Source organism: Nansenia antarctica (assembly GCF_963989245.1).
Source record: "Nansenia antarctica genome assembly, chromosome: 4".
In the NCBI taxonomy this organism is placed as follows: Eukaryota; Metazoa; Chordata; class Actinopteri; order Argentiniformes; family Microstomatidae; genus Nansenia; species Nansenia antarctica.
In genome coordinates, this window is record NC_137689.1 from 3,926,211 (window position 1) to 3,998,082 (window position 71,872).

At 44.4% G+C, this 71,872-nt stretch overlaps 5 protein-coding genes across 6 annotated transcripts in view; 3 read left to right on the forward strand and 2 right to left on the reverse strand.

Annotated features, from left to right (window-relative positions):
- The window catches only part of fbxo3 (F-box protein 3), a 31,193-nt gene extending 30,792 nt beyond the window's left edge, over window positions 1–401 (reverse strand). For both annotated transcript variants that reach the window (XM_080528787.1, XM_080528786.1), the window contains exon 1: window positions 302–401. In XM_080528787.1, the coding sequence (XP_080384913.1) occupies window positions 302–393 (92 nt within the window). In that variant the 5' untranslated portion in view covers window positions 394–401. The remainder of the gene's footprint in view (window positions 1–301) is intronic.
- Window positions 402–22,393: 21,992 nt separating this feature from the next.
- syt13 (synaptotagmin XIII) lies at window positions 22,394–35,624 on the forward strand (the record flags this gene model as incomplete). Its single annotated transcript, XM_080530451.1, has 6 exons — window positions 22,394–22,567; window positions 25,623–25,845; window positions 26,209–26,346; window positions 27,894–28,195; window positions 33,027–33,147; window positions 35,320–35,624. 6 exons carry the CDS (start codon window positions 22,394–22,396, stop codon window positions 35,622–35,624), a joined length of 1,263 nt encoding a protein of 420 aa, XP_080386577.1.
- A 5,449-nt stretch (window positions 35,625–41,073) lies between these two features.
- On the reverse strand, window positions 41,074–49,564 carry LOC308156652 (uncharacterized protein; the record flags this gene model as incomplete). The annotated part of the gene is made up of 9 exons (XM_080530049.1): window positions 49,425–49,564; window positions 48,328–48,433; window positions 47,957–48,063; window positions 47,566–47,825; window positions 47,376–47,443; window positions 46,676–46,860; window positions 45,543–46,238; window positions 42,109–42,149; window positions 41,074–41,880 (listed from the first exon to the last, which is right to left on the reverse strand). Exons 2-9 carry the CDS (start codon window positions 48,387–48,389, stop codon window positions 41,074–41,076), a joined length of 2,226 nt encoding a protein of 741 aa, XP_080386175.1. The 5' UTR covers window positions 48,390–48,433; window positions 49,425–49,564.
- A 6,528-nt stretch (window positions 49,565–56,092) lies between these two features.
- Window positions 56,093–64,753, forward strand: f2 (coagulation factor II (thrombin)). The gene is made up of 14 exons (XM_080530050.1): window positions 56,093–56,281; window positions 56,571–56,731; window positions 56,954–56,978; window positions 57,692–57,757; window positions 57,987–58,095; window positions 58,454–58,590; window positions 59,265–59,585; window positions 59,881–59,991; window positions 60,889–61,015; window positions 61,569–61,736; window positions 62,196–62,369; window positions 62,860–63,038; window positions 63,624–63,694; window positions 64,475–64,753. Exons 1-14 carry the CDS (start codon window positions 56,206–56,208, stop codon window positions 64,625–64,627), a joined length of 1,878 nt encoding a protein of 625 aa, XP_080386176.1. The 5' UTR covers window positions 56,093–56,205; the 3' UTR covers window positions 64,628–64,753.
- A 674-nt stretch (window positions 64,754–65,427) lies between these two features.
- The window catches only part of arhgap1 (Rho GTPase activating protein 1), a 15,217-nt gene continuing 8,772 nt past the window's right edge, over window positions 65,428–71,872 (forward strand). The window contains exons 1-3 of the mRNA XM_080529969.1: window positions 65,428–65,527; window positions 69,163–69,363; window positions 71,300–71,395. Coding sequence (XP_080386095.1) covers window positions 69,225–69,363; window positions 71,300–71,395 — 235 coding nt within the window. The 5' untranslated portion in view covers window positions 65,428–65,527; window positions 69,163–69,224. The remainder of the gene's footprint in view (window positions 65,528–69,162; window positions 69,364–71,299; window positions 71,396–71,872) is intronic.

The following is a 71,872-nucleotide window of genomic DNA, read 5'->3' on the forward strand; positions in this document are numbered from 1 at the left end:
ACGTAATGTTGCCTCGGTTAGGCTGTAACGTCCAGGTCAAAGTTATTCATGGCTTCAATTCCATGCAAATACATTATTAGTTCAAGACACACGAGATAACGGCTAGAAAAGACATTAAAATCAACATTTCATGCGCTAATCTGCCTCCTAGTAAACAACAAAAGTGGAGTGAGAGAGGCTATGATGCTAACGTTAGCTAGCCCAGCTGGTTCTCTTTATGTTAACATACATAAAGTCACAATACATTATTTTAGGATCGTTGTTTTATCTGTGTGTAGCAAAAGGACAATCTTAACCATACCTGATCAAATCTCTGTAGTCCAGAAATGATAGAATCAGTAATAAAGGATCGGAGGGTAAGTTGTTCAAGCTAAGCTCCATGGACGCCGCCATTTTGGAACCTGGAGTTTTCGGTTCAAGTCCCGCCCCCTCCTCCTGTGACAGGTGGGCGTTTCCAACATGCTCTCTTGTTATCAAATAGTTCAACGCACATGGGAAATGAGAGAGGGTGGAGGAGATGATTATGGATTTGGAATATTATGGTCAGTTTGAATTCGTCGTCGACTTTTGTAAACAGTTAGGCCTTACACCAGATTAAATTAGCAAAAAGTGAATTTTTAAAAATGTACTCGCCACCACCCGACAAATGCGGGTAGATTTTGGCACTGACAGGTACATCTGTAAATGTTATAATCTACTTTGGCCAGACCCGTCACCAGGGCCCAGTCTTAGGGTGGGCCAATGAACTGCATGGGGGGGCACAATTATTATTAACTATTTTATATAATCCGATATGCTATGGTATTCGTCATGCAACACTGACATGCATAGTAGGTTGCAGAGGCTAAATTGGACACGTAGCCTACCGATGAAGATTAGACCTAAAATTATCAGAATGCAGCAAATAAATAACATAACAATAAACACAGGCGAAGCTGGTTTATTACAAGGCCTTGTCGACCCGAGTAGGCCTAAGCTAAAAATAGGTATGAATTCATGCCAACCCTCAACATTATGTTAAAAAAATTTTGGGGATAAATGGATGGATAACATGGCAACATGTTATGGTCATATTCACCATTGACACAGTCAAGGCAGGCCGGAGAAGACTCTGCACAGGCGTGGAGAGGACTCTGTACAGGGTGGGTTGGACTGGTGATCAAATCCCACATGGGAACACCCCCAGTAGTGTGCCCTTGAGTAAGGTGCTTAGCTCTAAATTACTCCAGGGAGAATGTCCCTGTAATCTCCAATTGTAAGTTGTTGTTGTTATGTTTTTTTTTGTTTTTTTAAATTATTATTCCAAACATGATCAATTCAACAAACCTAGTAACTATTATTAGATTATATTAGCATACGAAACCAACCGTGAGGACACTGAGCTGTGGAATAGGTGTCATGAACGGTCGATTCTAATTGTTTACCAATCATTATTGATATCCAATCAGGACGGTCGTTTAATAAGGTGTCAACCTATAGGATTCATCGACCACACCTACATAAGAGACTAATTAACGCTCTAGACTAATTATTAAATTAAAGGCAGCTGCGTCGCGCGTTTCCCACCCTGTGTCTTGTTCTCCTCAGACCTCAGACCTCCGTCCAAGCTTAGTTATTCCGTCTGTCATGAAAAACTCAACTTTTCAACAACATTCAGCCTTCAGCAAATAGACTATGGGACTACTTCTGTTTGTCAGACACGTGGGACACTACGAGAGGCTTGGCGGGAAAGAGGGACAGTTGAGGAGTTTGCAGGTGTGCTGACCGGAGGTAAGGGCGCGTTTAGTTGAAGCCAACTGCCGTTTTATTTCTCTGTTTGACTGTTATTGTGTTGTTACCAACAGAAGAATATTGCAGGGGATTTTGGCAAAAAAAGAAATTTGGCACATTTGTTGGGCCGCTACCCACACGTTTAGCTGTGTTACTCATTCCGTGAATGTACGATCCTTACAAGTTGTACATCATTATAAAGGTGACCAATCAGGCTTTCCAACGATATAAAATACAATACCAATTGGTATTATTAAAGGGGAGGAATAATCAACAAAAAAAGCGTTTCCGAACTTTTTTTGAGGGGTTTATGTTGGTGCAACCCAGCCTAAATTTAATAAACTACTGCAGAGTTAAGTCCTATAGTTTAATGTTGTCTCATTTCAGCACAATTTTTCATCCATAGTTCCATAGTTTCATCCATAGTCCCGTAGTTTTGGTTTACTCTCTCTGCATCATTTCAGCAAGAAAGGGTAGGCAGGGTAGGCATTTCAACAAGATGTTAGGGTAGCCATTTCAACAATATGTTAGGATAGTAATTTCAGCAAGACGTTAGGGTAGTTATTTCAGCCAGATATTAGGGTAGTAATTTCAGCAAGACGTTAGGGTAGTTATTTCAGCCAGATATTAGGGTAGTCATTTCAGAAAGATTTTAGGGTAGTAATTTCAGCAAGGCCTTGGGTAGATAGGCATTTCAGCAAGGCCTTGGGTAGGCATTTCGGCATGGGTTTGGGTAGGCATTTAGCAAGGCCTTGGGTAAGCATTTTAGCAAGGCCTTGGTTAGGCATTTCAGCTAGGCATAACGTTTGCCACTGTGTTTCCAGACTCTTTCACGTCTGTCACATGTGCTCCGCGTGAACCTGTTCTCTTCTGTGAAGAGAACGGGGCGCCAATGGCGAACATGCCAATTCTGCTGTTCTCTGGCAAATGACAATCGAGCTGCACCACTGTCCTAGGGGTCTTACTGTTCTCCCTCTGTGCCAAGTCTCTTGGCTCTGTAATCTCCTCACATGGGTTCTTCTACCACAGCGATGCAGTGTTAAATTGTGACATGGTTGTTATGTCCGCCCTATTTGGGGTTGTTAATGGGGACATGTTTTTCATGCCTGACACAGAAGACCTAATGCCTTGTCTAATGGTTTCTATTTTATTGTTAAAAAAGGATGCAAGTTCATTGCATTTACTAGTTGAGTGAAATTCCTGAGCAATGGGTGTTGGGGGATTTGTTAGTCTGTCAACAGTTCTGAAAAGGATGCGGGCATTATGGATGTTATTGTTTATGATCTTAGAGAAAAATGATTGCCTGGCACTTCTTATTTCTAAGTTATAGTTTTGAAGATTCTCTTTATAGATATCATAGTGGACTTGAAGGTTTGTTTTTCTCCATCTGCGCTCTGCTTTACGACATTCTCTTTTTTGGGTCTTTACGGATGGGGCAGTTCTCCAGGGAGCTTTTTGCTTACCAGAGATGCATTTTGATCTAATGGGTGCAATATCATCAATGGTTTTTGTGATTTTTAAGTTGAAATCGTGTAGAAGGTCATTTACTGAGGTTGGAATAGAAGTTTGGGGGGGGGCTAGGGAAAAGGCCTGTGTGAACAGTGCACTGGTCTTTTTTATTGATATATCGTTTGGAAATAGTTTTAGACATAGTTTGAATAACAGGAAAGATAGATACGTCAAAGAATATGCAACAGTGGTCAGACAGGGCAATGTCAGTTACAACAACATTTGAAATATCTAGGCCTTTGGTGATGATAAGGTCCAGAGTGTGACCTCGATTATGAGTAGGGAGGTTCACATGTTGTTGAAGTTCAAAAACATCTAACAGAACAGAGAGTTCTTTGGCTTTGTTGTCCTCTGAGTTATCTACATGAATATTGAAATCACCAGCAATGATCAGACCATTACATTCAGTAGTAATGATGGAGAGAAGCTCTGTAAGTTCATTAAAGAAGCTAGTAGAGTATTGGGGTGGTCTGTATAAAATTATAAAAAGAATTCGAGTGGAACATTTAAAAACAATTGAAAGATATTCAAATGATAAAAATTCCCCGAAGGATTTCTGTTTGCAGTTAAAACTGTCTCGGAAGAAAGAGGCGATTCCACCACCTTTTTGTGGGATCTAACGACATCTAAGGTTCTAAAATTGGGGGGTGCTGACTCAATAAGAATTGGTGTCTTGTTATCTTTATCTAACCAGGTCTCAGTGATAAATAAGAAATCTAGTTCATAGGAGCTAATCAAGTCGTTGATTAAGAGAGACTTGCAGATTCATCCTCTACAACATCAGAAGGATACGACCATTCCTCACCAGAGAAGCAGCTCAACTCTTGGTCCAGTCACTGCATCTCTCACCTTGACTACTGCAACGCACTCCTGGCCGGAGTCTCCACCTCCGTCATCAGACCGCTGCAACTCTTCCAGAATGCTTCTGCCCGTCTGGTTTTCAACCTCCTCAAATTCTCTCATATTTCCCACCTCCTTCACACCCTTCACTGGCTCCCGTTGGTTAGTTTTTGTTCTTCCTTGTTCATGTTTGTTCATTCGGCCGGCCCTGGGACTTTTGTGGCTCTAAGCAAGATTTTTTTTATAAAAGCAACAAACTTGCACATAACAAGGTCTATAAATAAACACAATGACAAAAGAACACAAGTAAATAAAAATATTCAAAATAAATAAATTGAACACAAATTGTTCTGTTAACTACAAAACAAACAACAGTGATAGACTACTGTAGAAGCTAAATTATTAATTTAAACTATTCAAAATAATGAAGTAAAAATGTAAATATTAAAAGCAACAACCTTGCACATATCAAGGTCTATAAGTAAAGACAATGACAAATGTACACCAATAAAAACCAAAATATTTGACAAATAAATAGCAATGAACAATCAATTTAAGAGTGCAAAATATTCCAAATAAATAAAGTGAACCCTACAAAATTGTTCTGTTAACTACAAAACAGCTATAGGCTACTGTAGAAACTAAATAACAATTTACAACAGCAAATTATTCAAAATAATAGTCAACATTTAAACTATAAAAACAACAAACTTGCACATAACAAGGTCTATAACTAAAGACAATGACAATGAACACAAATAAACACCAACATATTTTTGACATTAATAGCAGTGAACAATCAATTTAAGAGTGCAAAATATTCCCCAAAAAATAAAGTGAACCCTACAAAATAGTTAACTATGTTAACAACAAAACAACAGGCTACATGTCTTGGGCCGGCCCTGGTTTGTTCTTACATTCTTTTCTTCTTCATTTCTTATATTCTTTCCTCTGTTAATTATTTTGTTCTTCCATCCCTCTGTTCGTCCATACTTGCTTCAGTGTTTTTGTCCATCTGTCCCTTCATTAGTTATTCCTTTAAACATTTTTCTGTTAATCAATTTCACCTGCTTTCGTGCAAATAAAAGCAACAACAGGTGGACAGGAGAGGCAACAGCAAGACAACCCCCAAAAAGGAAATGGTCATGCAGGTGGTGGCCACAGACCATTTCTCTCCTTATCCTTCCTGACTGATTTTTCTCTAGTTTTGCTTTCTGCTAGTGCCCTCGTCAGCCTCCAGCCCATTCAGCTTGGACAGGTAGTACAGCTCCCCCAGGATGGCACATCCATATGTGCCGGCGCAAGGTTTGCTGTGACAGTAGAGACAGTAGAGGCAGTCTAGAGACAGTAGAGACAGTTTAGAGACAGAGGCAGTGTAGAGACAGTAGAGGCAGTCTAGAGACACTATGGACAGATGTTTGGAATCGCTGGGTTCATCCTTTTCTTCTGGGATCTGCCAGGATGTTGGTCTGGCACCAGACAGGACAGCACAGCACGTGGAAGGACAGTGGATTTTGTTTATCCGGTTGGTTTCACTGTTTATCCGGTTGGTTTCACCCCTCCTAAATTTCGTTGTTTTGGTACCTGTACTGTAGCAATGACAATAAAGACCATTCATTCATACTGGACCCAGAAGCGCTCTGCTTGAGGCTACGGTCCTGAAACTCATTCGGTTTTTTTAACGACGAAGAAGCGCTTTGACCCTGTTCCGTCCGCGGCTTCACCACGTTTTGCTCCTTGGTTGGAGGCCATCTTGGTTGGAGGCTGTGTCTCCCAGCACAGTCTCAACATGGTAGAGGAGATACCGGGAGACGGGCTATCACTCGAGGAGCACTGCCAGAGCCCTACAGAACGACCTCCAGAGGCTTACTTGTGTGCATATTTCTGACCAAACTGACTCCATGAGGGCCCGACGTCCTCTAGTGGGACTTGTGTCTTGTTGTCTCAGGTGTAGAATGATTACTGAACTGGTCTCTATTGTCTCAGGTTTAATGATTATGAACTGGTCTCCATTGTCTCAGGTGTAATGATTACTGAACTGGTCTCCATTGTCTCAGGTGTGGAATGATTACTTATGAACTAGTCTCAGGTGTAGAATGATTTCTTATGAACTGGTCTCAATTGTCTAAAGTGTAGAATGATTTCTTATGAACTGGTCTCCATTGTCTCAGGTAAAGAATGAACTGGTCTCCATTGTCTCAGGTGTAGAATGAACTGGTCTCCATTGTCTCAGGTGGAGAATGAACTGGTCTCCATTGTCTCAGGTGTAGAATGAACTGGTCTCCATTGTCTCAGGTGTAGAATGATTACTTATGCTGATTTGCTCAGACAGACCCCTCCTTCCAGTTCCTGTGCCTCAAAGGTAATTTCAATATATATACAATATTAACACAATTAAACCTTAACAATGTATATTTGATCCCCCACAGGGATATCCACCATACTCACAGCCCAGCACTGCATTTACATTTTTGGCATTTAGCAGACACCTTATTCCAAAGCAACTTACAATCATACATTTGAGTAAGTGAATCATCTTTCCAACAGTCATAGCAGGAAAAGTAATCTATGCATAGGCTAGGGGCCATTGGCAGTCATGCTAGAAGAACGAAGATTTATAGACATTGGTGAAATCGTACAAGGGGGTAGTAGATGTCTCTGGAGAAACAGTATGGGGGGGGGGGGTGCAGGTGTCTCAGGAGACACAGTGCTGGGGGGTAGTAGATGTCTCAGGAGGAGCGGTATAGGTGCATCCTGAAGAGATGAGTCTTCATTCTCTGAGATGATGGGGTGTGACTCTGCAGTTCTGACAGCCATGGGAAGTTCATTCCACCAGCAGGGAGCGAGAGTAGTGAAGAGATGTGACTGAGCAGCGTCACTGCCGCATTGGCGTAGAGGTGGTGGGGCCAGTTGGCCAGCGGAGGTGGAGAGTGGAGTGGATGGGCTGAAGTTACCCCCCCAAACTTAAGCCTGTTTACTCCACTCCTCCACCTCTGCTGGGGGACTGGTCCCACCACCTCTACGCCAATGCGGCAGTCACGCTGCCCGGTCACGTCTCTTCACTACACTCACTCCCTGCTGGTGGAATGAGCTTCCCACTGGTTTCAGAACTGCAGAGTCACTCCCCATCTTCTGTCGGAGACTGAAGACCTCCATCTCTTCAGGTTACATCTTAACTACTCCTCCTGAGACATCTACTACCCCCCAGCACTGTGTCTACTGAGACCTGCTTTCTCCTCTACTGTGTCTCCTAAGATGTCTACTTTCCACTGTCTCAGGTGTAGAATTATTACTTATGAACTGTTCTGCATGGTCTCAGGTGTAGAATGATTACTTGTGAACTGGTCTCAGGTGTAGAATGATTAATAGTGGTATAACAGTGGTATAACAGTGTATAAATAGTGGTATAACAGTGGTATAATAGTGGTATAACAGTGTATAAATAGTGGTATAACAGTGGTATAATAGTAGTATAACAGTGGTATAATAGTAGTATAACAGTGTATACATAGTGTATAATAGTGGTATAACAGTGGTATAATAGTGTATAAATAGTGGTATAATAGTGTATAAATAGTGGTATAACAGTGTATAATAGACATAGTGGTATAACAGTGGTATACTAGTGTATAAATAGTAGTATAACAGTGGTATAACAGTGGTATAATAGTAGTATAATAATAATAATAATAATAATTTATTAGATTTATATAGCGCTTTTCCGAGGCTCAAAGACGCTGACAATATGGGAAAAACGGAAAACACAGAAACAACAAGCAACAGATAACATGAGCACATAGAACACAGAGTTAACGAACGGGGAAGGGGAGGTGGGTGGCAGGGTTAGGGGAGATGGTTAGGGGTAGGGGAGGTTGTATGCATATCCAGGGGGGGGCGGGGGTGGCAGGGATGGGGGAGATGGCTAGGGGTAGGGGAGGCTGTAGGCATGGGAGAACAGGTAGGTTTTGAGGTGGGATTTAAAAGTGAGGAGTGAGGGTGAGTCTCTGAGTGGTTGAGGGAGAGAGTTCCAGAGGCGGGGTGCGGCTCGTGAAAAGGCACGGTGACCGAAGCCTTTGAGTTTTGAGGGTGGGACAGTGAGGGGAACAATGGATGAGGATCGGAGGGTACGGGTAGGGCGGTGGGGGAGAAGGAGGTCAGTCAGGTAAGGGGGGGCCAGGCTATGGAGGGCTTTGTATGTGAGGATGAGGACTTTGAAGTGTATACGTTCTTTAATGGGGAGCCAGTGGAGAGAGTGGAGGACAGGAGTGATGTGGTCACGGGAGCGGGTGTTTGAGAGGAGGCGTGCAGCAGAGTTTTGGACCATCTGGAGTCTATGAAGGGAGCGGGAGGTGATGCCGGTGAGTAGGGAGTTGCAGTAGTCGAGGCGGGAGGAGATGAAGGCGTGGATGAGGGATTCAGCAGCGGGGGGGGAGAGGCAGTGTCTGATTTTTGCAATGTTTCGGAGGTGGAAGTAGGATGTCTTGACAATGGAACTGACGTGGGGATCGAATGAGAGGGTGGGGTCCAGAATGAAGCCGAGGTTGCGAGCCAGGGGGGAGGGGGTGATGGTAGTGTCGTCAATGGTGAGTGTGATGGGTCCGGTTTTATTGAGGGTGGATTTGGTGCCGATGAGGATGACTTCGGTCTTTTCACTGTTCAGTTTGAGGAAGTTGTGTGTGAGCCAGGTTTTTATTGCGGAGATGCAGGTTTCGATGTGAGTGAGGGGTGGGTTCTGGGTGGAGTTTGTGGTGATGTAAATCTGTGTGTCATCGGCGTAGCAGTGGAAGTCCAGGTTGAATTGGCGGATGATGTGACCGAGGGGGAGTGTGTAGCAGAGGAAGAGCAGGGGGCCGAGGACTGAGCCTTGTGGGACCCCCTGTGTGACAGAGGAGGAGGAGGAGGTGTGACCGGAGAGGGAGATGAACTGGTGTCTGTTGGTGAGGTAGGAGGTGAGCCAGTCCAGGGCGGTGCCCTCAACACCCAGTTGGCGCAGCCTTTGAAGGAGGATGGAGTGGGACACTGTGTCGAAGGCTGCGCTCAGGTCTAGTAGAACTAGGATGTTGAGGGCACCTGAGTCTGCAGACGTGAGGAGATCGTTGATTACTTTGACCAGGGCTGTTTCAGTGCTGTGATGTGGGCGGAAGCCAGATTGAAGGGGTTCATACAGTTTGTTGGATTGGAGGTGGGAGTGAAGTTGGGCAGCGACAACGCGCTCTAGGGTTTTGGAAAGGAATGGTAGGTTGGAGATGGGGCGGTAGTTGGAGAGATTGGCTGGGTCAAGAGTGGGCTTTTTGAGAATGGGGGTGACAGCGGCAAGTTTGTAGCTTGAGGGAACGTGGCCTTGGGATAGTGACTGATTGAAGAGGGCAGTGAGGTGGGGGATGAGGGCAGGGAGGCAGGCCTTGGTCAGGGTGGTAGGGAGGGGGTCGAGGGAACAGGTGGTTGTTTTGGAGGCGGTGATGATAGTAGTGATGAGGGAGGAGTCAACAGGGGAGAAAGTAGTGAGAGGAGTAGGGGGAGGGTATAACAGTGGTATAACAGTGTATAACAGTGGTATAATAGTGGTATAACAGTGGTATAACAGTGGTATAACAGTGGTATAATAGTGGTATAACAGTGGTATAACAGTGGTATCGGATCGGTACTCGGTATCGGCAAGTACTGCACGGTCAGGTATCGGGATCGGTATCGGGATCAAAAAATGGTATCGGAACAACACTAATGATTACTTATGAACTGGCCTCCTTTGTCTCAGGTGTAGAATGATTATGAACTGGTCTCAGGTGTAGAATGATTACTTATTAACTGGTCTCTATTGTCTAAAGTGTAGAATGAACTGGTCTCCATTGTCTCAGGTATAGAATGAACTGGTCTCCTTGTCTCAGGTGTAGAATGATTACTTGTGCTGATTTTCTCAGACAGACCCCTCCCCCAGTTCCTGTGCCTCAAAGGTAATTTCAATATATACAATATTAACACAATTAAACCTTTACAATGTATATTTGATCCCCCACAGTAATATCCACCATACTCACAGCCCAGCACTGCATTTACATGTTTGGCATTTAGCAGACACCTCATTCCAAAGCAAATTACAATCATACATTTGACTAAGTAAGTGAATAATCTTTCCAACAGTCATAGCAGGAAAAGTAGTCTATGCATAGGCCAGGGTCCATTGGCAGTCGTCGTGCTAGAAGAACGAAGATTTATAGACATTGGTGAAATCGTACAAGGGGGTAGTAGATGTCTCTGGAGAAACAGTATGGGGGGGGGGTGCAGGTGTCTCAGGAGACACAGTGCTGGGGGGTAGTAGATGTCTCAGGAGGAGCAGTATAGGTGTATCCTGAAGAGATGGAGGTCTTCAGTCTCTGAGAGATGATGGGGTGTGACTCTGCAGTTCTGACGGCCATGGGAAGTTCATTCCACCAGGGGGCAGTAGTGAGCATAGTGAAGAGATGTGACTGAGCAGCATCACTGCCGCATTGGCGTAGAGGTGGTGGGGCCAGTCGGCCAGCAGAGGTGGAGAGTGGAGTGGATGGGCTGAAGTTACCCCCCCAAACTTAAGCCTGTTTACTCCACTCCTTAAACTCTGCTGGGGAACTGGTCCCACCACCTCTACGCCAACGCAGCAGTCACGCTGCCCGGTCACGTCTCTTCACTACACTCGCTCCCTGCTGGTGGAATGAGCTTCCCACTGGTTTCAGAACTGCAGAGTCACTCCCCATCTTCCATCGGAGACTGAAGACCCATCTCTTCAGGTTACATCTTAACTGAAACTCCTGAGACATCGACTACACCCCAGCACTGTGTCTCCTGAGACACCTGCTTTCTCCTCTACTGTGTCTCCTAAGATGTCTACTTTCCATTGTCTCAGGTGTAGAATGATTACTTACGCTGATTTGCTCAGACAGACCCCTCTTTCCAGTTCTTGTGCCTCAAAGGTAATTTCTATATATTTACAATATTAACGCAATTAGGCTAAACCTTTGCTGCCTTATTCCAAAGCAACTTACAATCATACATTTTGCTAAGTAAGTGAATCATCTGTCCAACAGTCAGGCATAGGCTAGGGGCCATTGGCAGTCGTCGTGCTAGAAGAAGGAAGATGTATAGACATTGGTGAAACAGTACAAGGGGGTAGTAGATGTCTCAGGAGAAACAGTATGGAGGGGTGGATGCAGGTGTCTCTGGAGACACAGTGCTGGGGGTAGTAGATGTCTCAGGAGGAGCAGTATGGGGGGGGTGGATGCAGGTGTCTCTGGAGACACAGTGCTGGGGGGGTAGTAGATGTCTCAGGAGGAGCAGTATAGGAGGGGGGTGGGAGGGATGCAGGTGTCTCTGGAGACACAGTGCTGGGGAGTAGTAGATGTCTCAGGAGAAACAGTATGGGGGGGGGATGCAGGTGTCTCTGGAGACACAGTACAGGGGGGTAGTAGATGTGTCAGAAGGAGCAGTTAAGGTGTAGCCTGAAGAGATGAGTGTTTATTCTCTGACAGAAGATTGGGAGTGACTGCAGTTCTGGCAGCTGTGGGAAGCTCATTCCACCAGCGGGGAGCGAGTATAGTGAAGAGACGTGACTGCCGCATTGGCGTAGAGGTGGTGGGGCCAGTCGGCCAGCAGAGGTGGAGGAGCGGAGTGAACGGGCTGAAGTTTGGAGTCACGACTTGAGCAGTAATTCTAAATCCGAGCTGCTTCTTCTCATTCCACCAAAGTCTGTCGCGATCCCCTGTAGCATGGTCTTGAAGTTAGCTAGCTCCGCACCTGTGTCAAACTTGGCCTCCTCAGTTGTTGCCGTCTCTTTTACTTCTTTTTTCCCCCCTGCACGTATACTGTCACCTGGCATGTTCTCAAGTTGTTTATAGCACTATTAGGCTTTTAATCTGGTACTGTTTTTTAGAGGGGTATTGAGTTCAGCTCTGAGGAGCTCTTTAGCTACACAGCTTCTCTGGTGAGGGATGGACGTATCCTTCTGATGTTGTAGAGCAAGAATCTGCAGGTGCGTGCTGTCGCTGCAATGTTCTCCGCAAAGGATAGGCGGTTGTCCAGGATCACTCCAAGGTTCTTGGCTCTCTGGGAGGAGGTTACAGTAGAGTTCTCAACTGTGATGGAGAGGTTTTGGAGAGGGCAGGCTTTCCCAGGGAGGAAGAGTAGATCAGTCTTGTTTAAGGTTGAGCTTGGGGTGGTGGGCTGACATGCATGCAGAGATGTCAGCAAGAAACGCAGAGACACGTGTTGCCACATGTAGGTCGGGAGGGGGGGGGGGGGGAAGACAGGAAGAGTTGAGTGCCACCTGCCTAGCTGTGGTAGGAGAACCCATGTGAGTTGATCACAGAGCCAAAACACTTGGCATAGAGGGAGAACAGTAAGGACCCTAGGACAGTCGTGCAGCTCAATTGGCATTTGCCAGAGAACACCAGGATTTGCAGGTTCGTCATTCGCGCCCCGTTCTCTTCATAGAAGAGAGACAGGTTCACGCTGAGCACATGTGACAGACGTGAAAGAGTCTGGACACGCAGTGGCGAACGTTATGCTGCCTGCAACATCATCCAGCATGACCGGTTTGGATATATGGCGCGATTCCGAGTTGTTGTGATGTTGTTGAAAAATCGATGTAATTGTATGTTTTTGATATATGCCTAATAAAGTTGCCTCCTAAAATCCAACCCCTCGTCCACGTCGTAGGAGGCGGAAACGGATAAGTTACAGGTGACATTTAGCTCACTATTAGCAGCACCTGTGATTTACCTGGCAAACGGGGCACTGGTGTTGTATGTTTACATTTTTTTTTTTGTAATCAATTATTTATTGCAAAACAGCACACATGAAAAACTCACATTATTACACCAAACAAAATAAGTGTCTGTCCTGATTTATTTATTTTTCCTTATCTTACCCCCCCCCCCACAATAATTACATGAGTAACCCCCCCCCCCATGGCGTATGTTTACATTTTTAAGAAGTAAATACAGTTGAAGACTAAAAGGATACATTTTATGTTTTCTCACCAACCTGTGAGGTTTAATATCAAGTCTTAAATATGTTAACCCTTGTGTGGTGTTCGGGTCAACTGGACCCGTTTTACATTTTTACTTAAAGAGAAATGGTACAAGAATACATTTTATCAATATGAAACTCCATGGCCTTGGCTTATTTTCTATGAAAAAATGTAAAAGTGAAAAAAAAATGCACAGAGAGTCAGAGACACACAGAAACATACACACACTCACACTGACACTCACTCACTCACACACCTCTGCTCTGGCTTTCCCACGCCAAGAAGCCGCCTGCTCTCACACTTTTTACCCTATGAAGTGCAACATTGTAAACATTTTTACATTTTCTTGCACTGAGGTACACGCACTGTCACATTCTGTGCTTCATGTGTTGTGTAGATAGGCATACCCATGAACACAATTGTAGCCAGTGATATCTCAGAATTATTTGGGATTTTTCAGACAATACTGTATTTCGACAGTGACAGTGAAAACAGTGTACATTCCGTTCGTGTTTTGTGATTCAGCATTTGCAGACATTTTTGAGATGTATTTCATAGCTATTGGCAAAAACAATCTTAGTTTGGTTCTTTCATTTCTATTCTTGTTCATCACCTGTATTTTCTTTACAGCTTTGATTATAATTAGATAAATTGGAATTCAATTGAGAATATACATTCTAAATAATAAAGAGCAATGAAAACATTGTTTCATTAACATTTTTCCTAGATAAGTTTGATTTATGACACTTTATTATAGTGGATTTTGCATTTTCAAAGTTAGGGGCATCATGTGCGTAAAAACGCTTCTACTCATCATGCTGTCATTCGGTCCCACCTATTCCCAGGGGTCTGACACTTTGTGGGTTGTTACTAAGCATCCTCTGCTCCAGCCTCTCCAAAGGGCAGCCCCCTAGATCCACAGAACAAAAGATATGTACTTTTGAATGTGTACACAGTACCTATTGTGCATTATTGAGTACAGTACCTGTTTGTGCCCACAGGAGGCACCCTTTAATATTATGGGCTATTTTGGAGCTTTCTTGCACCCTGAGTATACCCCCTTGTACGGGTCACCCTTGGGACTAGGAGCACCGTGTCAGGACAAGTGCTTTTAAAACCCCAATGATGTCCCGGGTCAACTGGACCCGAACACTACGAAAGGGTCCAAAAAGTGAACATCACACGAGGGTTAATAAAGCCAAGTCTTGAATATGTTCAAGGCAAGTGAAGTCTTAAATATTGTCAAGGCAAGGGACTCTGAAATATTTTCAAGGCAAGGGACTCAGTGGTACAAAGTCCTTCAGCATTTTATTAAGGCAGAGTGGAACCTACATTTCGTGTTAGGGGATAGAACCTCACTTGTGTGACTGTTATTAAATGTTTGATCTATTTATTTAAATGTATTCTTCTTTTATTGCATTTTATCTTTACTTCTTTTTACTGTTTTATCTAGTTCCCCTGCTTTTATATAAATGTTATGCTTGTATATGTTTTTATATTCACTTTATGTTTTTCTCCCTGTTGTACAGCACTTTGAGCTGCATTTCTTGTGTGAAAGTGTGACTTCCTTGTTTTTGTCGTTTGTGTGCTGCAGTGATTCATATGCTGTACCGAGAACAAATTCCACAGGCTCTGGACGTGTGGCTAATAAACTATCTATCTAGTTCAGGTTTATTGTGATATGTATTAATACAATGCCATTCTTCAGCCTCGTCTCTCTCTCTAGTATCACACACAACAACATAGTCCACAATACAAACAACACAGTACAAGGTGCTTAGTGCAGGGTGTAAAGGTCTTAGTGCAGGGTGTAAAGGTCTTAGTGCAGGGTGTAAAGGTCTTAGTGCAGGGGGTAAAGGTCTTAGTGCAGGGGGTAAAGGTCTTAGTGCAGGGTGTAAAGGTCTTAGTGCAGGGTGTAAAGGTCTTAGTGCAGGGGGTAAAGGTCTTAGTGCAGGGTGTAAAGGTCTTAGTGCAGGGTGTAAAGTGCCAAGTGCAGTGTGCATGGTTCAGCTGTTCAGCAACCTGACTGCCTGTGGGAAGAAGCTGTTTCTGAGCCGGGTTGTGTGTGAGTCGATACTTCTATAGCGTTTTTGGGATGGGAGGAGTTTGAATAGTGCATAGGCAGGGTGGCTGGTGTCTTTAATAATGAGCTTTCAATGTTATTGAGTTGTGGCAGCTTCTATGGTGCTGCGATAGTTTCACGAGAGATTTGGTTCTCTCTCTCTCTGTATTTTCTCTCTCTCTCTCTCTCTCTCTCTCTCTCTCTCTCTGTATTATGTTCTTATGTCACTATTTACGCTTTTTTGAGTTGTATACAGAACACTCTAATAAAGATGGAAAGTGCTTGAATTGAAGTTTTATCCTAATTTAAATAAAAATAACAAACTGTGTGGAGGTGTGTTTTTGCTGTTCTGTGACTGCTGTCGATAAGGGAGAGGGAGGGAAGGAGGAGGGAGGGAGGAGGGAGGGAGAGAGGATGGAGGGAGGGAGGAGGGAGGGAGAGAGGATGGAGGGAGAGAGGAGGGAGGGGGGATGGAGGAGGGAGGGAGAGAGGTAGGGAGAGGAGGAGGGAGGGAGGGAGGGAGGAGGGAGGGAGGAAGATAGGGAGGAAGATAGGGAGGGAGGGGGGAGGGAGGGAGGGAGGAGGGAGGGACGGAGGTAGAGGGAGAGGAGGAGGGAGGGAGAGAGGGAAGGGGGAGGGAGAGAGGGAGAGAGGAGGGAGGGAGGAAGATAGGGAGGAAGATAGGGAAGGAGGGAGGGAGGGAGGGAGGGAGGGAGGGAGGGAGGGAGGAAGGGAGGGAGCTCCCTGTGCTGCTGATGCCCCCTGCTGAATTTCAGTCACTGTTGTGCGCAAAATACTAACGCATGTATACTCATTGAAATCAACGTGGCACTCAGAATATGCATGGGATGGGGCTGAGTGCGCCAAAGGAGAAGAAAAGCATCAAATGAACATTTGCTTGACTAAGTTTGTTGAACATGGAGTTTTATGAACGCATCGTTTGTGTGACATTAGAGGCACAGTTCTGATGCAGCATGAAAACCTGTATTACAAAAGACATCTTAGGCTGGACATGCTTGTACCTGTACTGATTTAACACTGCTCTAATAGAGAGACAGGGAGACCCATCAGTTATACTCACTAATAGAGAGACAGGGAGATCCGTCAGCTAGATTGTAACGGTCCGGAGATTTGACCTTTTTCTCGCTGTACCTTCAGTTGGGTTTGGGTTTGACTCCGACCCCAGGACACCACTCAGATATGTTCTTAACCAACTACGTGTTTCATGTAACACAATATGCTGATGTGTAATTCATTTAATTAAAGAAAAAACACTACAATTTATTGTCTAGGAAAAACCCTGCACATTCTTCTTCTTCGGCGTATGGGTAGTTGTTTTCCTCTCCACTCCACCAGGCTCGGGGCCGAGGGGCTACCCTTTTTACCACCCCGAGACCTGGTTGAGGGGCTCACCCGGGCTATATTTCTGGACACCCCTCCAGAAGCCACGTCATCGTCTCGTCATCTAATACCGACAGACCATGCATCCCGTTGGGTGGGTGGTACACCGGGCAATCCAGGATAATATGGTCTGCGGTTTGGTCCTCTGCGCCACACTCGCACGACGCATTTGGGGCCAAGCCCCATCTGTGCATTGATGAGCGGAAACGCCCGACGCCGGTCCGGAGACGATTGAGCCTCACCCAGGATAGCCTTGGCAAGTCCATCCCGAGGGGCTCAGCGCCGGCGACTGGGATGTGGTCGCGGAGTTTGGAGGTGTTAGCCTCCCACTCCGCGCGCCACATATAATCCGCCCATCCTGCCGCACTGATGTTGAGATCTCTGCATTGCTGCCTGAGATCCTGTGCGGCAGGCACAAATGGGTGTCTCGACTTGAGACGCCGGGAGGGCTCCGCTGTTATAGTGAGCCTATCATGGAGCAGATGGTTATTAAGCTCCACGGCCCGGCAGGCGAGACGTGCTGTGGCTCCCATGCGGCGGAGGCCTGCGGGCTGGATGCCTGCTAGGATGGGAAGGTTGTCCACGGGGGTAGGACGCAAGCATCCTGTCACAATGCGCAAGGCTTCGTGACAGAACCAATATCTTGACAGAACCAGCCTACGTTATGTCTGAATACGATCCAACGGCTAATTCCCAATAAAGAATCCCTCCACTGCACAAGCTTCTACGAACCCTTCGTAGGGTGTAGGGCATAGAATGAGCCCTTCGGTTTGAAATACAGCACATGTTATCTGCAGACATAAATAAGAAATATAATATGTACCTTTTATGTCGCTTCTTCACTCCACAACCTCTTCAGAACTGCTTTTCGGAACTTCTTCAAAAACACGTCTCCGGTCCGTTCCACTTATCGTTCCCCCCCAGAACACTTCCGTTGTGAGAACACTTCCGTTGTGTTGTGAGAACACTTCCGTTGTGTTGTGAACTGAATTGCAGCGTTTTCTACACTTCCGTTGTGTTGTGAGAACACTTCCGTTGTGTTGTGAACTGAATTGCAGCGTTTCTCTATATGCAGCGCGTTTCGGTATTTGCAGCGCGTTTGCCCTTGTCGGTTTCTCTATATGCAGCGCGTTTCTCTATATGCAGCGCGTTTCGGTATTTGCAGCGCGTTTGCCCTTGTCGGCCACCGTAGGCCCGCCCATAGTGATGGGCCTGACTTTGGCGGGTAGCCAACAAAAGTGCGGATGGCTATGCTTTAATTTAAAAATGAAACTAGTGTGATCCGCAATTATTGTCACCATTGACTCAACATTTCAATGTTCAAGTCAAGACTAAAAACCCATCTTTTTAATATTGCCTTTAAATGACTAAATAATTAAATTAAGATTATAAAAACCCATCCTTTTAGTATTGAATTAAGTTACAAAATAATTAAATTAAGATTATATAATGATTAAAGCACTTTGAACTACAACGTTTGCAGGAAAAGCGCTATACAAATAAAGTTATTATTATTATTATTATTATTATTTGTGACAACAGTCCTGCTACTCCAGCTGACTGTAACTGCTGCGCATCATACTCGCTTCTCCTGGGGGGTATTCCATCAACGTCGCTAAAAGACAATCCAGGCTTATTCCGATGATTCCCGCAGGATTTATAAAAATAAGCCTGGATTTTCCTTTAGCGACGTTGATGGAATGCCCCCCCTGACTTCTGATCGTGAGATAGGAGGATAGTTACTGCAGGTAGCCCCATAGGGGACCTCTGCTCCTATTGGTTTACCCTGCTACCTAGGTAGCCAATGACTACAACTTTAACATGTCCCTGCCGCCTGTGGGTGCTATATAACGGGGTCTGTTACTCGTCCTCCCAAATGGGGTCTGGGTTTTCAGCACGGGTTCAGACGAACTGAAGACTGACTACTACTACGGAAGAAGAAGAATCAAGAACGCTGGAGAACCCGCCGGCATTCCTTCCTGTGGACCTACCGCCACCCCCAAAAGCCCTTTTCAGGGCTCACTGCTGCTGTTCTTCCATGGACATGGCGACCGACAAGCACAACGTTGAACACGCCAAGGCAGCCCTGGTCGCCTCTCCCGGTTGCGCCCGCCTGAGCCCCCGCCTCCTCATGTGGGACATGTCGGCAGACACGGGCAGCATGGTTCAGGGAGAAGGCTTCCGAGCTCCCTGCTCTCGAGGGAGTGGTTGGGTTGGAGTTAACCAGCGATTGTATCCCACCCGTTACCTACCTGTGAAAAGTGGCTGTGAATACTTTGAGGTCGAATTTCTCGGCTCGTTGATTTGGGGGGGTATCATCAACATTCAAATATGCATAACTTCTTCAACTTGTTTTACATTTCCTTGATTTCAATGTATGACACCACGTCATTTGAAAGCTTATAAAATACCCTTTCGTAATCGAGAAAAAACTGAAACATGATGTTGCCCTACTTGGGGACCTTTTCATCAGACCCTGTCACATTTGTGCAGTTTCAGTTTAGTTTAGTTTCAGTTTATTATTTTATTTTATCGAGGACAATCCAAATACATGAACCATACAAAATACAGTAAAAAAGGCAGCGTTAGCCTAGGCGTAACATTTTCAGCTGAAGTCCCCGGCCATTGAGTCATGCTAATTAGTAGTTTTTGCTCATTTGCCTTAATGTTGTTGTTGTTGTTGTTGTTTTTTAAAATGTGGCTGGTAAAAAAAGTTCTCATCCACCAGACCATGTTAGGCCATCCCTGCTAGTGTAGTAGTTTAGCAGCCAGACAAGCGGTGTAGATTTATGAATGAATGAATGAATGGTCTTTATTGTCATTGCTATAGTACAGGTACCAAACAACGAAATTTGGGAGGGGTGGCTCCCCTGGTGCTAGGAAAGAAAAAAAAACTAAAAAAACAAGAAGGGAAAGGAGCTGGTTTACATAGCCATTGACCTCTGCACATGATGAGGCACAGGATGTGTGGAGGTGCTTTGAATCTATTGGTACCGATCCGCCTGTTCCCCCCCATTTAAAGTCTATTTACAGTCTCGCCTATCCATCCCTCCAAATCACGTTGTTCTCACGCCTGTTTTGGAGGTCTGGAGAACATTAGATTAGCCTTCTGGCTTGGGTTGAACTGGACAGAGCAAGGGGAGAATGTGCTCGCAATTTCATTAGATGTCACATTCCAAGAAACGTCCGAAATAGGAAAGCACCTGTCTATTGTAGTATTGTAATTGTTTACTTTCTTTCACATCCTCAAGATGGCATCAAAGATTGTTTTTTCATTCCGTATGACTGGCAAGTTGCAAACCCCAAATCATGAGGTGTCTTGATAGCACTCCTTGCCATATCAAATTGAAGAACATTTTTCTCTTGCACTTTCAATTGACATGATTTATTGCCTTTATTAATAGACGCTGTCTCTCACACCTTGCCAAAGGATTATGATTATCATGTGGTGGTAATAGCAGCAGATATCGCTGTAGCCTATAATGATCGACCGGTGGAACTATATTAGGCTACAGGGAAGCTGGGAGCAGTCAATAAGAATAAGGACACATTGTCCGTGGTTGATGAAGCCCAGTCATGCCCAATCACAGGGTATTCATACCCAATCACAAGTTCAAGGAAAACAACCACCCACAAGCAGAAATATCCGGATGTGATTCATATAGACATGATGTTCAGGAGGAATCAAGTGTGATGTCACAGTCGTGACTGATTGTGATGATGACCATTCAATGAGTGCGTCCATGATTGTTTGCCTCAAGAGGACAAGGCCAGCTACTTCCATACATGTTTTCATAGAAAGGCAGTGACGTTCTAGAACAGAGATAGAGTTAAGCAGTTAAACAGGCCCTCAAAACCCACCTCTTCAAGCTCACCTTCACCAGTTAACCCTCTCCCCCTCCCCTTCCCATGTGTCCCCAGCACTACCTTAATTAGGCCCCTATACTTTATTTTATTGATTTTTTGTTTCTTTTTATTATTACTACTCGATCTTTTCAGTTTGTAAAGCGTCTTTGAGTGTCTAGAAAAGCACTATATAAGTCTAATGTATTATTATTATTATTATTATTATTATTATCATCATTTTGTATCCCATGCATAAAGCTAGTGAGGATCAAAGAGTATGGATAACGGGTTCAATACCCACTGCATTGTAGTATTTAATTTTTTCACTTTTGGTATGTTTGGGTGTCTGCATGGGTCTGTGACGGATTGGAACTGTTCTTCTTCGTATTATTATTCCTACAGTTTCTAGGTTACCGTCGTACAGCCTAGTAGTCTGTCGCAGCCAGGATATGATCTTATGAGAAAAGTTCTGCTTCTCCCCCAAGTTGTTCACAGATTTGGGGGTGTGCAAGTGTGGGTGATGTTGTTTCCATGGAAACGCTCTGCATATCATGCAAAAGTTAGAGGGCCAAATATAGAATTTGAGACTAAGGATTCCCTCCCTCTCAAGAAGAAAAAGGAGTTTTCTTATGTTAATGCAGCAAAATATTAATAATTGTCTGTTAACAATAATTTTGTTAAAAGGTTGGTTTTTTAGAGACCTAGATTTTCACTTCTGATGTCATACAAATCGTGAGCTTAGAATGATAAGGTTCTATCTCCGTTTAGAATGATAAGGTTCTATCTCCGTTTAGAATGATAAAGTTCTATCTCCGTTTAGGGCAGTTCAGAGATATTGAGCTTCAAAGTTTTTACATTCCATTATCTTTTGTGAGATGGAACCTTTGTATTTTAGGGATTACTAACTCAAAAATGTCAACATTTAAAAAATAACACCACACAGGCATTAATACACACCTAATGGATCAGATTATGTAAAAAAACTCAATTTTGAACCTTATAATTCTAACGTCACGAAATGTCATAACAAGACATGGATGTCTCCAGTGCAACTGGAAAGGGGTCACTTGGTGAAGAGAGGAGATGGATCAGAGGGATGGAGGGAGGGGATAGTGTTTTGTTACGTCCCCAAATATTATCCCGGGGATATGGGGAGTAACAGAAGTTACCGACACCGATACACACTACACTACCACCACACTAACCTGCCGTACTACACAACAGCGGTAGCTAAAATGTTAACCACAAACAACAACTACAAGGCGTTATAGACTGGCCCACTGGCCCCATCTGAGTGTCTCTCTCCCAGCCTTTGGTCCTCCACCTCCTCCACCCTTAATTAGGCGATTATTGAGCACAGGTCATCACCATGGCAATAGGCAGGGAGGAAGGGCAATCACCTGGGAGAAACACAGGAAACAAACAAAACACACACAAACACACTAGACAAAGTAACAGAGGAAGACAGAGAGTGACTGAAAGATAAGGAGCGAAAAAGCGAGACCGAAAAAGAAAGTCGAGGGAGGGAGGCATCAATGAAACACCCTCGCTCTGTCTCAGCCAGTCAGCCAGCCAATGCACTTTCACTCCTTTCCCTCCCCTCCCTCCCTCCCTCCCTCCCTCCCTCTTCTCCCCTCCCTCCCTGTCTCCCCCCCCCCCCCCCTCCTCCTCTCACTGAATTTATGCGCTCAGACAAGGCGGGCTGCTTCTCTGGTAGACAGAACCGTTCTCCCTCTCTCTCTCTCTGTCTCTGGATGAGGGATCTGCATAGAGAGAGAGTGTCTGAGTACCAGCTGCTGGATGTCAACTCGCTCTTCTGTGGTCCGTGGACTATCCAGCCCAGCGTCACATATTATCTGTTTAGCTATGCAGCCTGAAGAGTAACTTAGTCATTATTTTTTTCCCCTTTTTTCTATTCATCACTTTATTTGGGCTGTGTAGCTGCACCTCGTCGCCACCCCCCCAGAATGATTTTTACCACAGCTGCTGTCCTGGGAGCCACCCTGGGCACGGCGTCGGGCATCCTCACCCTCTGTGGGCTCTCTCTGATCTGCAGGTCCTGTAAGAAAGACAAGCTGGAGGGAGGAGAGGACGCGGACCCAGAGAAGGCCAAGCCCAGTGTGCTGCACTCTCCCCAGCAGGTAACGTAAAGCTGCCCTGCTACCTGCAGTAGTGGGACTGGCATGATGATTCTCAGATATTACGTGACGTTAGAATTATAAGGTTCTATCTCAATTTTTGTCAAAATTGAGTTTTTTACATAATCTGATCTATTAGGTGTGTATTAATGCCTGTGTTTTTTTTTGTTAGTAATTCATAAAATACAAAGGTTCCATCTCACAATACATAATGGAATGTAAAAACTTTGAAGCTCAATATCTCTGAACTACCCTAAACGGAGATAGAACCTTATAATTCTAACCTCACGATTGGATAACTGCTTAGATGAGAATCTATCAGTGACTCTGTGATTTAAGTGACAGAAAGAGACAGGACTATTGCAAGTGTGATTGCTAGAGAATGCCTGGGGATATTGTGGGGTAGCAATGTGTAAAAGCTGTTGATCTAAAGCCCAGGGCTATTTGGTTTTTGAGTAAAAACAGGCTCCAGCAGGCACAGTGAACATAAATGATACATTATTTTGTATGAAATCATATACATTATTTATTTTTATTTTTTATTGTTTAGCACTTTTATCTGACTGACATGTTTAGTCATCATTACATTATTCTCCAAAATAATGATGTTAATCAATTAGATTACGTCCAGACATGGTCTTTTTTTATCTAAGATGTGTATGTGGAAAATGTGCATTGAACAGAAGAGAAATTAGTTAGTTCATTTTGGTGGGGTTTTCAGAGGCAGCAGATAGAGGATATTGTTTGGCTGCATTAAATAGTTATTTGAGAATAATAATAAAGATTGTGTTCCCTTCAGAGCTCTACATTGTGACGATAACTGGATCACTGAAGCAGTGATACCATATGCCTCACCTCCTCCTTTCAGGACAAGATGTAAATGTCGTAATATAGATATTCATCTAGATCTCAGGAAATTCAGGGGTTAAGGGACACCAGATTGTAAATAATGACATAATTATAATATACATTTCACATGTCATACTCTGTGATAAAATAGAGACATTCAATGTAGCTAATTTAGCTTGCAAGGAGTTATTTATTTGCACTTGTCCTCAAAATATTGTGGGGATAACACGCTATGTGTTCTTAGACGATGTTGTTCCTGTAACAAACTCCGCCTCAGTAAGTCTCTTGTGGAACTACAGAGCGTTAAATTGAAATACAGTATAACATGAATTCAATTCCATCGGTTACTCTTATGAGTTGTGTCATACATATCCCTGTACAAGGGATGTGAAGGATGCCCGTTCTTTGGACTGCTATAAATGCTTGTGCTTGTGTTTGTTACAGATCACTAATGTACCAAAAATGATATAGTGTATGGTGTGTTTGTCTGTGATTGCGTGTGTGTGTGTGTGTGTGTGTATGGTGTGTTTGTGTGTGAGCATCTTTATCCCTGCTCACTCACACACACAGACAGACAGACACACACAAACAGACAGACCCACACAGACAGACACACGCACACACACACACACACACACACACACACACACACACACACACACACACAGAGAGGCTGCAAAGGTCTATGACAAGATGATGGAGTATGAGCTGAATAATGCAGATGACTTCCCTAGCAATCCACCTAAGCTCTTTCTCTCAGCATGCACAATACAATACCATACAAGTGACGCATACATGGTCCAGAGGAACACCACCTCCCTGTCTGCTCCCTTATTGAAGCCCTAAGTGTGTGCTACTGAGGTGGGGAAAAACACTTGCCGAATAGAGAGAGAAAAAAAACGTTTTTTGTCCTCCCCTCTTGTATATCCTATCATGCGAATAAAGTGCAATCTATTCCACAAGAAAAGTACAATGCTGTATCATCAAATAATAATAGCTTTATTCTGATTCAACGTGATAATGATAAATACCTCATAGAACATGTATTCAGCAGTCCTCTCACTTCTAGACCCTCATTGGTACTAGTTTTAGAATTACAGAGATTTTGGGGGTGAATGATGCAAGAACAGGACAATGGTGAGGCACTAAGAATAGATGGGAAGAATAGAATTAAGAATAGAATTCTCACCAGAATAGAATTAAAGAAAGAATAGAATTAAGAATAGAATTCTCACCAGAATAGAATTAAAGAATAGAATTCTCACCAGAATAGAATTCTCACCAGAATAGAATTAAAGAAAGAATAGAATTAAAGAAAGAATAGAATTAAAGAAAGAATAGAATTAAAGAAAGAATAGAATTAAAGAAAGAATAGAATTAAGAATAGAATTCTCACCACTAAGAATAGAATTCTCACCAGTGTATTATAACTCAGCCCGGTCCAACTACCCCCATCTGAAAGGGCCACAATTATCTGAGTGCCACACAGCGAGAGATGCATTCACAGTAAATGTGTGTACCGTGGATCCCTGTGGGTTTCCTGAGTGCAGTGGTTAGGCACTGTTGGTCGTTATAAGACCCTCTATGGTTGGTTACATACAACAGGCTTGTTTTCTGAGAACTAAGGGATCAATACTGTAGGACTGATAAATGATCAACATCTTCTTGATATTATCCTCTTGCCAGACCTCGCAAAACATACTGTAAATCATGTTGTTTTTCACGCCGCTTTTGGAGGTGTGGAGGATTTTATAGATGAGCCGTTCTGGCTTGGATTGAAGTGCACAGAGAGAGCGATGAGAGAACATGCTCGTCATTTCTTTAGATGTTTCGTTCCACAAACCCTCCCCCACAAAGGCAAAGAATGGTTGATGGTTGTTATGTGCGTCATCTCTTCTGTCTGGGTAGGACTTTTTTGCAAAAAGTTGTTGCCTAGATGCTAGCTTGGAACATTGAAGACATTTTTAAGAAAGCCTGAAGGAAGCCATAAAGAAATTCTCTTTATTTGGAGCGCCAACCAAGCAAGGTATTTGATTGCTTTAACGCGCCGCAAGGCGTCACTCATTTCCAAATGCGTTTCCACCTCTTTGTAGCTACTTTCTGCAAAGGATTTCCCCAGGCTCTCCGAACTATGGTCTCAGCGAGTTAGCCTGTTATCTTATACACAACTAAGATTTCCCCCCTTCAACATAATTTCTTTCTCCTCTAGTTCAGTGTGGAAAAATCGACAGAGCCTATCCAACCGAGGACGCTGCTGAAATTCCCCAAAATCTACAAGCCCAAACCATCAGTGACCTCACCCGAGGTCATCAACTACCCAGATGCCCCAGGGAAGGCGACCGAGCAGCCTGCCCCCAGGGGACCCTCCACCGAGCCAGACGCCGGTAACCAAGCAACGGATAGCTCTGATATCTGTGTGATTCCCAGGCAAGGTACATTGGCAACCAGGAGTGTTGTAAGACTAACGTAGAATACTTTGTCTCTGTCAGCCTGTGCAGTCCTCCTTAGTAGTCGAAAACTAATGATGTTGGTCCTTCGATGAGTAAAACAATTATTTTTTTAAAAAGAAAAAAAAGAAATTCAAGTCCCATTCATCCTGAAACAATTATTATATGCTATGGATTAATGATCTGAAATACAATTAGCGAAACAGCGCTGTGCTATTGTAGGCTCAAATACTAGTTAAAAGTCTGTTTCCTACTTCAGTTGATGCACACAGGTATGTACATGCTTACTGTTGAACACTTCCCCTGATAACCAAACCCAGCCCTTACCCAGCAGCCTCTTTCACCCAGATTCCAAGGATGAAACCCAGTGTGGCCGGGAGCTCATCAATGGGACGACCGCACGCCTCCCCATCCTCCACCCCAAGCTGCACTTCTCTCTCACCTACCACAGCCAGGAGAAAGAACTCCACATCACCATCATAGAGGGTAAGGCTTTATCATATCAACACTACCCTCTGCCCCCCCCCCCCTATTATGAGCTAATAATAATAATGTGATATCTCTCTACATCAGTACCTGTGAAAAACACCCACTTCACTTAATGTAAATGATCTAGTCGGGTGTTATGGTAACAGAGCTAGAGGTTAACAAGTTGTTGACTCCAACAAGAACAAGAGAACGGAAGAAAGATTTTATTGTGTTATTATCTGTGGTTGGACCTAACCAGCTGCCTTCACCTATATATTTGTTTTTTTGCTGGATCTTATAGGACTAGTTCTTATACAATTAAAACATTTTTTAATTAAATGGTTATCAGAGAATGGAAAGCAAGAGAGCCAAAAGGCCTAAGTGTCTGAGTGGTGTGGTGGTGTTTGACGTGTGTGCGTTGACGTGTGTGCGTTGGCACTCTGGATGGCTGATCCCTGGCCACCTGCACCTGGCCACTTGTCACAGCCAACCGAGTGCCCATGTGCTGGAACCAGCCACCCAGAGTGCCAACGCACACACGTCAAACACCACCACACCACTCCAGACACTTAAAAGCATTGTCCAATGAAAAGGTCACCAACACAGTACTTGGCCCTGCGGCAGGCGAATGGACGTGTGGGTGGTTGGAGGTTGTGTTGTGTGAGAGTATGTGTATGTGCGTGCGTGAGTGTGCATGTGCGCGTGCGTATATGTGTGTGTGTGTGCGTGTGCGTGTGTGTGTGTGTGTGTGTGCGTGTGTGTGTAAGCTGTCGTTGTGTTCACACTCGTGTCTCACAGGGCTAACTGACCGTGCTAACGCAGGTCACAGGTCCTCTGCAGGCGGGCTAGCCGTCTGCTGGATCTGTGGTTTGTTTATTACCTGCAGTGGGCTCAATTAAATCTCCTTGTTTCTCAGCCCACCGCTTCACTCACGGCTATTTTTATCCAAGGCACACACCACCACATAGTCTGCTTTGTTATTGGAGAGAGAGAGAGAGAAAGTCCTCTGTTTTGTTTTCCTCTTAAGTACTGCTTAATCGCCTGTGTTAAAGGATGCTACTACAATGGCACAAAGGGGTAAACGCTGTGTGGATTTGTTTGCGTCTCTTTTGCATTGTTTGTCATAACCGCATGTTCTATAAAGACGCATAAAGGACATTGAGAAAACAGAGAGTTCTAAGTAACACTTAGTAGTGTACGAAATATTTTGCATTTTGTGGTAATTGTTGCTTATTTCAGTAACGAGGGAACAGCTATTCAGATTCTTTATTATTAAAACTATATCCAAACCGTGCATTTAGCTTATGCCAAATGTCTTGTTAAGGATCACATTGAAATCTAAGTGAAAGCTGAATAACTATGAATAATTAATTGCATCTTGTCATGTTAGTGATCTATGGCGTCCCTCAGCTACAATAGGCCTACAGTAAATGTAATGGATGCACAGTGAATGTATCAAGTGTTAGGCTATTATCTGAGCTTAATTTCAATTGGGGGCCACTGGCTAAATCCCTCCCTGCCCTCCCTGTGTGTCTCTCTGTGTGTCTCCCTGTCTCTCTCTGCAGCGGAGCAAGTGAGTGTGGGCCCAGGCTGTGAGGGGTACGTGGCCGGGGTTCTGAGCTCGGCGGCGGGTCAGAGGGTGGCCCAGACCTCGGTACGCAGCCTGACCAGCCACGTGCGCTGGGAGGAAGGCCTGGTCTTCTCCCTGCCAGGAGGGTACGAGGTGGAGGGCGAGGTGGCCATGTCCCTGCACAGCTGTGACCGTTTCTCCCAGAACACCAACCTGGGCGTCATGAGGTTCAAGATGGCCGACGTGGGCATGATGTCCAACGCCGACTGCTGGGTGGACCTCCAACCGCCGAAACAGGTACAGGCACACAGCACAGTACTGCTTCCTGCTACTGTAGATGCTGGCTTGAAAACAACCTCATCTTCAACTATTAGCTGGAGCTTAGATCGATATAATAGTCATTATGTTTCATATTTCTTTTTATATTATTTGTGTGTAGTATAATAGTATTGTGTTTCCAATGTCATTGAAGATTACTGTAATTGTCTGTTACAGTCAATCTCTTAGGAAACAAGAGTGAAATAGAGAATCAAAGAATTCTCCCCTCCAAGACATAGTACTAAATTACAGATCTATTTCAGATGGATTTCTGTGTCACTAAGTCTTATGGCGAACAGTCATGTATGTGGGGCTGGGGGGGGGGGTATCCATCTGTTGATGTTTACCTACGCCACAGCTATCGACAGAAAAAGGATTGCAGTTGGGATTGGAATGGAGGCAGGTGATTTCAAAATGTTATTCCCATTTTTCATCTTTCTTTCAAAACAGGGAATTGAATGGCTCACACGGCTCACCTTCATAATGACGGTGTCAAAATAATTTTCTGCTAAATCTGTGTTTTCATTCCCTTCAGTGCATGCAGAGCATGGTTGGAACGGGAGGGCGTAGTGAGTGGCTCAGCTGGAGCTATAGCGATCTAAATCTGTAGTGGAGGCTCACAGCTCACAGACAACCTCCAGTGTTTTTTTTCCTTACGCCCCCAAAATCTAGAGATGACATTCTGGCATCCGAGGTTATGTTTCAACTAACGATCTCTACCTTCTGCTAATTGGCTCACCTCTGCTTTAACGAGATGACAGCAGCCATTGCCATGGAAATCCTTCAAAATAAGATCCTTTGTAAGTCTTAAATCATCTGAAACCACCCTGAGGCACCACAGATCTCTATCCAGACTTCTGATAGCAGCTGTAGTTTGTAGGATACTGTAACTGTATTACCTATAGAGATCTATGAATCTGGTGAAACATTTCCCTTCAAGATGTTGTGATTATAAGTAGTCATTGTAAAGAATTATGGATATCCCCTGTCTGTCTGTCTGACCTGGGCCAGGTATCCTAGGTTACCATTCTTACCAGTTTGTTACAGGAGCATACAGAGGCAACGGTACTTGTGTGTGCATTGTATAATTAACTTAAGCCTGCCTGCCTGTCTGGCAAGCACCTTCTTCAAGCACAATAAGCTTGCTTAGTGCTCAAGATTTAGAGGGATGATATAACCATCCTCTTTTATGTTGCGTCTAACCTTGAGACGCGGTAGCTAAAGGGCAGCTCATCTCACTCTGCTCTCACTGGCGTCTATCCGATGCCTCCATCAGTCGGATCTGAGGAATTGAATTAACAAATGTTGTTGTGGTTGTGGAGTTTTTTTCCCCATACAAATTATTTTTTTCACGCATTTCTATGTTGCTGTGTTTTTCTTTGAGATGTGAACATGGAGTTTCCTCCTAACTGTAGCAGGACACAGTCGGAGAAGTCAAAGGATTACAGAATATGAATACGTATATCTATGATGATGATGATGATGATGATGATGATGATGATGATGATGTAGTATCATGCATTTTAGAGTCCAATACTGAAACAAAGAAACAGATACTCTAACACGTCCCTATTGTTTACCTCTTGTCGGGTGAGCTGGCTGACCCACCAAGGCTTCACTTCAATTAAACCTCAGGCTAATAGGGGACACCTGAGCAGATAGGGAGTTAATTAAACCTGTCAGGCTAGCCTAGCTCCCCATCTTCTCCAGCCCCCCCCCCCTCCAGTCTCCTCAGCCCCTCCAGCCTCCCCATCCCCTCCAGCCTCCCCTGTCTGCTGCAGAGTGAGATCACTATCTACGTCATCCTAAAGACCCGGGGGATCTTTTTCCAGGGATGCGCAGGAGAGTGTGAAGTCATGCCAGGAATGACAAGCAGGGATAGGGGGGGCCAGAGAGGAGGGAGTGGGATAGGAGGATGAAATTAGATAAATAAAAGGATGCCAGATATATAAAAAGGGAGATGAGATAGAGAGGGAGGGAGGGAGAGAGGGACGGAGGGAGGGAGGGAGGGAGGGAGGGAGGGAGAGAGGGACGGAGGGAGGGAGGGGCGGAGGGAGGGAGGGAGGGAGACGGGTTAGTGTGACTGTGGATGGGGGAATTTGTGTGATGTGGGGTCGGGTGTGACGCAAATGATGCATCGCAGCAGAAGAAGAAGAATGGCCATAAATAATTCATCGTTCCACTCAGCGAGAGGCTTCACAGCTCTTCACTCAATGATCATTACGGCGTAGAGAACACAGGGGCAGATGGCGCTGATAGAGGCCAAAGATGACAAACACACACACAGACACACAGACACACAGACACACAGACACACACACACACACACACGGTATATACACAAACACACACACACACACACAAATACTGTATATACACAAACACACACACACACACACACACACACAAATACGGTATATACACAAACACACACACACACACACAAATACGGTATATACACAAACACACACTCTCACACACACACACACAAATACGGTATATACACAAACACACACACACACACACACACACACTCAAATACTGTATATACACAAACACACACTCTCTAAATAGTCTACACACAGACACACACCCACACACACACACACACACACACACACACACACACACACAAATACGGTATATACACAAACACACACACACACACACACACAAATACTGTATATACACAAACACACACTCACACACACACACACACACACACACACACACACACACACACACACACAAATACGGTATATACACAAACACACACACACACACACACACAAATACGGTATATACACAAACACACACTCACACACACACACACACAAATACGGTATATACACAAACACACACTCTCTAATAAGTATACTTATTCATATAATAAAGTCTATTCACAGTAATAGATTAGTATTTTAGAAAGAGGCGGTTGTAGATGTCCTTGTCACTGTAACCCAACAGACTGCTGCTTTGGCTGAACATTGAGAGATGACGATGATTACCAAATCCGCAAAAAAGAAAAGAAAAAAGAATTCCAATAGAAACCATTGAGGGAGAGGGATGAATTGCGTCCAAGGATGTTAACGCTAGTGACATAATGTATGATCCAGTCAGTACTATTCAATAAAACACACACACCACTACCCATTTGGCATCGATTACTTGCCACGGCTCTGATGTATTGCTCAGTGCAAATCAACGAGTCAAGGCTGCTATTTCAAGTGTTTACTTGCTATCGATATAAGACTCAAAAAGTATACTTAAGCTGTATAAATTGCATACTGGTCTGGTCTTAAGCACTGCTAAAGATTATGCATGGAATTTATGCATTTAGATGCATTTAGATGCAATGCAAAATTATGCATTTAGATGCTATCCTATGCACTTTGAATTGCCTCTGTTGTATGAAATGTGCAAATAAGATCCAAATAAACTTGCTTTGCCTTTTCTAAAGTCAACTAGGAGGCCATCCTGCCTCTACATATTGAATATATTATATGTGTCCATTAGCGACAGTAGGTAACCCTTTAGGTTGGCATGGTTGGACATTATGGAAACCATTTCCTGTCATGACTCTTGATCAAGACTGTCTCGCTAAATCTCCAAAATGTAAGATCAACTACTGTCACGCCTCAACCCTCCACGGTAATTTATACAGTGAAATACAATATTTACTTAATGTAGATGAGTCTTAGAAGAAACCATGAAAAAAATACTTACAGTTTGTAGCATATTGCACCTACCTGATTCTCTCCTCATCCTCATTCATGCGTACAGCCCATGCTCATAATTGGTGCAGATTAGCTCAAGGCTTTCAATATCAGAGATTTGTGCATAATAAATAGAGCACAATAACATCTATTCACATCAGACTCTTAATAACAGGCATCATGGTCATTTGTGTTTAATGACCTAATCTTGCAGAGGTGAGGTGACTCACAGACTCACAGACAGTCCATATAACTACCGGTGAACACGACCTGTGTATCGACTGATGGTGTCAAAGTAATAGGCACAGGCACACACACCTTATTTGGATTTATATGGATGATATAACTTGCGTTATAGTCTTTGTTGTCTCTTGACTTGCGCAGTCCCAGTGTCTCAGTGGCCTTGCAGTTAGAGTGTCTGTCTGCCCTGAGATTGGGGGGTTGTGAGTTCGAATCCCTGGCCCCTGAGTCATACCAAAGCCTATAAAAAGACTATAAGTCTTCTTCTTCCTTCTTACGCCTATCGCTCCTTTTGGAGGAGCATAGGCCATCGACAACAGTTCGCCAGGGTCCTCTGTCCTGTGCTTTGCTTTCCAGCTGTTTCCATGTTAGTCCACTCTGTGTGATGTCTGTCTCCAAGTCCCTGCGCCAGGTGTTCTTGGGCCGGCCTCTCTTCCTTTTGCCTTGGGGGTTCCATCTAAGGGCCTGTCTGGTGGTGCTGGTGTTTGGTTTGCGTAGTGTGTGGCCGATCCATCCCCACCTTCTTCTCTTGATTTGTTCTTCCACTGGTTGTTCGCCCGTTCTCTGCCAGAGATCGTTGTTACTGATGGTATCTGGCCAGTGGATGTTCAGGATCCGCCTCAGGCATCTGTTGATGAATGACTGCACTCTAGTCATTGGGATCTTGGTTGTCCTCCACGTCTCTGAGAGCAGAAAAAGACTATAAGACATAAGTGAATGTTATATAAATATGTTACGGTACATGTGGGAAAACGGTTTATGTCGGCATTTCCCGGGACATGCCAGCATAAACAGTCGACTTGGTACATGCTAGCATGTCCCTATAAAAATGGGCGTGTTCTTGTACCCCGCAGGACTGCCAGTCAACAGGAGAGCTCCTCCTGTCCATCAGCTACCTGCCTGCAGCCAACCGTCTGGGGGTGGTGGTGATGAAGGCCAGAGGGCTGCAGTCGGACAAGCTCAAGGACTCTATAGGTAACCTACTGTACCTCATCCACCTCCCTCATACACCTACCTCATCCACCTACCTCATCCACCTACCTCATCCACCTACCTCATCCATCCACCTAACTCATACACCTCCCTCATACACCTACCTCATCCACCTACCTCATCCACCTACCTCATCCACCTACCTCATCCACCTACCTCATCCATCCACCTACCTCATCCACCTACCTCATCCACCTACCTCATCCACCTACCTCATCCACCTACCTCATCCACCTCCCTCATCCACCTCCCTCATCCACCTACCTCATCCACCTCCCTCATCCACCTCCCTCATCCACCTACCTCATACACCTCCCTCATCCACCTACCTCATACACCTCCCTCATACACCTCCCTCATCCACCTACCTCATCCACCTCCCTCATCCACCTCCCTCATCCACCTACCTCATCCACCTACCTCATCCACCTACCTCATCCACCTACCTCATCCACCTACCTCATCCACCTACCTCATCCACCTACCTCATCCACCTACCTCATACACCTCCCTCATCCACCTACCTCATACACCTCCCTCATACACCTCCCTCATCCACCTCCCTCATACACCGTGGCTCATAAGGGGACGCTACTGCTCCTCATAACATTATGCATGCGTCCGTCCTCCTGTGGATGGTCGAGAATATTTCAATAATTCAATGGTTATGGAAGGGGGACACATTGAATATGCCTACTGCAGTATGCAGTTTTTTTGTTGTTGTTGTTCAGGTTGGCCACCATGCTGAGATGTGTGTTTTGTTTGATTCAAGTTTATTACAATCCAGTAGGTTGGACAACTACAGGAAGAACGGGACAGGACAACAGAGCCACAGGAAATAGCTTCTACAATAGGAATTCCATTAGCTAAACCCACTCCTCTAATAATATAATTATTGGACATAAGTGAATGTTATATAAATATGCTACGGTACATATGTGGGAAAACGGTTTATGTCGGCATTTCCCGGGACATGCTGGCATAAACCGTCAGGATGGTTCATGTGGGATAACACATTCTTACTTTTAGCACCATGGACAGCGCCAGCGGCACGGACGGGATTTGCTTCACACTGTATTTAACTAAATAGCCTACGACTAAAGCAGCCTATATTACATCAATCAAAACATATGTCTAGCCTACATGCAGTGAACTCTAAAAGTAGGACCAACACATTTGTAAATGGGGAATGCGGAGTCTGCTATGTAAGGGATAAAGTATGGCCAGCCGGTCAAATCCCTTCAGTGCTTTACCAAACCTCTCGGCTTCACCTCGGGGTTCCGAACGCACTGTCGGGCTCTTATCTTTCGATAATGACCGACATTATCCCGCGTATTACACGGCTGCTTACCAACGACATGAATAATTCATCTTGTGAGAGGCGACATGGTGGCTGCTCTCCGTGTCAGATGAATCTTCTCGACGTCTGACCGTCTGACCATCATTATCAAAGCTAATATCTCCTCATATCCTTCTCAGTATCATACATGTTCTTTGCCATGGTGGAAATAAAAAGCAAGAATCAAGGTCAACAACAGCTCAACTGTGTGTCAACAAGTTCTCGAAAGGCGCTCCTCTCACTTTGATGCATGCACGCCTAAAGGCTTCCTGTGACGCGCGACCACTGGCCTTGTTTTGTGAACATTAGGGTCTAAAGTTAAACAAACTTTAAGCGACAGTTGAAAATAAACACCATCGTCCTGTTTTTCTTGTTTAGGGGGGGTAGAACCAGTAGAACGAGCGATTGTCCTATCAGAATCGAGTATTTTAGAGAGAGGATAAATGCTTGTCAAATATTATTATTATTATGTGTTTATTCTGCTTAAAACAGTTGATAGGGCAGGTTATGTCATGGATTCAGAGATCACTGTAACGCTCTTTATTATCTAGGCTATTACACGTCTCTCTAAAATACTCGATTCTGATTGGACAATCGCTCGTTCTACCGGTGAATTATGTCTCCTTTGGCCCGATGAGCTGGCCCGATTGATTCTTTTCTTTGTCAGTATATACAGTATGGTCCCAGACAGTGGGAATCAAACCCACAACCTAAGCATTAGCGTTATAGCGCCATGCTCTACTAACTGAGCCACCAGAGGAATGTTGTCATGTAACCGTCCATCATCGCTGTTCCTTCCCGCCTCTCCTCTCCAGACCTGTCAGTGAAACTGGCCCTGAAGCACCAGACCACCAAGCTAAAGAAGAAGCAGACCCGGCGGGTCAAACACAAGATGAACCCCGTCTGGAACGAGATGATGATGCTGGAGGTGCCCAGGGAGCTGCTGGCCAAATCCAGCCTGGACTTGGAGGTGTTGAACCAGGCAGGACCTGGCGAGCTGGAGACCCTGGGCCGTTGCCAGCTGGGCCTCCAGGCCTCCGACACCGGGCTGCAACACTGGCAGCAGATGCTCGACAACCCCCGTAAGCAGATCGCCATGTGGCACCCGCTGTATGCCTAAAACAAACAACCAAACACCTGTCCTCCTCTATGCCCCATCTACATAAATATAACACAAAATACCACACATAGAATATCAAACTAATGAGGGCTGGTGTAATTCCTGATCAGGGGCGGCATCGCATGGCATCAAATACTAGAGAGTTGAGGTGCCAATTCAAATGCTTTCCTGGATCAGCATTTACGACAGCCCCCTAGTCCATTTTTCAACTGACATCGAAACGTTACTCTCCTATTATCAGAAAGCAGAAAGACGAGGAGTCGCATAAACCTTCAGTCAAAAAGCGTATTAGATCATGTCAAGTTATCCAGAGTGGCTGTGCGTTTTAAAACAAGGTACAGTTATGTGGACAATCAGAGTTCTGACTGGACAGAACTGATATACTACTGGATATACAGTATAATACGAGATTTTACAAGATTGTACATTTTAAAACTAGGTACACATTTGATATTTAAAATCGCATTGCTGCAGTGTAATACTGCACCTACAGACAGTACCTATATTTAGCGACTTCATCTTCAGAAGAGATGTGACATATTCTCATACAGTACAGTCGCTGTTTGAACAGTATAAATAAAGCAATGTCTGCCTTTGTGTTGTATAATTCAAAAGCCCTGTGAACAACTAAAAGCAGTACCAGTTTTGATTTTCCTTTGACATACTGTAATTGTCATGGAATTACAGTGGATGGTATGTTTAGAGTTCCTTTCTCAGGCACAGACAAAGCAGCTAATGTTATACGCACCATGTAGTGTTCCATGAAGTAACATTCAGTATTTGTTTGATTCATTCTCATCAATATGTGCAGATTGTATTTATCAATAAATGGGGAAACGAGACAGGTGGTCTCACTTCTAAATACTATAACGGGAATATACCTACAGTACTTGTCACAATTGTGCACCTGGTTTTAATGTCGTCCATTTTGCTTCCGTTATTGTGCACAAAGAGAATTTTCCTCCAGTATAATACTTTTACAAAGCTTTTGTCAAGTGAACTAAACTGCACCAATATACTGTCTGTATGCTGTCAAACATGATATGCTGACTCACGTTAGTCAAGATGTGGGAACATATCAATAGAACACGCATGCTCTTCAACAGGTCTGATTCTAGTTACACTGCTACTGATGTACCCATGTACATTCCATTCCATGCATCACAATGAGCCCGTCCTCCGATGTCTACCACCACTAGCCTACACAGATCACTATGTGTCTGGCTAACGTTAGACATTCTGCAGACATTGATCTCGTCACAGAGATCATCAATCAATAAAATATGATTATTATAATTCTGTGGATATACTGTAATATAAAGCTCATTAATTACCTAACAAACCCTGGGCATTTTCTGCTGATGTATGGCTTCCCGTAATAAAAAGCCAAGCAAAGCTCTCATCATCAATATCACTAATTCGATCCAAATGACACAAAAGTAGATTCACAGGCAATTACAGCAAACGAATGTTATAGTCATAACTTCCACTGGCCTACCAACTCCAGACATACAGTATAATGAATACTGTGAAAAGCAATACCAATAATTACTCATTACGACGTTAATCAGTCAAGTAATTTTAATGATTTCCAAAGTTTCCATATTGAAACCCATATGGAAATGAATTGGAAAGTTTCCAAACTTAGGCAACCCTATTCACAAGCATGGAATTGTATTCACTATGATATTGTATGTTGCATCTTTTTTGTCAATCATACAATTAAACAAATCGCTTCACATTCAACTAGCCTAAATCTGCTCTGCTGTAATAAAAATGCTGTTTCTGTGTTTGAATAAATGTTTTTTGATTAAAAAAAGAAATAAATGTCTTCTTTTAACTTAACAGAACTTATCAGCACTCTTATCTGCTTTTCTGAGATGGTTTGTAACCAGACCTTCAATTCAAGACTATTTCCATTTTGGACCAGATACTGTAGCCTACATTTTCCCAGTAAGAGAGGAAGCGAGACAGAGTAAAATAGTTTCTAACCCTAATGAACTGTTGGCCTGAATAAAGACTTTTGGAGACTAGGTGTTGAATTGTTATTATATTTACCTAAGCATTACCATGTGAAGTGACAGGCAACTGTTGTTAGTTTATTAGGACTAATTTTGTAAAGCACAAACACAATATTGCCTCTATCCTGATTGAACACAGATGTTACATGAACTTTGCTCTCATCTTCATTTTTAGCTCTTAAAATGTATTTGGGTGAAACCTTTTCCATCCTAATGGCATCTCTGGAATGAACAATAAAAGTACACGATTCAGATCTAGTCTAATTGAGGAGATCATGTGAAACAGTCATGAGAGAGACAGAGAGAGAGACAGAGAGAGAGAGAGGGAGGGAGAGAGAGAGAGGGGGAGAGAGAGAGAGAGAGAGACAGAGAGAGAGAGAGAGAGAGAGAGAGGGGGGGGAGAGAGTGAGTGTGAGAGACAGAGAGAGAGAGAGAGAGAGAGAGAGACAGACAGAGAGAGAGAGACAGAGAGAGAGAGAGGGGGAGAGAGAGAGAGAGACAGAGAGAGAGAGAGAGAGAGAGAGAGGGGGGGGAGAGAGTGAGTGTGAGAGACAGAGAGAGAGAGAGAGAGAGAGAGAGAGGGAGAGAGGGAGAGAGAGAGAGGGAGAGAGGGAGTGTGAGAGACAGAGAGAGAGAGAGAGAGAGAGAGGGAGAGAGGGAGAGAGAGAGAGGGAGAGAGGGAGTGTGAGAGACAGAGAGAGAGAGAGAGTGAGTGTGTGAGAGAGAGAGAGAGAGAGAGAGAGAGACAGAGAGAGAGAGAGAGACAGAGAGAGAGAGAGAGGGAGAGAGGGAGAGAGAGAGAGGGAGAGAGGGAGTGTGAGAGACAGAGAGAGAGAGAGTGAGTGTGTGAGAGAGAGAGAGAGAGAGAGAGAGACAGAGAGACAGAGAGAGAGAGAGAGAGAGAGAGGGAGAGAGAGAGAGAGAGAGAGAGAGAGAGAGAGAGAAACGTCTAGTTGCTTTGGCTGAGCACACTCTTGGCTACAGCAGGAGGTCCTCTGCCACTGTGTCCTCTGGTGTCCTCTGGTGTCTCCTCCACACTCACACCCTCACAGACAGATGGGAGTGTAAAGTATTCGGGGGTCGTGACTGAGTCATGACCTCAGAGACAATGTTCAAGTTGCTGTGAGTAAAAGAGAAATTATATGAAGTTTTGCCAGAACATACAATCTCAATCAATACTTTTTTCGTTTTAAGTAATTTTTTCCTCAGTGGGGCAGTCATATTCTTTCTTTTTATTGCGATAGAGACAGTAGAGCTTTTTGACAGGAAGGGTGGGTGAGAGAGAGAGAGAGAGAGAGAGAAGGGATGACATGCAAGATATGTCTGCGGCCGGAATCCAACCAGGAACCCTGTGGTTACATGGTCGACGATTAGTGTGTTACGCCACCAAGCGCCCCCAATCTGTCCAACCTTCAGAATCAGTCTATTGGTCTATCAGTATACAGAATGCCTAAGTAACACTAGCCTGTTTAAAGGATGTGCGAAACATCCGTACACTACACACTTGTTCAGTACACACACTTCACAGTCCTAAACAAGTGTTTGTAGATAATTATGCTCTAATGTTATCGGTTACCTAAGAGAACAGCAGAGGGGATGTGGTTGGATATGAGGTAGTAGGATATGCAAGCAAGAATGCATCATCCAGTTGTCTTCCTGTCCTGCCTATCTATTACACATCTCCCTACAACTGCAGACATGGCCTGAATTAATAATGAATGTTGCCTCCACTCTGGTTATATATACAGTATAACAGAACCAATATGATACAGTAGTACAATTCTACTCTAGAGTGGTAATCTCAAGGTGGTATTTGTGAATCTGTGATTAAAGTTGAGGAGAGCAGGATCACTGATGACAGCCTAAAAAAACAACCAACAATAACCAACAATTAACATTGTTAGAAAATGCTATTTATGTTTATACAACAGTTAGTTCCGACCAAGTAATTTGATTGGACAAGAGGCGTTCCATGAGTGCTGATATACAGTATAACAGCACTGGGACTTTTAACTAGCTATATGTATCACTCCGAAATGACCGTTAATACAAAGTAGCTAGCGTGCAGATGTTTGTGTTCAGGTTGCTAGGCAACAACAGTCCAGTTGCAGAACTATTTCTTGTTGACGGAGCCAAAATAAATTATTAAATAAACAAACAAATCATAATCTGTTGTCACTTATTACTGTTAACTAATAAATTGCACTGTAGAACTGTTGTATAAAAGCAATATCATAAGTATGTCACAATATGAAAGGCTCGTATGAAACCCGGTTACGACAAGAGGAGTAATGAGGTTCTCATCATATGCGCTTCACAATGCGTGCCTCGCGTTTGTACGAGCTCATTGAAAGAACCCAAAAAGAGATCCCTGGCTTGGCTGACACCCTTTAAAAACCCTCGAGTCACACAGCAAGCCTGCAGAGAAACGGGCTGACAACCCGAGGCCACTCCTCTGCAACCATGAGGGATTGAAGCATGACGCTCGTGTTTCTCTCTCACTCTCCTCCTCGTCATCCCGAAGCCTTCGTCACTCCGCAGCCGGGGGACTCGAGCTGACGTCAATAACACCTGTTACAAAGCCCTACGCTCCGTCCTCATCCACATGACTTCCCACTGAAGGAATGGATGTATCACGTTATCACTTTGTTATTGCTTTTCTTTTTTAAGTTATTTTTTCTGAGTGGAGCAGTCCCACTCATATTTTTCATTTTATTGACAGATACAGTAGAGATTTTAGACAGGAAGGATATGAGAGAGAGAGAGAGAGAGAGGAGGGATGACATGCAGGATATGTCCCCGGCCGGAATCGAACCGGGGACCCTGCGGTTACATGGTCAACGCTTAACCCTAAGCGCCCTGTTATTGCTTTTCTATGATTGAAACAGAAACATGAAATGAAAAGAGTGGATTTACATACAGTCGTATTCAAAACACCGCAGTGTAGAAGCTGTTTCAAAACAGCATAGCTCTGTGGTAGATTATCTCCTATCACCTTTTAACAACAGAGAAGATGATGATATTGAAACACACATTTTTTTGCTGTATAAACAAAAAGACCAAAATCCAAAAGATATCGTCAAACTCAAAACCAGGAGGTTTATTTTGGACAAATAGGCCACAGAGTCACATATTCTAGCTCACTACAGATCGATCGGGACAGACTTCAAAGCACCACCGTCCAGAATAACTGAGCAATTCAAACAATGGCAACGATAGGCTAACATGAAATACTTGATGGGTTGGTCCGCCTCTGTTACCGTAACATTTCTGTAACATTTCTGTAACATTTCTGGAACATTTCTCTGGCCATAATAAAAAAAAAGACACTTACTTGTAACTTCATACTAACAGGGCAGGTAACAGTCAACCCTAATAAGAACAACAACACATTTTTTCCTCATCAAGAAGACATCTTTCAATGAATATCACTTTTCAGTCTTTATGGAATTGATCAGTTCTCTCATCAGCGTCATGGTCTCTGTGTGCTGCTGCTGCAGGAGGCTCCTCAGCTGCTGGAAGCGCTCCTCCTCCCTCCTCTCCCTCTCCTCCTGCAGCCTCTCGTCCTCCTCCCTGTACTCCTGCAGGACGTCTAACACATCCGTCATCCTCCTCCTCCTCTTCATCCCGCCGGGTCCGACCACGTGGAGGTGGTGGTTCGTCGTTGCGTGGGTAGGAGAGGACAAGGACGTAGAGGAGGTGGTGGTGGTGGTAGACGTAGAAAGGGGGTTGCCGCTAACAGCGTCGGCGTTGGGGCTGGCCGGCACTTCCACAATGTTCAACAGAGACTGGCTGACGTCGCCGTCGCCCTCGGTGTCTGCCTCTAATTCGGGCTCTTCCGTCTGGCCCCCTGTGCCTCCTCCCACGCCTCCCCCCCCAGGGGGGGAGTGTTCGTGTTCCCCCCCCCCAGCCAGCTGGAGGCAGAGCTGCTGGCCTATGATGTCCTGGAGGCGCTGGAAGCAGGGCGGAGGCTTCTTCTTGGGCGTGTCGGCTCTCTCCGGGTGGAGGACGTAGTCCTTGTACGCCCTGGACAGGTTCCTCCACTTCTGGAAGCAGCGCTGGCCGGCCTGCTCGGGGACGTCGCAGATGGGGAAGCCCTGCTCCCGCAGGCGGCCGGCGATGATCTCGAAGATCCTCTTGGTGCGCGTCTTGTTCTCCCGGATCAGGCTCTGGATCTCCGGGGAGCCGTACATCTCCACCAGGGCCTCCGTGGCCTCCAGGTCTTGTCTGGTCACCTTTTGAGATTGAGAGAAATTGAGATTGAGATTGAGAGAAATTGAGATTGAGATTGAGATTGACAATGTTTGAGATTGAGAATGTTTATTTTGGTCCCTTATACAATTCCTAATACAGATATAAAAAATGTACACAGTTACAATGCGTAACACCAGGACCAAAAAGGTGTGTAGGCTGAAGCCATGGCTTATTGTGCCTACCCTTGTTACATGTATGGTTCCTCTTACCTTCCTCTCTGACCACACGTTCGCGACCCTCCCGTTCTCTGCTGCTAAGAGAAAAGAGACAGAGAGAGAGAGAGAGAGAGAGAGAGAGAGAGGCAGAGAGAGAGAGAGAGGGAGAGAGAGAGAGAGAGAGAGAGAGGCAGAGAGAGAGAGAGAGAGAGAGAGGCAGAGAGAGAGAGAGGGAGAGAGAGAGAGAGAGAGAGAGAGGGAAAAGGAATGTTAAGCAGTTTACTTGGCAGATAATGGCTACCGGAGGATGAGGGCACTGACTGAACACCTTAAAGGGGATGTGCCTCTGTAATTACATCATCATGTCTAGGACTACATATACTAAGTAGTACACCACCCCATAAACTGTTTTTATGTTCATTGTTCGTATTTTTAGATTATCTACATTTCTGTCCGAAAAAAAATCAATAACAACAATCAAACTCAACTCTGCCAACGGCAATTGGTGTATACATTTTAGTTTCTAGTTCTAGGCTATGTTTTTTTGATTGATTGATTGATTGAAAACCTTTATTGTCCCCAATGGGGAAATGTTGTTGTCAAACAGCTCAGTTAGGGCAGAAAACATTCAGTACAGAAAACAGAAAAACATTCAATAAAAAAACATAAAACAGTGCAGGCTCAATAAGTAAAAAGTTCCAAAAGTTCCATCTCCAGGTCTCCCCCACCCTGCAGGGCCTGGTTGTAGAGTCGGAGTGCAGCTGGAATAAAGGACTGTCCAAATCTTTTTGTACTTTGACGGGGGAGAACAAATCTGTGGCTGAACTTGCTCCTCATCCCTGCCAGCTCGCAGTACATCGGGTGGGAGGGATTGGCCAGCATGGCCGCCAGTTTTTTCCCCATCCTCTGTTCTGCCACCACCTCTAGGCTGTCCAGCCCGGTCCCCACCACAGAGCTGGCCTTCTTCACCAGTTTGTTTAGCTTCGCAGCATCCCTGGCACAGATGTTTCCACCCCAGCAGGCCACGGCGAAGAACAGAACGCTGGCAACCACCGACTGATAAAACATTTGCAGCAGCTTGTTGCAGACACCGAAAGACCTCAGCCTTCTCAGGAAAAACAGTCTGCTCTGCCCTTTCCTGAGAAGAGCCTCGGTGTTGTCAGTCCAGTCCAGTTTGTTATTAATTTGTACTCCCAGGTACCTGTAGGAGTCCACCCTCTCGACTTCCACCCCCTTGATGGTGATGGGGGCTGGGGTCCTTCTCTTCCTCCTAAAATCCACCACCAACTCCTTTGTTTTGCTGGTGTTAAGCAAAAGGTAGTTGGTGTCGCACCACTGCACGAAGCTCTCCACCAGGGCCCTGTACTCCTCATCCCTGTCGTCTGTGATGTAACCGACGATAGAGGAGTCATCCGAAAACTTCTGCAGGTGGCACTGGTCGGAGCTAAACTGGAAGTCGGAGGTATAGAGGGTGAAGAGAAAGGGTGACAGAACAGTTCCCTGGGGGGCACCGGTGTTGCACACCACCACCTCAGACTGACAGCCCTGCAGTCTCACATACTGACGCCTGTCTGTGAGGTAGTTGTGGATCCAAGCCGTCAGGGAGTCCTCCACACACATCACTGCTAGTTTGTCAGCCAGCAGTGATGGCTTGATAGTGTTAAATGCACTGGAGAAGTCGAAGAACATGGTCCTCACCATGCTCTGTGGCCTCTCCAGGTGTGTGTAGGCCCTGTGCAGCATGTAAATGATGGCGTCCTCCACCCCCATGCTCTCCTGGTATGCAAACTGCCGGGGGTCCAGGAAGTCCTTCACCTGGGGCTTAAGGTGTTGCAGCACTAGCCTCTCCAGGATCTTCATGACCTGTGGTGTCAGGGCGACAGGTCTGTAGTCGTTTGGGGTGCTGGGCCGTCCCTTCTTTGGCACTGGGACGATGCAAGAGGTCTTCCAGAGCTGTGGCACCCTCCTCAGTCTTAGAGATAGACTGAAGAGATGTTGGAATGTGTCCGCCAGCTCTCCAGCACACACCTTCAGAACCCTGGGGTTGATGTTGTCTGGACCTCTGGACTTGTTCACATTCACCCTGGAAAGCTGCCTTCTCACCTGCTCAGATGTTATAAAGCTGTGAGTACCGGTGTCTCCAGGTGTGAAGCATGCTCCCTGGCTCCTGGTGTTGGTAAGGGGAGGCAGTTGCTGCTGGGGTGCTGCTGGGGTGTCAGGGGGAGTGGGGGCTACTGTTGCCAGGGGTGCGGTACATTGGAGAGGGGAGGAGAGGGTCGGGGGCTGTGGGGGGTGACAGGGGGATGGGGGGGGTGACAGGGTCGGGGGCTGGGTCGGGGGCTGTGACAGGGTCGGGGGCTGGGTCGGGGGCTGTGACAGGGTCGGGGGCTGGGTCGGGGGCTGTGACAGGGTCGGGGGCTGGGTCGGGGGCTGTGACAGGGTCGGGGGCTGGGTCGGGGGCTGTGACAGGGTCGGGGGCTGTGACAGGGTCGGGGGCTGTGGGGGGTGGCAGGGGGATGGTTGGTCAAACCTGTTAAAGAAGCAGTTCAGGTCATCTGCCTGCTCTCGGGTCCCCTCCACCACAGGATGTGGCTGCTTGTGGCCCGTGATCTTCTTGAAGCCCTTCCACACCTCCTTGGAGCTGTGGGCCTCTAGCCCGCCCTCCAATTTCCTCCTGTATTCCTCTTTGGCTGCTCTCAGCTCCTTCTTCACCTCCTTCTGAGTGGCCCTGGCTCCCTCAGTGTCCCCTGCCTTAAACAGCCTCCTCTTCCTTTTCAGAAGGTTCTTGATGTTCCCATTTATCCACGGCTTGTTGTTAGGAAAGCACCGTACCTTTTTAATGGGGACGATGCTCTCCTCGCAGAACTTGATATAGTCTGTGACACAGTCTAGCAGACCATCTATGTTCTAGGCTATTCTGTCTTAAAACTAAAAGTGCTCAATACATCAGACTTATTTCCTGACAAAGGAGCAAGTAGACCTCTCACTCTTCTAGTCAACACTAACTGGTCCATCGGCTTGCCTCTACCTCCGACGCGACACTCAGTGTCATCGTAACGGCTTGCCGGAACTTGCGACTTATTTCAACCATGACGTAACCCTAACCCTTACACGTTTCAGCCTCACTTATCCCACTTTTGAAAGCATCAACGTACTCTCCATCATCTGTGATTTTCATCGGCCCCGCGAGATAAACAATTGGCTGTTTAACATCCGTACAAATGTACAGTATATAACAGTTAAACCGAAGTGTGACCGGCTAAACGGCATCATTGTAAACGAAGAAGTGGAAATTAAATCGCGATGCAGAGTGCCATGTTCATCTCAGATGATGGAGAGTACGTTAATACTTAAAAAAACGGTGATAAGCAAAGGCGAGACAGGTAAGTGACGATACCAAACACCAGTACGAAACAACTCTAACATTTAAGTAGAGCGTCGCATCGCTTTAAGGCACACAGACTCAACTTAAGCCTAAGAAACTTTACCTCTGACGTCCCCGAGCCACGACCGACTCCTCCTCCTCTTCTGCAGCCGCTTCTCGTCCCTCACGTCCTTCTCTTCCTTCGCCTGGAGCATCTTGGGATGCATCTTGGGATCTCTCCCGGATTTCCTAGCTGGGCTGGTGCCCTCAGGCTCTGTGGTGGTGCCCGCATGGACATGATCCTCAGCCTCGGGGGTCAAGGCGGTGGAGGGGATACTGAGGTTGGCCGCGTGGCTGGACGGGACTACCATAGCGTAGAGGGGCTCAGGAGGCGACGCCACGGCTTTAGGCTTCAGCTTGGTCATGCCCCTCGCTGGGCAGTCAGCAGCGGCAGCGGCCAGCTTGGAGCTCAGCCGCTGGCCCATGAGCGTGTGGAACTGCTCGAAGAACTCGGGCTGTTTCCTGCGCCCGGCCTCTGGCTTTTTGGACGCCAGGATGTAGTCTTTGTAGGTGCGCTCCATGTTGCGCCACTTTTGGAAGCAGCGTTTGCCGGCCTGCCAGGAGTTCTCGCTGATCAGGAAGCCCTGGGCCGCCATGCGGTTGGCGATGATCTCGAAGATCTGCTTGGTCCTGGTGTTGCGGCTGGTCAGCAGACCCTGGGTCTCCGGGGAGCCGTAGTGCTGGATGAGCGCCTGGGTGGCCTCGCGGTCCCGCGCCGTGACGTTCCAGGGGTTTGACCACACCGGGGGGTCTTTCTCCACTGTCAGAAGGGATGGGAAATGTGATATATTTTGGTAAGCATGTTGTATTCATACAGTAGTTTAAGGCATGTAGTTAGTTATCACTCTTATACAAGAAAATATGGGGGGTTTTAGCACATTGCTGAGTAAATCGCGTTATGTAGTATTCATTTTTTTAAAGGTGACAAATAGTTGCTAACACAATCAATGTTGCATTCAGTTGTTAAGTAGCTTCCACGTTTCACAACATTTGAGGTCCCCCTGGTGGTATGATTAAAAAGTGTCGCAAAGTGGACAATGATCTTGTTTATACTAATCACTTTCTTAATAAAACAACTATTTGAAAGGACTTCCGCGTACAACATTTACACCCGTTGTCTTGCAACGGAGTGGAGGGAGCTATGAGGGCGGGGGGGACAAGAGGAGGATCAGGGGAGGGGGAAGGAGTCAGTGTGACCTGTGGCCAAGTTGTCGATGGTGTCCTGGGACATGCTGTGTAATCGGTCCATGTAGTCGTCACTGTACCAGACTCGCAGCCTCTCTCCCACTGACAGGTCACGGCACACCCGGAAGTAGATGTGTTCTCCGTGCTGGAAGGCTGTCAGGTTCCGCTCGCTGTCCTCCGCAGAGTTCCGCACATACCTGGGAACAAAACGTGGTGAAAAGTGGGGTAGTGGGGGTCTAGTGGATAGTGAGTTGGACTTGTGATCGGAAGGTTGTGAGTTGTGAGTTCAAATCCCGCCTGAAACCACACCACTACTAGTGTGCCCTTGAGTAAGGCACTTAGCCCTCAGTTACTCCAGGGGGAATGTCCCTGTAATTCGTAATTGTAATTCGCTTTGGATTTATTAATAAAAAATGACCTGACTGGTGCTAGGAGCTTTGACATAGCTTTGGATTAAAAGCTTCTGCTAAATGGCAAAATTAAATTAATTAAATTAAAGTTTAGGGTTTAGAGATTCCATTGAAACCATTTATTTTTAAAATACAGGTTTGATGCATTTTGCTTATGGCAAAACTCATCATAGAGATACTGATACATATCTCTTCATACTGACATATCTTCTAGTCATTATCAATCAAACTATGATTAAACAACGAATAAACTATGATTAAACTACCAATTGACCTAAAAGGGTTACGTTTTTTTTTTTTACCTCATCCAGTTGGCTTTCGTTTCATCACTGCCATCAATGGATTTGTATGAGTTGTTTTCATCCATCAGCTAGGAGAAAATAGAGTACATAATATATGAAAATACCTAGAAGCTAGTTAGTACCTTAAAGATTCACACAGGGCATGACATTAGTCAGACAATTTAATCAGTAAGCAGTGGTTCCTACTCACCATCCAGGAGAAGAATCCAGAGGACTTGTCCTGTGACACCACCTCCCCCTGGTAAGGACCAAACACCGCCCCCTTGGTAACGTCTCTGGCCACACAGTACACGTCCACCTCGCTGCCCTCCTGGATGACCTCAATGCCACTTGGGGCTGTGAGTGCCGCCCGGTTTGGGACGCCCACAGGCACAGGGGTGTCAGGCACAAAGACAGGAGGGCCGTGTGTGGGGCATTCGTCCACAAAATACTCCTTGCATTCTTCACAAACTGTGGAGGCACACACAGAGATGGGTTATTCTGTATGTTTATGGCAACTAGATGTAGGCTAACCAGTGAATATTACAATATCAAGACACATTAATACATCATTCGTTAGAAGCACATAACATTATACTCACACCAGAAGTCTATTTTTTGATGTCCTTCAATGGTAAAAAGCATGTGGTCGACTTTCAATGTCTGGTCAGGACCTTCTTTCTGTAAAGACTCAATGTCTTGGATTTCACTGTGAAAAGAAGATATATGTGATTATAAGAACAAGTGATAAGAAGATATACAAATACAAAACATATAGAAATAGCTTCTCAAAATAAACGTTGCAAGTTGATGAAAAGAAAGAAGACCACAGCAGGATCACTGCTTTGCCGAGACCATGAAATCGGTGATACACATAGTAGGTCAAGGCCAAATGAAATTAGGTGGAGTTGCTGTCTTCATCAACACAATGCATATTGTACATAGACCCAAAGAAGAATTTTTTTTTTTTTACTCTGTGCAGCAGAATTCTGCTTCTGTGGAACAATGATCCTGGTCGGAAATCGCCTCTGCCATGGTGTACGTCCACACAAGTCCCACCTCAGCATACCATGTCAGCACTGTTGGGGAGGGGGTAAAACATCATAAGCCCCTTTCACACATAATTCCCATAGTTTTACTGGTCCACACTGCAACATGCTCTCTCTATAGTGTGTGTATCTCAAATGCAAAGTAAGTAAGCAAACACGACATAAGAGCTGTCTCATTGGCTGCGTACTAGCTAGTCTTACAAAATTGGTTATTTGTGTACAATCAGTATCGATACAACATTATATGACAGACAATCATTGTGTTATTTTAAGCTAGTCAGCAACCACAAACATTAGTTCCACTTGCCTAAGAATGAGCTGTTGCAAATAAGCAGTGCACAAGGAACATCAAGGTAAAGGTCTTTGCTTTTGTCATAATATCACCATTCATATTATTATATTACTACATCTAAAAAACAACTTAAAAAAACAACATGCAGCTAGACTATTTAACAGTGTTGTTAAAAACCGGATGTTTCCAGGTCGAACTGTTTTGACAGAGACACCAACTTCCGGTTGTGGGTGTCCTTGTTGGCTGGAGAACGATGATGTTTCCCGGAGTTTTTAAATGGAAAGAATTAATAATACTACACTCTCCAAAGGACTAAAGACTCTTGAGTTAGTATTAACCTAAGTTATTGGCCACTAATCAACCATCCTGCTTCTTTAATGTGACTGGTGATACACTGACTAACCTTAGAGAACCATGTCAACATTGTCTGCTGGGCTTAGCAGGTATATATATAGCTGTTAGCTAGCTGTAAAATATATGTTGTAACTGTTAAGTTGTTGTAGGTAAGTAAGTCAGCCCCATGATGTCAGCTGATCAACAGTGTAACACTAATGAGCTAACCTGCATACATGTTATAACCTCTAGCTAACTACACGTGTCCTCTTAATGCCATTTCAGGACATAAGATGCAAGTCTTGAGTTTGCTAGCTTAGCTTAGCTCCATCCTGATGTAATAGGTAAAAACGTGTTAATAATAATATAATAATTTATATTTATTGACAAGCTTACCCTCCACAGGACAGACGTGTACTATGTCCAAACGTTGTTATCTGGCGTTAGTAACGTTAGTAGTAACGTTAGCGAGCTAAAAGTTGGACATTTCCTTTGAGCAGACATGAGTTGGTTTAGGGGTTGGCATTAGCGCGGAAATCTGGGCGACTCACTGCGCATGCGTGAGCATGGGTCTGTCACGGTGGCAGTGAGGCTTGTGCTTTTCCCTACAGAGTTATTATTAAGATTAATTCTTTTTTTTTGTTATTATTTATTTTGGTAAATGTTTAAACAACAAACATCTAGACGTCACAACAAGGACAGACATTAAGGGAAAACAAATAACTCCATAATAAAGTAGAAAGTAAGAAAAATAAAGTAATTAAAAGACAAAACACAACAGCAAACTAACAAGACAATAAACAACAGCAAAGAGACAAAAACAAAATTAAAACTAAAAGTGTCATGTCCCAATAAACAAAAATGTGTGTGCAATGGGGGGGGGGGGGGTCATGATTAATTCTATAATATTTTTATTGTTATCTAGAGGTCATGAATGATACGGTACAAATAATAGACTTTGATGAATGTATCAATATCATATAGTAAGTGAGAGATTTACAGCAAGACAGTTTACTTAATTCCATTTTTTTAATGTTGCATGATGATGGGCAGACTTGAAATTATAATACATTAATTATAACGAATTATATCTCATTTAATGCATTTTGTTTTGTGTCTCTAACTTAAGTGAGTACAGAGAGTGTGATGGTGGACCCTCAGGCCATGAAGATTTCATCCCTAAACCAGGACTTCCTACACAGTGTGCTGAACGCTGTCCCTCGTGGACTGACAGTGGGCCCCTCTCTAGCGAACGATGGCCAGTTGGGGCTCTGGTGTGTGGGGCAGGCTCTGCGGAAAGGGGTGCTACTGGGCTTGGAGGGCCAAAGCAAAGCCCGCCTAAACCATGGTGAAGATGTGTTTACAGAGGAGGTATGTTTTAGGCTCACACCGTATCCTATTAACTCGTGTCGAGGGGAAAAACAGGCGAGATCCGTCCCTCTAAAATCAGCCATTGAAAGGCTGCGTGCATCGAACACCACTGTGTTGTTTCAGACGCTTGTGCTGTGCCTGTTGCACACATTGTGTTTTGTTTTGATGTTGTTTTGCTGTGCCATCTGACAGATCATATCAGGATAGCCAGTTCGCAGTATGGTATCTTATGCGAGTATGCTAGGAGGATGTGGTGTAACATGTGACAGCTCATGCCAAATTTAGAAATTTTTGTTTTGACTAACCTCGTTGAGACCAGGCTTTCCAAGCCTGAGGAAATCCTTTACAGAAAGTAGCTACCTAGGGTTATAAAAACCTGTTTGAAACGAATGACGCCTCGTAACACGTCAGAACAGTCAAACATCTTGCTCAGGCAGAGTTCCAAAAATATAATATATTAGATATGATATTATATAGAATAATGTTTTTCCTACAGGTTTTTCTTTCGCTTTCTTCCATGTTGCAAGCTAGCATAGGCAACAACTCTCTGCAAAATAGTCCTCTGCAAAAGAGAGTCCAACTCTCTGCAAAATAGACGAGGCACAAAACAACAAGCATCCATTCTACAGTGGCATTTGGGGGGAGGGTTCTTGGAATGCAACATTCAATTGATTCACATTCAAAGATTGCGAGCACATTCTCCCATCGCTGCGTCCAGTTCAATACTTCAATTCAAAACTGTACTTGTATGTTTATCATCCAGACTTTGTCTGTCACTTATAGGGTGAATTGCAATGTAAAACAGAGCTGTACGTAATATGCTGTCAACTAGTGCGTACAGTAATTGATGCACTTTATTGATTAAAGCTGTAGATGTATTACATTTTATCTAATGGTTATTTTCTTCATTCTCGTAGAGCTCGTTGGAAGAAGCCTGTCGACCCATAGCCATGGGGCCTCTATGGGACATTATGTATTGGATTAGGTAGGTCTAACCTTATCTATGTCAAAGCTCCTAGCACCAGTCAGGTCATTTTTTATTAATTAATTTTGCCATTTAGCAGACGCTTTTAATCCAAAGCGATTTACAATTACGAATTACAGGGACATTCCCCCTGGAGTAACTGAGGGCTAAGTGCCTTACTCAAGGGCAGTGGTGTGGTTTCAGGCGGGATTTCAGGCGGGATTTGAACTCACAACCTTCCGATCACAAGTCCAACTCACTATCCACTAGACCACCACTACCCTAGGTAGAGGGGCTAATAACCTTGGAGTGGAGTTAGCTTATACAGAACAACAGCAATCAATCAAACCAATAGGCTATAGTAGGTCACTCCAGAACACACTAAAACTGAATAACCTTGTCTCCCTGAGAGAGTTAATTAATTAATTTTAATTTTGCCATTTAGCAGACGCTTTTATCCAAAGCGACTTACAATTACGAATTACAGGGACATTCCCCCTGGAGTAACTGAGGGCTAAGTGCCTTACCCAAGGGCACACTAGTAGTGGTGTGGCTTCAGGCGGGATTTGAACTCACAACCTTCCGATCACAAGTCCAACTCACTATCCACTAGACCACCACTACTCCCAGTAGTTCAAAGCTCTTTGTGTGACAGGAATGTACAATTGCTTCTCTTAAAATGTTTTTTTTATCTGTTATTTATTATGTTTTATTCACCAATTTGTAACTTGTACTGGTGTGCTTTCTTGGCTCGAAAAAGAGATTTTAATCTAAAGGGACCTCCTGGTTAAATAATAAAAAAAAGAGAGTGAAACACCTTCTCTCTTTGTTTCGTCTAGATTTGCCTGCAATGCAAAGAGGAGGGAGGAACAGAACGTTACGGTCCATGAGCTGGACGGATGTCTCTGCCTGAGGACCTGCAGGGACATCCCCCCAGGGACGGAGGTCCTGCTGTGGCTGAAAGACTCTGAGGTTCCTGCTGAACCTCTGGAACAGGACGCAGACCAAAGAGGGCCAGTGCCCACAACAGGAAAACCTCGCAAGCAAGGCACACCTCGCAAATCGACAGAGGACGTATCCCTAGGTGTACCCTCCATGGAGCAGGAGCTGCATCTGACAAGTAGCACAGGTAGCCCGACACACTCATTCAGTAATGTTCTCATTACACACATGGAGTTAGTTGACTGATGTTTAGGAAAGCCAATGTGTGAACGAATCCACCAAATTAGGCCTACTGTACCTAACACCAATACAGATGCACTGTTCTTTGGACATTTGTACTAATGTTTATGCTCATTACTCTTGTACTGTAACCTCATGATGATTTCTATGCATTGAAAGCTATTTCAGAAAGACATTTATAGTGAATGCTGTTTTTTCTTATCTTACAGAGACTGAAGAGAGTCATCCAAAGCACACTGTCGACGCAGAAAAGTCAACTTCCTCACTGGAGAAAACGGAGCCTAAGGTGGAGGCAGAGGAAAGCCAGATTCAAATAAAAAGGAGCAAACCTCACATCTTCAAAATGAAAAAAAGGCCCCAGAGAGATTCCCATTCTAGTGGTGTTAAAAGACTACCGCAGAACAGAGATGATGATGATGATGATGATGATGTATGCAAAATAAACAACACAGAAAAAAACAACAATGTGCTTGCTTTGAGTAAGGACACAGTTGTGAGTCATACAGAAGAGTCTCAAAAGAGTAGGGAGGAAGATGATGTGGTCAGAAAGCCTCAGGAGGAGGAACAAGGGCAACCAGCCCTTAGGGCCAGTTCACGACTCGCTGCTAAACCAAGAAAGGTGCATTCACTCGTCAACCGCATTCACAAGCGTCTCGAAGAGTGCAAAAATAGATCTCTGAATCAGCAAGCGTCAACACAAGAGGTTCTGTCCAGAGTTTGTGATGAGAATGGACAAGAAACTCACCAAGAAACAACGGGTGTAACAAATGGAGAGAATGCCAGTTCGGATGAAATATCCAAGGATAGTGACGAAATAGAGGACAAGAAAGCCGAAGAGGCCATTCCTAAGTCAGCTCCTCCGGATCTCCTTGACTTTAACGCCAGGGAAAGGAGGTATAAATGTAACCAGTGTGACAAGAGCTTCTTTCAGCTGTGCCACTTGAAGAAGCACACCTTCACCCACTCTGACCTGAAGCCTTATTTATGCACCGAGTGCGGAAAGAACTACAGCTCCCAAGAGAACTTCAAGGCCCATCTGCTGATGCATCGGGGGGAGAGGCCGTTCAAATGCCAGCAGTGTGACAAGAGCTACGGCCTGAAACGGGACCTCAAGGAGCACGAGGTTCTCCATACAGGCGAGAAGCCGTTCGTCTGTGATATCTGCGGGAAGGCGTTCGCCCGTCGACCCTCGCTACGCATCCACAAGGAAGCCCACCGCAATAAGGAGGAAAACTACCAACCTCCAAAGATCAAGTGCCCCATTTGCGAAAAAGAACTGGCCAACACGGGCTCCCTTAGGAACCACATGCGTTTACACACAGGGGAACGCCCTTACCCCTGCCCGCACTGCGGCAAAACGTTCCGACAACGCGGTAACCTCTTGGGCCACCTACGCATCCACACGGGGGAAAAGCCCTACAAGTGCAACCATTGCGATCAGTACTTCTCCCAGGTGCCCGAGCTGCGACGACACCTCATTTCGCACACGGGGGAGGTCCACCTTTGCCCCATATGTGGCAAAGCCTTGCGGGACCCCCACACTTTGCGGGCCCACGAACGCTTACACACGGGGGAGAGGCCCCACAAGTGCGACGTGTGCGGGAAAGCCTACACCATGGCCACCAAGCTCCGTCGGCACATGAAGTCCCACCTCGAGGACAAGCCCTATAAGTGTCAGACTTGTGGCGCTGGCTACACTCTATTGCAGAGCCTGGTTCGCCACCAGCTCTCCCACATAAAGAGAGAGGAGCGGACGTCTGGGGAGATCGCTGATGCTCTGGCGGCTCTGGACTCCTCTAGCCATCCGACCCCAACCAGAGGCAGACCCAGAAAGACCTCTCGCAAGCCAGCGGTCAAGACATGGGTCGAAGCCCCCGAGGAGGAGGAGGAGGAGATCGAGAGTCAGACAGTAGTGTACGTTCAAGCCATCGAGGACTTGTCAGCCATGTCTAACTCGGGGGGAGTTATCGTCAGCACCTCAGACACATACCACCATGACGGTGCAGTTTCTTCTCTGGAGCGTGTCGTGTCAGAAGACGGGGTGGAACAGGAGGAGGTGGGACAGATCCATCTTAACGAGGAGGTTATAGAGATCATTGTCGACTCGAATGACAAGTGCATTGTGGTGAGAGACCACAAAGCGCATAGCAACCTGGTGTTTCTACAGGGAGAGGATGGACTGAGCTCTGTGGCAGAGACCATTGAGATAGAGACGGGGGTTTAGAGGAACGTCTTTGTAAAGTTACTGTAGGGGAAAAATCTTACACTATGTCTTAACAATCGTTGGCAGGACAGATCCCTACCCCCCCCCCCCCCCCCTCTTTCTCTTTGCCTCACTTAACTGCTGTTGAGTTAGTTTCCGGACTTCATTTCTGTCATTTTCCAATGTTTTTATAGTCATCGCCCTATGCTTTTCCATTGCATGCGTAATGTGTTCACAAAATAGCAAACACGTCATTGAGACTGCTAAGGAATCTGTCCTGCCAACGATTGTTAAGACAAAGTGTAAGATTTTTTCCCCTACATTACCTATAGAGTTCTTATTTCATGAGGATGCTCTGCTGTATTTTGAATTCTTCTATTGAAGTATTAGAGCTTGAATAAAACATACAAACATCTAGCTTGTCAGATGTGCTGCACTGTACCTGAGGGAAATCAATAAGCAGAACCTATTGTATTGATCTCATAATATGAAAATAAATTGTTCCCATCATAGAAAAAAAAAAAGCATCATGATATTCCATGTAGATACATTGGTACTGTTTGCGGGATCATTTTATGATAGCTGTGACAGAGTTGAGGATTTAAGCAAATATTGACTTTTGTGGTGGACCTTGTCACTATTTGCACCAGATGTTCTTTTCAAGCACAGTCCTGAAACGAAATGGTGTGTCAGCAAATGCCAGTGGTTAAACAGAAATAAAATCATTACGAATGAAAGCTTATAGTTGTCTCCTTTAATTGGATCAAGATCATTTTTACTTCTAGAGAATGAAGATGATTACTATCTAAAGTAGATCACACTATTTGAACTCTCACAACCCACTGCTTTAATTATGGGCCTTCGATCGATGAAATATTCATTATTGTCAAGACTCCTACTGAAAATAAACACATGGTTTTACAAATGTTTTATGTGTTTTTGGAAATTATTTTGTCAGCAAATATTTAGATGATTGGGACAGGAGTCTTTAAGAGTGAATCAATAAACATTCTGGTTTGGTGCAACTTCTTTTGTGTGGTTTGACTTAACCTAACCTAACGTTGTTACCTACGTTTGATAATGGCTTTTGATTGTACTGTTCAAATGAGCAGATGAGAAATCATTTGTTATCTGAACCACTGAACCTTTTTAGATGCTTTTTTAGAAGTTGTCCCTGAAAAGAAACAAAGAAGAAAGCTATGCGGGTGCAGTATATATTATAGCTGAATCGATAACAGAGGTTGAACACAACAGAATTGAACGTGACTCAAAACCCAATGGGAGTTGCAGCCTCTGAATTGAGTCATTATTTGAACTCCAGTGGTTCAATATTAACTAAGTGGTTCTATCAACTAGGAGTGGGAGGATAGTCAATGTGCACTAGGCTATTGAAGAGGTGATAAGGTTTTGTGGTGTCCTAGGTTTTGCTAGGACCTCTGCATTAACCCTCTGAAACAATGGGTAGAATACCTCCAAGTCTCCTTTTCTCCATTCTATTGTCATCTACTCTTCAGGTCACCCTTGGTGATGACGGTAAGATTTATGTCTGATTTATGAATTGTTACTTCTGTGCCTTCTTTACCAGCCCTGGATTGCAGCATTTACAGCTACTTGTCCTGTTGAAACTAAGCCTTGAACAAAGGAATATAACTGGTGGCTGATTTTTATATCAAAGCAACCAACCAACAAAAGTCAATTCAATGTCATTATGCCCATAATTCTGAAAAGTAGTTCACTTGAACTATAACTACATGTGAATTATGTCAGTTTTAATGGCATTACCACAGAAAATAATAGTCTATAGATGTGTTTTTTTTTACAGTGTTTCTTGACAGCAAGACGGCCTCTCAGGTTCTTGTCCGTGCCAAACGGGCAAATAGCTGGGCGGAGGAGATGAGACCTGGAAACTTGGAGCGAGAATGTTTTGAGGAGATCTGTGACCATGAGGAAGCCCGAGAGGTTTTTGAACAGCCCAAAGTGACGGTGAGACAAAACACATGTTTACCATAGGTAACACAGACACGGCTGTTCTAGTGTCAACTGTCACTTTCAAATTAACCTCAACATTCCTGTATATACCCTGTAGCAGTGTTAGACATTGAACTGCTTGTTAAACTGTATTATTGCTCTGGGTGCCTCTACAGAATGATGTGTATGATAATGATTGGTGGATAATGTTATCAATTAACTTTCTGTCTAATTTAGGAAACCTTTTGGGCCAAATATTTGGGTAAGTATTTGTTATTCCATCAAACCTATGTGTTCTTCTATTCAAAACCCTCTTGAATTGCCTGCAGTATCTCCAGACACAGCACCCAATGTAAATAGATGGTATTGAACCACGAACAAAGTGCAACTTAGATGTGGACAGAGATGGGTAGTAGCCTATGTCTGTTACATTTGAAATACGTATTGATTGTTTTCTAATTTGGATTTGACTGGCCTGAACAACTTCTAAAATACTTTGCAGGGGTCTGAGTTTGCCAGTTCTGATAGAAATTATGAAGATAATGAGGATGCATCTTACTAAATTTGGTTAATTCCAAGACAAAACTGTCTTGCACAAAACCTAGGCCAACTGTACCACATTTCTGGTCATCTTTCGCTGTGATATTGGTATTACATTTAATTTACAGTGATGTAAAAATGTCTTAGAAAGTCCCCTCTACATGTCTGCTAAGCTGCCAGTCTTGCAAATGTATTGTCTGTATTTTGCCATTTCTATTAAATATATATAACATTAATTTTTTTATACACTTTGGTTTTTAGGGTATTTTGTAACATAACGCATTTGTATGCACCTTTGCTCATCTCTGGATGTCACTCATACTAACCACTGTGTTGGTGATCCCACACATATTTCATATTATCATAAAAGTTCACATTCTTTTGATGAATAGACTTCAAATTCAGTTCTTAACATGTTTCTTATCGTGTCCACAGACTGTGAAGGCACTAAGCTGCTGAGAGTCCAGGATAATATTAATACAATGAGGAAATGCATGGATGGTAAATATTATTGTTCTGCCGTTCATTTTATGTTTGTGTTTGAAAATGTAGAGCAAATTCTAAGTGTCAATATTTTAGACTAAAACATTTCAGGTTTTGTTTGAAAATACATTTACATTCTTCAAGTATTTACCTGTAAAAACCATTGACTCAGGAAAAATATGTAGTTATTAGTCAAAGGAAGAAGTATGGTGTTCTTAATTGGATTATATGGGCCTGCGTTTTACAGGAGAATGCATTGGCATTGGCATTGGTGCGACCTTCAACGGTACAATATCCAGAACTTCCTCAGGAAAACCATGCCAGTACTGGAAAAGTAACTTCCCCCACAGAATAACGTATGTGTTTACTACCCCATGATTGGAATGAGGTTATTGTTGCACATCGTGAGCTTAGAATGATAAGGTTCTATCTCCGTTTAGGGCAGTTCAGAGATATTGAGCGTCAAAGTTTTTACATTCCATTATGTTTTGTGAGATGGAACCTTTGTATTTTATGAATTACTAACCAAAAAATGTCAACATTTTTAAAAATAACACCACACAGGCATTAATAAACACCTAATGGATCAGATTATGTAAAAAAACTCAATTTTGACCAAAAATGGAGATAGAACCTTATAATTCTAACGTCACGACATCCCAACAGATTGTCCCATTTACTAGTGTGTTGCTGAGTGGTGCTATTTCTTCTCAGGGAGTTCAACGTTTCCCTGGATGATTCCTTGACGGAGAACTACTGCAGGAACCCAGACAAGAGTGCAGGCGGTCCTTGGTGCTTCACTAGAGACCCCACTGTCAGGAGAGAGGCGTGCCCCGTTCCAATGTGTTATGGTATGGCAAACACATAACGCATAATTTTTTTGTGTGATCAAGATTTTTTAATTGCTTTTAACAACACATAACAATGACAATACATAACAAGAAAGCAAAGGAGGGAAAAAAGAAAGAAAACCAAAAAGAAAAGGGGTAGTGTAGCAGACAAGTCATAGCAAAATAGTAGAAGTATAACACAATCCGGATTGGGGTAAATGGGAAAAAATCAAATTACAAAGTAGTCAAGTTGGTCAAGTTCAATGAATAAGCCTTCCACGCATCAACTGTACTGGGCCTCGCTGTGTTCAGTCTGGCCGTTGTGCATCAAGATTCACACATAACGCATTTATGAAGCATTTAGTTACTACCCATTTCACCTGGGACGGCAGACTGTTTAGAGCTCATCTTAGCTGGGTCCTACAAAAATTAAGTGACAGGAAATTCCAATGTCCACCCAGCCTGTGATCATGGTAACCATAGTAACGTTTAGTTGCATGATGTTGATGCTGAGCACCAGCAGGGTGCACCAGCAAAGCTCTTGCAGTACCTTTGTCACAGTGTGTTTACCCCTCCTAAATTTCGTTGTTTGGTACCTGTACTGTAGCAATGACAATAAAGACCATTCATTCATTCATTCATTCATTAGTGAGAGTTCCTAATAGATTTTGATGTCTTCCATACCATTTTTCCAGGTGGTCCTGATGTTCCGCTTACACAGGGCCCAGCCGATTCGACACCACCCACTGTGAGGCCTGTATACACCAAAACGAATTGTCTGGCCAACAATGGCATAGACTATACAGGTGATCTATCAGTTACCATGGCAGGCTCCAAGTGTCTGCTGTGGGCATCTCCAAAGGCACTGGCAAGTAGCAAAGGAAAGGAGTTCATCCCAGAGGTCAAACTAATCCAGAACCACTGCAGGAATCCTGACGGAGATATGGAGGGGCCCTGGTGCTACGTGGACGAGGGTGGGAACACCACCGTGGGCTACTGTGACCTTCAGATGTGTGGTGAGCGTTTGATCCTTATTTCTGGTAGAACTGTTTCACTCAAATGATTAGGATACCTAATTTAATGTGGTTTTTGTGGGGTGTTTTTGGGCACGTTTGCACATTTTGTTCATCCAGGATTCATCTGACATACATACATACAGCTTTGATTTGTATTTTTAAAACTGACCACTGCCCCCCCCCCCCAGTCAGGTATAATCAGTCACGCTGAGTTACTACTTTCAATTGCTAGGGACATTTGTCTTCATTGGACAGATTATATAAGGCTGGTTGGTCTGTTCTCTTTATTTTTCAGATGACCCCATTGATAACTTTGAAGATGATACCGGAGCCAGGGAGAGAACTGTGCTCTCTGGACCCCGCAAAGCCTTTTTCAGCCCCCGCAGCTTTGGCAAAGGAGAACTGGGTTAGTACAATATTGGTTTAGCAAGTTAATGTAGATTTGTATGACTACACAGAAGTCAGACGACACAGGGTTCACAGAAGGGGAAAGAGACTATTTCGTGACGTTAGAATTATAAGGTTCTATCTCCATTTTTGTCCAAATGTAGTTTTTTACATAATCTGATCCATTTGGTGTTTATTAATGCCTGTGTGGTGTTATTTTTTAAATGTTGAAATTTTTGAGTTAGTAATTCATAAAATACTAAGGTTCCATCTCACAGAACATAATGGAATGTAAAAACTTTGACTCTCAATATCTCTGAACTGCCCTAAACGATCCTTAGAGAACCTTATCATTCTAAGCTCACGATTTTCCATTTCTAGGTTACAGTAGGGCTGCATGGTTATTTAAACTCTTCAAAACTCTAAATTACTACTGGTGCTAACATTGATAACATTGTAAGAATAGTCGAAAAAATAGACATAACATTTTATTGTAATAGATTAACACTTTGAACTTCAACATAAACATTTTTATTCTTGTGCTAGATGTATTTTATTAAGTATTTGTTTGTGTTTTTACTTCTGCACTTTTCCTTATATATAATGTTTTGGTTGTGTTTTGTGTATTGTCGTTGTTTGTGTTAATGTGTGCTGCCGTCTTGCCCAGGGGGGGTATTCCATCAACATTGCTAAAGGAAAATCCAGGCTTATTTTTTAAGTCTCGCGAGAAAAACGTATCAAAATAAGCCTGGGTTTTCCTTTAGTGACGTTGATGGAATACCCCTGTGGTCTCCCTTGAGAAAGAGGTGTTTTGACTTCAGTGGGACCCCCTGGAGAAATAAGGTTTAATAAATAAACACTATTGGACAGCCATAAACATGCTGCTTGTATTTTCTCTATTTTGCCGTATTTTCAGTGTGTGGCGAGCGACCCATGTTCGAGAGGATCTCTAAGACGGACGAGAAGGAGAAAGAGCTGTTTGAATCCTATATCGCAGGCCGCATTGTTAAAGGCATTGATGCAGAAGTTGCCAGTGCACCATGGTAAAGAAAGAAAAGAAGAAGAGAATCAAAATATAATGTATTAGTGTTACTATTTGATTTCTCTTCATGAGAATGGGAAGGAGAAGTATACATATTCTGTGTGCTTCTATCCTCAATGGGTCTTTGTCTTAGACAGATACAATACATACAGGACCAAGCTCCGGACCTGGGGTGATAGGGCCTTTTCAGCCGCAGCCCCGTCCCTCTGGAACGCCCTCCCCAACCAGATCAGACAGGCCAACACCCTGCCAACATTTTAACAGGCCCTCAAAACCCACCTCTTCAAGCTCGCCTTCACCAGTTAACCCTCTCCCCCTCTCCCCTTCCCATGTGTCCCCAGCACTACCTTAATTAGGCCCCTATACTTTATTTTATTTATTTATTGTTTCTTTTTTATCATTACTACTCGATCTTCTCAGTTTGTAAAGCGTCTTTGAGTGTCTAGAAAAACGCTATATAAGTCTGATGTATTATTATTATTATTATTATTATTATTATTATACAGTTGGTGTTTGGTGTAGATATCACTGATGGCAGCTGTTGGTCGCTGTAGGCAGGTGATGCTGTATAAGAAGAGTCCCCAGGAGTTGCTTTGTGGGGCCAGTCTGATCAGCGACGAGTGGATCCTCACGGCGGCCCACTGCATCCTCTACCCGCCATGGGGGAAGAACTTCACCACCAACGACATCCTGGTCCGCCTCGGAAAACACAACAGAATCAAGTGAGTTCTTCAATCCCGTTTTTTTTTTTTCCCTGATCTTTTAGGAATGGGTTACAGATTATAAATGGTAAATGGTAAATGGACTGCACTTATATAGTGCCTTTTTTGCTGCTCCAAAGCTGTTCCAAAGCACTTTACAATGGCCTCTCATTCACCCATTCACACACACATTCACACACCAATGGCGGCAAGCTGCCATGCAAGGCGCTGGCCTGCTCACTGGGAGCAATTTGGGGGTTCAGTGTCTTGCCCAAGGACACTTCGACATGTGGCCAGCCGGGGCTCGAACCGCTGATCTGCCGACCTTGTGATCATTAGACGGTGACTCTACCTCCTGCACCACAGCCGCCCCAATGACAAATGACAGCTCTATAATCGTTGAAAAAGGCAGGTTTGAATGTGTTTCGTGTGTGTTATGAATATTGGTTACTCATACAGTGTTTCTCATACAATTCCCAGATTCGAGAGGGCCACAGAGAAGATTGTCGCCATCGATGAGATTATTGTCCACCCGAAGTACAACTGGAAGGAGAACCTGAACCGGGACATCGCTCTGTTGCACATGAGGAGACCTATTGAGTTCACAGATGAGATCCACCCTGTCTGTCTGCCGACTAAGAAGGTTGTTAAAACGTAAGATCGCTCATTCACGAGTCCATTGGCCACCTGGATTGTCTTCATATATATCCATTGAGGACGTTTATTGGTAAATGGACTGCACTTATATAGCGCCTTTATCCAAATCGCTTTACAACGGCCTCTCGTTCACCCATTCACACACCCATTCACACACCAATGGCGAGGTAGGCAAGCTACCATGCAAGGCGCCGGCCAGCCCGCTCACTGGGAGCACATTTTTTTTGGGGGGGGGTTCAGTGTCTTGCCCAAGGACACTTCGACATGCGGCCAGCCGCCGGGGGCTCGAACCGCCGATCTGCCAACCTTGCGATCATTAGACGGCGACTCCTCTACCTCCTGTGCCACAGCCGCCCCCATTATTGAAATCAAAACGTATCAAAACGTATTTACTCTACTGTATTCATACTGTGTGTCATGTCTCTATGTGTCCCTCTCTAGACTGATGTTTTTGCTGTGTGTCATGTCTCTATGTGTCCCTCTCTAGACTGATGTTTGCTGGCTATAAAGGCCGGGTGACGGGCTGGGGAAACCTCAAGGAGACCTGGTCCTCAGTCAGCAGCAACATGCCCACGGTCCTTCAGCAGGTCCATCTACCCATCGTTGAACAGGACACCTGCAGAGCCTCCACCTCTATCCGCATCACAGACAACATGTTCTGCGCTGGTGAGGAGTTGTAGCTTGTAAACACTGGCGGACTCAGGGGGGGGGCAGGGGGGGCGACGGCCCCTCCTGGTGCCCCCCCACGGTTGAAAATAGTCTGTCTTAAGTGCCCTTTTGAGTGGCGAAAATGAGCGGACGTGCCCTATTGGTGCCCCTCCAATGGTCTAAACTTGACCATGTGCCCCCACAGTTGAAAACCGTCCCACTAAAGTGCCCTTTTGAGTGGCAAAATTAGAGGATGTGCCCTATTGGCTGCCCTTCCAATGGTCTAAACTTGACCATGTGCACTGATGGGGTCCCATGTTGTGCAGTAGATGCCCTTTTTTTCTTTTCGCCCCCCCTGCCCTTCAAACAGCCTGAGTCCGCCACTGCTTGTTAAGCTCTTACTAGTAGCACCTGTTTACCTGTAACCCCTTAACCAAACAATTCCCATTGACAGTTTGAAAGGTTGTTCATGTATGTACAGTCCATTTTACTGAAGATATCTCAAATATGCTATATGTGTAGTCTGACTTGACTGACTGACTGCTGAATCTGTTGTATCACTGGTATAACCGTTCCTTCCTTGTCATCTTCATGCACATGTAGGCTACAAACCAGACAGTGGGAAAAGTGGTGATGCCTGTGAAGGGGACAGTGGTGGTCCCTTTGTCATGAAGGTAATTACAACTAGAGAAACATGTTTTTGTAATCAATTATTTATTCAGTACACATGAAAAACTCACAATTACACAAAACAAAATAAGTGTCTGTCCTGAGATATATATATACTGTTTTTTTTTTTTTTTTACATATCTTACCCCCCACCCACTATAAACACACGAGTAACCCCCCCCCTCCCCCCCCCATGGCGATAACATCCCTTCCACCCCCACCCCCCCCATAGTTCTTCATTACACTATATTTGGTATCATAAAATCATAACAGTACAATAATTACAGGTTACATTCACATACAACACATCCTACAAACACAGTCACTCCATCAACTCTTTTATCTTTTGTATTGCAGAGGTCCGTGTTTGAATTGTCCTTTCTTTAGCTCCATGTATTCTGGCTAACAACTAGAGAAACATGAGACAAGTTTTAGGAAACAAAATCATGTCTTTTTGGGGGGGGGGGGGGGGGAAGGCTGCTGAGTTGAAAAACGGAAGTTGAGATTGCTGAGCAATGCAAGAAAGAGTAGCCTATACTGCGGTATCCAGAGTAGATTGTCCTACAAAGACACTTGATTCATCTAAAAATGAATTAGACCACCTCTACACTTTCTTTTATTTATTTTGTGTTTCTTTTTATTATTACTACTCGATCTTTTCAGTTTGTAAAGCGTCTTTGAGTGTCTAGAAAAGCGCTATATAAGTCTAATGTATTATTATTATTATTATTATTATTATTATTATTATGATTATTACACTAATGAAATGACATGCCCGTCCACAGAGTCCAGACGACAACCGTTGGTACCAGATTGGTATTGTGTCCTGGGGAGAGGGTTGCGACCGCGATGGGAAATATGGATTCTACACCCATCTTTTCCGCATGAGGAGGTGGATGAGGAAGGTTATTGACAAAGCAGGCGGCGATGATGACTGATTGATGGAGAGCCCTGAACAGACATTACCTGTCGATCCCTTCATTTCTCATGTGCTTGTCATTCCTACATGCAAAGTTGAAATGATGTCAAACTGGAAATAAACTTGTGTTCCTGATCATGATCAATGCTTGTTGTTATTAGTGAAAAAGTCAATTCTGCTGCACATTCATTCACTGCATCTTGATGATTGAGCCAAAGATATGGTAAACAGGGTTAGGGAGTAAAGGATAACATGTAATCCCTCTCTATCTGATTTTAAAAAATCATTTTTTACTGTAATCCCTAACAATTGCTGTAAAGAAAAATGTTACTTTTAGGGTTTCAAACATTAAACACTTTTAACATATATTTTCAGGTTTATATCATTTTTTATTCTGTTTTTATGGGAAATATTAGAAACATACGAGGATTCATGTTATATATCATATTAATCAGTAGATAAGAGAACATTAATTCTACTTGTAAACTATTGAAACTAGGGATGAAATGAATGAATGAATGAATGGTCTTTATTGTCATTTATACAGTACACATGTCGGTAACATGTATAACCATATATGGCTTAGATCTCCTCAAATGTGGCCTGGAGTAAATACCCAGTGGTAGCCAAGGAGAGCCTCAAGACCTCCTCAAGACTTCGCGTGCGTTCGTCAACTCGCTCTGGAACTCTGATCAGCACTGATGGGAACGCCTCTTGTCCAATCAAATCACTCGGTCTCTTTATGACGTCGAACCCAGTGTGCGCTCCGGCACTGTCAGTAGCAACTTGACGAACGCAGCCATCATCCGTTGACCGAACCCGGATGTTTGTGATTTCAGACCAGCAGCACCACTGCAGCTGTCAACAACAGAACTAACCCGTCTAATCCTTCATTTGGATCGGTTCCACAGATCATACGGTAAATACGTCAACCCTATTCCATGTTATCTGTGTTTTAAATGCAATGATGTTCTTTTAGTGTGCTTAGTTTAGGTCCCAAATGTGTTAAGATACATTTGATTAACAAGATTGTTGTAGCAGATCTGGGGGGGTATTCCATCAACATCGCTAAAAGAAAATCCAGGTTTTAGTCTGACAAGTCTCGCGAGAGTTCCTAAAGATATCCAGGCATATTCTGATAAGTCTCGCGAGAAGTTATCAAAAATAAGCCAGGATTTTCCTTTTAGCGACGTTGATGGAATACCTCCCTGGCTAGTTTGCTAACAAGCGGATTTAATTTAAAGCATGTTGGTGTTAGATTAGAAGCGCCTACAGGTCAGAGGTCATGTGCATGTCATGTAAAGCCTACAGGTCATGTTCAATGTAGTGAGTAAGTAGTAACGTGTGTTGCTTCAATCACACAATCACGTTAGATGAAGCTAGTTAACGTTAGCTGGCCAACTAATCATGTAATGTATCTCCGAGTTATTAACCTTAATAAGCTTGATATCACATCTAACATGTAATGTATCAGCTTCTAATCTCATGACTGTTGAGTACATGCTGCATTTTAATTAAACAACGTTTCCTGCTTAACGAGACATCCAAATAATAATAAGACCTATTTAATTCTGACAATCCTTGGGGAAAAAAACTTACAGTTATTCATGTGTGTCAAACTGAGTAATAATGGTTTCACATAAGGAATCTCTCCTCCAAGCTTCTTTCTTCTGCACATGATTGTGTGAATCAGGGCTGTAAGAGTCTCCATACATAGGATTGGTAGGGTTGACCACCCTGCACAGCACATGTTGATTTGTTACAGTCTGTTGTAGATGAAACTAATCACAAAAATAATCCTCCAATGTACATTAGAATAGGATCAATTGAATAATCTAGAGTTCTTGGGGAAGACCTCTGAGGGAAAAGGATCTCTCTCTCTTCACAGCCTCACGCAGTCAGCTTTTATGAGGGTACTCTCTCTGTGTGTCATATTATTACAACTCGCTTGCTCTGAAGGCCCCTCTGATTCAGTGTGCATAAATTAGCTATGCCTTCTATATGTATTATAAGTCAGTGTTAGCCACAGCCACAGAGAAGAAGCTTCTGGTTGATTTGCTGAATTCGGGCTGTAGAGTCTCCATACATAGGTAGGGTTGACCACCCTGCACACAGCACATGTCCCCAGGCTAGATGAAACGCTGACTAGTATCTATCCAGGCCTAATTAAGCGATTTGTGTTCAAATGAGAGTGACTGTGCCTGAGCCCAGTCCAGTGTTCGTCACGTGGGACTGCGCCATGCAGTAATGTGTTTCTCCAGTTGTGATATTTACAGAAACCAAATGTCAGAACAGATCAACATCTCAGTGACGGAGGAGAGAAATGTATTTGAGCCTTGCAGCAAAATTAAGAGAAGAATGGGTTTAGCACAGAGAGAGGGCTGCTGAGAGAGAGAGAGAGGGTGTGTGTGTGTGTGTGTGTGTGTGTGTGTGTGTGTGTGTGTGTGTGTGTGTGTGTGTGTGTGTGTGTGTGTGTGTGTGTGTGTGTGTGTGCGTGCGCGCGCGCGCGTGTGTGTGTGTGTGTGTGTGTGTGTGTGTTTACGCTTGGGTAGGCTATGTGTTTTAAAGGATATTTTATGGGTATTTTCATTTTTCACATGGAATGACCTTGCAGTTGTATCGTAGTTTATGCCACCAACCGTCCTACACTTGAGACAATGCTCTCTGCATTATTGTTGCAGTGTTTAGGCTAGTCCTTAGTGCATGTAGCCTGGGACCAGAGAATGGTTGTGTGCTCTGTTTTTCATGCTTGCTGTATTGTCCATTGGAGTAGGCTACCACTTCACAGTTTGGGATGACTCATCAGTAGCTTGATGATTGCATGGATTTTGCACAGGGTCAGTAGTTTCACAGCAGTGAGATCCCACCACAAAGCAGAGATAAGATTAGGGGGTAAAAAAGGACAAGGACAAAGCAAAAGCTTATTATTGTCAACATAGGCTAATATGTTGACATAATATGTTGACAAAAGACTAGGTCTGCCTTTGCTCTGTACTTCATAAATTTTGTTTTTGTATCACAAACAATAACCACAGATACAACACAAAACAGCAAAGAAAACAAAAAACAAAAGTGACAGTTTGGAAACTAGCCCACTAGTGCTGTGAAGAATTATGTGCAATGGGTGTGGTGCAAGAGGACTCTTAGCAATGGAACGCCACTAGCCTTCAGCCGACCGCAATTGTAAATAAAAGAAAAAGGAAGAACGTGGAAAATCTAATTCTGTACATAGACCCTGGAAAGTAGGTACACCTCCATACACATCTCCTTAAATGTCCATAAACTGAATGGGAAGGCCACCAATCAACAGTCTGGCATTATTAATTAATGTGGAGCATGGGTTCCATGCTAAGGGGGAGCCACACAGTTTCTCTACCGCCCTGCGCCCTCCATACTGAGAGCAATTGGGATACAATGGGGCCGAACTTAGGGCGACATTGAATGATGGACATATTGAAATCCAGAAGCTCCTGGAGGGAGTAAGGACCCAGCAGACTCTCCTCTAGGGCCCGCCACGACACCGAGGCCTCAGGCTGGAGCCAGGTTAATAACGGTCTAAGCGTGAAGGCCCAATAATAGTGTTAAAAATGTGGAAGAGACAGACTGCCGGACAGAATTAGGCAATGAGGACCCATCTATCCAAATCAGAAGTAATTTTGTGAAGTGTGTTACCATTTATGTTTAGCCTAACTGTTGTCTGAGTTGAAGGAAAAATCTATATCCCCAAGTACGTATGTAACATTTTTGACAACTGCAATAGATGGAGAGACAGGTGCACTGATCATCGCTTGGTTTATGGTGGATTCTTCTTAGAATTGTGTTAAAATGTGTATGTGTGTGTGTATGTGTGTGTGTGTGTGTGTGTGTGTGTGTGTGTGTGTGTGTGTGTGTGGAAAGAGATAGAATGGTAACTGAAGGTACAATTTGGTATGCAGGGGGACAGGCAGATTAAGATTAAATCAGAGTAAATCAGGTAATCAGAGGTAATCAGAGTAAACATTACAAGGCCTTGGAATGTATGGGAAAAGAGTTGATCACTGATCAAAGGGTTTTATAAGAACAGGCCCATGAAATGTAGCTTGGAGTGGGGGCCACTGTAGGTAAATGACCATTTGAGGAGGGGTGACTATGGGAAGGTATAAAGGTCTTGCTTAGCAAACTAACTCGGCCCGGCATTGTTCTCAATAAAGGGTCTCTCTCGTAATCAATCATCAGCTCCGGTTTCTTTGAGTATTTATTATTAATGAATTACGTGTTTATAGTTGAAAGTATTAGAGTAAAATATTTTCCACTACAGGTTCAACAACATATGCCTACTATCTATCCAGAGCCAGACACTTTACTGGTAGCTGCTTTTACAAGATTTAGCAGATGCTGAAAAAAGGTTTTGCAGTGAAACTGTTGATGGATAATGATTGGCTGCTCCTTCTAATGCCTTCAGCACAGTGGGAATGTTCTGAATGTTGATTGAAGCCCTTCTCTGTGTGACAGGAGCCTGGCTGATCACCTCTCTCTCTGTCTCTCTCCCTCCCTCCCTCTCTCTCCCTCCCTCAGGAGCCTGGCTGATCACCTGACCAGACTCATTTCCGTGTGGAGTCCCCCACGGCTACAGCACCATGTCCTCAGACCTTCTGGTTGACCTCCAGGACGACCTTGGGGGAGACGACCCCCCCAGCAACGCTCTGGACGGGCTCAAGCTGTCTCCGCTGGAGGACAAGCAGTGGCCCACAGATGAGTCCTCAATAAGCAAGTCTGGTAAGAACCAGAACCAGAACTCTCTCTCTCTCTCTCTCTCTCTGTCTCTCTCTGTTCTCTCTCTCTCTCTCTCTCTCTCTCTCTCTCTCTCTCTCTCTCTCTCTCTCTCTCTCTCTCTGTCTCTCTCTCTCTCTCTCTCTCTCTCTGTCTCTCTCTCTGTCTCTCTCTCTCTCTCTCTGTCTCTCTCTCTCCCCTTCTCTCTCTCTCTCTCTCTCTCTCTCTCTCTGTCTCTCTCTCTCTCTGTCTCTCCCTCTCTCTCTCTCTGTTGTCAGATGCAGCAGGCTAAATGTCAATCATTGTAGTATGATATACGTAACACCACATATATGTCCTCTGTTACAGTTAGTCTGTTGTAGATTAAACACCCAAAAAAATCCTCCAATGTATGTTAGAATAGGATCAATTGAATAATCTAGAGTTCTTGGGGAAGACCTCTGAGGGAAAATTATCTCTCTCTCTTCACAGCCTGACGCAGTCAGCTTTTATGAGGGTACTCTCTCTGTGTGTCATATTATTACAACTCGCTTGCTCTGAAGGCCCCTCTGATTCAATGTGCATAAATTAGCTATGCCTTCTATATTTATTATAAGTCAGTGTTAGCCGCCACAGCCACAGAGAAGAAGCTTCTGGTTGATTTCTGTTTCATAGCAGATCAAGCCCCTGGCTGATTGGAGTCAGAGGGGGATGGGTGGGCGGGCGGGCGGGCGGGTTGAGGGTGCTGTTGACATAATTCGTGATGTGTTTTACACAGTAGCTCGCTTTTTTAGAATTTTGTGCTGAGAATGATAATAGCAGGGAACAGACAAGAAGAGAGCTTTAGAGAAGAGGGAGCAGACCAAACCCGAGACCAAATGAAGCCGACTCTTATGCCTCTACCCTGCCTCAGGGGGATCAGGCTACTTCTGTGTTGGTGACTAATTCTGTGTTAAGGACAAATTACTTTACTCAGCCCGTCCCTGCCTGCAGATAAGGGCTGACAGAGCACCACACACTGCAGATGTCTTTCTCTCTGTAGTGTGGAGCAGCGAGTAGAATACAATGTCTGTCCCGTCCATCCATAGCACTTGATGTGTCTCTCTCTCTCTCTCTCTCTCTCTCTCTCTCTCTCTCTCTCTCTCTCTCCTTCCCTCTCTCCCTCTCTCCTTCCCTCTCTCTCTCTCTCCCCCCTCTCTCTCTCTGTCTCTCTCTCTCTCTCCCTCTCTCTCTCTCTCTCTCCCTCTCTCTCTCTCTACCTCTCTCTCTCTCTCTCTCTCTCTCCTTCCCTCTCTCCCTCTCTCCTTCCCTCTCTCTCTCTCCCCCCTCTCTCTCTCTCTCTCTGTCTCTCTCTCTCTCTCTCTCTCTCTCTCTCTCTCTCTCTCTCTCTCTCTCTCTCTCTCTCTCTCTCTCTCTCTCTCTGCCAATAGGCAGTATGCCCCAGAGGAGATTGAACACAAAGCCTTTCATTATTAATCAAGATCATTTATCATTTTAAGTTTTAACTTGTCAATTTTCCTTGATAATGTTGCTGTTATCTCATGTGGTTGTTTGGCTTTAATCAGCTTTTATAATACACAATGGTTTTGTGTTTCTGTTGCATAATGTCAGATACTGTTTCCCTGGCTGTAATGACATGAGATATCGTGAAGAATATGATCATGAATGCTAGGCTACTCCCATCTATCTCCTAGTATGAGTGTATATGTTACGGTACATGTGGGAATACGGTACATGTGGGAAAACTAGGGTTAGGGTTAGGGTTAGGTGCTAGGGTGCTAGGGTTAAGGTTAGGGTTAGGGTTAGGGTTAAGGTTAGGGTTAGGGTTAGACATGCCAGCATGTACCAAGTCGACGTAACACCTAACCCTAACCCTTGTTTTCCCACATGTGCCGTATTCTCACATGTACCATAACATATACATAAAACATGCCTGAATGTGTTGTCATCCTTGTTCCCACAGAGACAGACATCACCAGGAGGTTGGGGGAGGCGTCACACCTGAGCTGGGACCACCCCTACTATGACATTGCCAGGCATCAGATCGTAGAGGTGGCAGGTAAGACCTCTGTTCCTGGATACATGGTGTACAGGTTTTTCGCCCTTGCTTGCTTGCTTTGCGCCGGTGGTCCTTGGGCCTCCCCTTGGGGGCCCCCGGCTGCCCCGTGTGCCTGGTCTGTTCCGCCGCCAGGGCACCTGCTTGGCCGTCCTTGTGCGGGGCCTTTATGGTCTGTGCTCGCTTGGCTGGGCCGGATGTGCTGGTGGTGGGGCGGGCTGGGTGTGTGGCGCGGCGGGGGGCTCCCCGAGGGGGGGGGTGTGGGGGTCCACCGCTGGGTGCTGGTAGGCAAACTGGTTAGTAGTCACTCTATGTGTAGAGGGCTGCAAGGGAATTTTCCTGGCTACACAGGTTTTTACTTTTGCCTGCTTGCGGCTCTGTCAGTATGTGAAGCGCATTGAGTTGCATCATGTAAGAAATGCTCTATACAAATAACATTTGATTTGATTTGATTTGATGCTCCTGACAAGCAACACAACA

What these genes read in the sequence shown, in the direction of transcription:
- f2 (XM_080530050.1), top strand. Translation starts at nt 56,206, where the DNA reads ATGGGTAGAATACCTCCAAGTCTCCTTTTCTCCATTCTATTGTCATCT. An exon ending in AATGAGGAAATGCATGGATG is followed by an intron (nt 57,758 to 57,986) that starts GTAAATATTATT and finishes TGCGTTTTACAG; the next exon opens with GAGAATGCATTGGCATTGGC. An exon ending in AACTTCCCCCACAGAATAAC is followed by an intron (nt 58,096 to 58,453) that starts GTATGTGTTTAC and finishes ATTTCTTCTCAG; the next exon opens with GGAGTTCAACGTTTCCCTGG.